Here is a 66,230-nt window from a genome sequence, read left to right on the forward strand (position 1 = left end):
GGAGGTTTTCCGCGCCTCTGACTACTCGGAATGGCTCCGTCGTTCCTGGGGCGGGGGCAGCTTCGCCGCCAGGGTTTTCACTCCTCACAGAGCAATGCGTTCTACCAGCTATGCCCCATCGTTTACAAATGCTACCGGGGGATAATGAGGCAGAATCTTGACGCATGCTAGCCGTGATTGTGGCATTTTAGCTTATGACGATGTTTTGAAGGCGGTCCGGGGGTTAACAGGTTTTTTTTTGAGTGTACTGGCAACGGTCACAATCATCGAAATAAATTCCTTAGCGATGAGTCATAGGAGAAGGGAATTACTGCTAAAATATGCGAAAACACCGAAGAACATGCTATAAAAAAAAAAAAAAGAATTTTTTCCCCGGTGTTATAGGAAGCCACTTGAAATTTCGAGGGGTTTTCTTGCATAAAAGGTCTTTATTTGCCTACAGTAGAAATTCCAGCGATCTAGCTTTAGGGGAACAATTAATTTTCCCGTAGTGCTCACATTTATATTACCAATTCGGTGTTCTCCACATAGCGGTGCATAGGCGCTGTAATAAGGCATTACTCGTGTGAATTTCGTAGCCGTACTTTATGGGGAAGTGGTTTAAAAAAATCGCTTTTAGGTGTCCTTGTCCTGGAAGCCCTTTTTTTTATCTACTATTTTGTTAAGAAATGTACATTTAAAAATTTGAAGTTTTATTGCGGGTGTGTAAATGGGGCAGGATATTTTAACATGACGCGTAAATATAGCCGACACAATTCCCAGTCCGAATAAATAAAAAGCGATACAACTGGGATGAATGGTACACGAAATATACGACTTATTAAGTAATTTTTATTTTTTTGGGGGGGTCACAGGGGGTTTTCGGGGGACTTAAAGTGCTTGTTCTGTATAACGCGGCATCGTTTACCTCGGATAAAAATTTCGGCTCTGTAGCTGTAGTGTAAGCATGCTTTTTCGACGGTGTCACCCGTTGAAATTAAATATTCTGCGTTCTCCTGGTAGCGGCGCGTAGGGGCACAAGAAAGACGTCAATCACCTGAATTTGGTGTCCGTACCACGTCGGGAAGTGGTAAAAAAAAATTCCGAAAAATTTAAAATCGTGTGTTGAGGGAATGCAAACTTCACGGCGGATGTGTTGTAAGTTACCAAACGTTGTAGGAGTCGCAAATTCAATGAAAATACATAATCGTTAATTACTCGAAGTTTGATTAACATGCGGATATCAAAGGATAGCCAAAAAATTAAGAAATAAATCTAGTGTCTTGCATCAAATTGAATTGGTCCTACGATTATTGCAAATTGGTCAAAAAAATTCCCAAAGTGAGCCCATAAGAAAAGCATTGGAAATTTTAAATTGTTAAAAAAATACTTTTAAACAAAAAATTGCAAAGGCAACCACACCAAAAAATCAACCAAAAAATCTAGTGTCTCATACGTTAGGGACTTATTCCTACAACGATTATAAGTTAGTTTTAAAAAAATCCAAAGATAGGCCCATAAGAAAAGCATTGGAAATTTAAAAAAATTATAAAAAATACTTTTAATCAAAATATGGCAAATTGTTTCACATCAAAAAATCGTGCAAAAAATCTAGTTTCCGTCAGTGACATTTCATGTTCCCGTGACATTTTCAAGTAGGCAAAAAATGGAATATATTTTAGTCCCATAAGGCTCCAATGTTAATTCGGATCGATATATCTCGAAAACCGATCGACTTTTTCGAGTTTTCGGACTTTTCCCCCCGATGAATATTTTTTCTTCACGACCCGTAAAAATTTCGCCTTCCCAGCACGTCCGGAAGTGGTCGGGAATTTGTATACGTGAATCAGTGAGGCAGTGAGCTATCTGTCACACATCGGGTTGTATATAATATAGACTCGCGGCGCACCGCGCGCTCGTTAAGGGGCTCCGCCCCTTAAAAACCCGGTTCCGGCTTCGCCGTCTACAATTGTGATCGTTCGAAGATTTTTTGTTTGAATAATCTCACCTAAGCTAGGGGCCGGCTTTGACGGCCAGGGGGTAAGGAAGCGCCCTACTCATTCCTTGGAACGGCTTCTCCCTTCCTCGTTGAGAGGCGGCTTCGCCGCCCAGGGGTTGAGTGTGCCCCCCCGGGGCTACTCCGCTCAATACTCGGAATGGCTTCGCCGTACCTCGTCTGGGGTCGGCATAGCCGCACAGAGGGCGAGGGAATTTCGGAACTTTTTCACCGTTATTCGTTTAAGGGGCGGCTTCGCCGCCCAGGGGTGGATAGAGCCCACAGCGGCTGTGCCGCTTGAACATCGGGGTGGCTTCGCCCCCCGGGGGTACGGAAGCTCCCCCTCGCCTACGCCAGTTACTCTTTGGAACGTCTTCTCCGCCTTGGGGATGAAGGGCCTCCCGCGGCTACTCCGCTTAGTCCTCATAAATGGTCTTTGTTCAATGTCCAATTCAGTGTTCTCCACATAGCGGTGCATAGGCGCTATAATAAGGTATAACTTATGTGAATTTCGTAGCCGTACCTTATGGGGTAGTGGTTTAAAAAAATCGCTTTTAGGTGTCCATGTCCTGGAACCCCTTTTATTACTCTACTATTTTGTTAAGAAATGTACATTAAAAAATTTGAAGTTTTACTGCGGGTGTGTAATTGGGACAGGATAATTGAAAATGACGGGTAAATATAGCCGACACAATTCCCATTCGGAATCAATAAAAACAATACAATTGGGATGAATGGTACACGAAATATAAGACTTATTAAGTAATTTTTATTTTTTTGGGGGGGTCACAGGGGGTTTTCGGGGGACCTAAAGTGCTTGTTCTGTATAACGCGGCATCGTTTACCTTGGATAAAAATTTCGGCTCTGTAGCTGTAGTGTAAGCATGCTTTTTCGACGGTGTCACCCGGTAAAATTAAATATTCTGCGTTCTCCTGGTTGCGGCAGGTAGGGGCACGAGAAAGACGTCACTGACATGAATTTGGTGTCCATATCACGGCGTAATAGTTGCGACAAGTACGCATAAAAGAAGAGTTAATGGGAAGTATTTCATTTTTTGCAGGGGGTTCCAACGGAATACGGAGGGTTTTATACTTGTGTTAAACCAGTGGTCACAAATCGTTCTAAAAATTTCGTGCTGATAAGTCGTAGGGGTCCGAAATAGAGGCGGAATTTTGACGATTCTTTTACCCGGAGAGGTGATTTAGTAGAAATTTTTTGGGAGGTTTCACGGGGTTAGCGGGGGTTTTAATAAGTAGTAGTGGCACCGGCTAAATTGTGACGGAAACTACTCGGAAAGGCGACTTTAAAATTTTATTTATTTTTCGGTGAGGTTCCAGGAGGTTATCGGGGGGTTTCTGGTATTTTTCCCGAATGGTTTACGGTGGCCCGCCTTCACCAAACATTCCGGATCTAGAGCTCAGAGGGGACGGGTAGTGCGGCGTAATGTTTGCGAGAAGTTCCCAAATAGGAGACTTAATGGCACATTTTACATTTGGGGGGATTTCAGGGGATACCGGGGGTTTATATGTGTGTACTCCAGGCGGTCGCCATCCGTTCACATAAATTGCGTGGGGATGAGTCGTTGGGGTAAGAACCAGCGGTGGAATAGTCACGAAAAGTACCCAAAAAGGTAGACTTATATGCAAAATTTTATTTATTGGGGGGTGTATGTGGGTTTATCGGGGGTTTATAGGTTTTTACTGCCCGGGGTCATCAATCGTCCACATCAATTCCGTAGCGACGAGTAGTAAGGCTTGGAAATGCGGCGGAATCGTGACGAAAAGTACCCGAAAAGGCTAATTATATGCAAATTTTAATTTTTTAGGGGTTTTCAGGGGGTTTAAAAATGACGATAATATATGGTCACATTCATTTACTATCATATCTAAGAGAAGTTGCCCCTATGACATCCATATTTCGAGAGTAAAACAATAAAAAGTAAATCTCTCCCCGGAAAAAATTAGTAGTGCCCGCATGTTTTATTTTTTCGCGGTAATATCGATAAAATCATTTATTAAATATTTATGTTTTCTGAAAGATAATACATAGTTGTATGTGACTACAAAGTTTGAAAGAAATCGGTGAGGTTTAAATTGACAAATTCCTGTGTTAATCTTTTGGAAGTGGTAATTTTCGGTGATTTTCGGAATATTTTAATATTTTTCAGATTAACCAAGGACGAGGAAAGATAATTGTTGCCTACATTTCGTAGACAATGTAATGAACATATATAATAATCATTGCCGATGTCCAACTCACAAATTTAGGCCGACGGCTGTGGAAAGTATGAAATATTTTCCGAGAAATTAATTTTTGGACGCCATTTTGAAAGCGTTGAACTTATGAACTAACTTAAAAAATAACATAAATAGGTGGCGACAGTTATTGGCTTTTACAATGTACAACAACGGTTCGTGTGATGGAAATGCATCGCCTGTATAGCGACCTATAGTAAACGGACTCCCGGGAAAAAATGGGAAGTGTCAGCCATTTTTAATTTTTTGCTGGTTTTTGGATGGTAATATTGTAAAACTGTTTACATTTTCTAAAACAAAATGCATAGCTCTATGTATATATTAAGTCTAAACGAAATCAGTCGTGTAAAACTGGATGAAATCTTGTGTTAATCTTTTGGAAATTGTACTTTTTGGTGATTTTTGGCATATTTTAATTTTTTTCTCGGCAACCAATAATTACAAAACAAATATTTGACAAAGTTAAATTAAGAATCATGTAAGCATATATAATAATTATTTTCGTTGTGCAACAGCCAAAATTAGGACGATGGCAGCAGAAAGTATGAAAATGTTTCCGAAAAATAATTTTTTGGACGCCATTTTTGCGAAGTTTTACTTAACATTCAGCTAAAAACAATACATAAAAACGTGGCAGCATTTATTGGCTTTCTAAATATACAACAACTTTTCGTGTAGCACGCACTATTTGCGCGCAGTAAAATAAAAACCGAAAGACGGTCCCCGGAAAAAGGGCGATTTCGGCCATTTTGTCGTCCTAGCGACGACACGTGGTGGAAACTTCCGGTTTTCGGATTTTTCCTCCGAATCATTTCGGGTTCCCCGCACGCGTGCCAAATTTCAGCTCTCCAACATGTTTAGAAGTGGTCTAGAGTTTGTATCCATGAGTGAGTGAGTGAGGCACACATCCGGCTGTATATAGATAAGACTCGCCGCGCTGCGCGCGCTCGTTAGGGGGCTACGCCCCCTAAAACCCCCCCGCATCCGGCTTCGCCGGCTGCCCCTACCGGACGGCTTCGCCGTCCCGCCCTCGACCTCTCGGAACGGCTTCGCCGTTCCTCGTCCGGGGTCGGCTTCGCCGCCCAGATATTGAGGTAGCTCTCTGACGGAGACCCGCTAGTACCTCGCAACGGCTTCGCCTTTAATCGTGAAAGGGCGGCTTCGGCGCCCAAGGGTTACCCGAGTCCCCCCGAGGCGTCGACTCCTGGGAACGGCATCGCCCTTCCTCGTGATGGGGCGGCTTCGCCGCCCAAGGTTAACTGTGTTCCCCCGAGCCATCGACTCCTCGGAACGGCTTCGCCGTTCCTCGCCTGTGGGCGGCTTCGCCGCCCAAGGGTTACCGGCGCCCTCCCCCCGTAAACTTCCTCGTGATGGGGCGGCTTCGCCGCCCAAGGTTTACTGTTTCCCCCCGAGCCATCGACTCCTCAGAACGGCTTCGCCGTTCTTCGTCTATGGGCGGCTTCGCCGCCCAATGGTTATCGGCGCCCTCCCCCCGTAAGCCTCCTCGTGATGGGGCGGCTTCGCCGCCCAAGGTTTGCATGTGCTCCCCCGGGAAGTCGACTCCTCGAAACGGCCTCGCCCTCCTCGTGATGGGGCTGCTTCGCCGCCCAAGGTTAACTGTGTTTCCCCACGAGCCATAGACGTGGCTCGTGGGAGCATCGACGTTTCAGCGTGGGAGGGCGGCTTCGCCGCCCAAGGGTCATCCGAGTCCCCCGGAGGGGTCGACTCCTGGGATCGGCATCGCCCTTCCTCGTGTTGGGGCGGCTTCGCCGCCCAAGGTTCACCTGGGTCCCCCCCAGCCGTCGACTCCTCGGAACGGCGAACCCGTTCCGAGGAGTTCGCTTCGGAAAGGGTTATCGGCGCCCTCCCCCCGTAAGCTCTCTGGTGATGGGGCGGCTTCGCCGCCCAAATTAACATATGTCCCCCCCGGGATGTCGACTCCTCGGAACGGCTTCGCCGTTGCTTGCCTCAGGGCGGCTTCGCCGCCCAAGGTTTACTGTGTCCCACCGAGCCGTCGACTCCTCGGAACGGCTTCGCCGTTCCTCGTCTGTGGGCGGCTTTGCCGCCCAAGGGTTATCGGCGCCCTCCCCCCGTAAGCTTCCTGGTGATGGGGCGGCTTCGCCGCCCAAGGTTTACATGTGTCCCCCCGTGACGTCGACTCCTCGGAACGGCTTCACCGTTCCTCGTCTGTGGGCGGCTTTGCCGCCCAAGGGTTATCGGCGCCCTCCCCCCTCGTAAGACACCCATTCGGCTGCACCACGTGTTGGAGCGGATTTACCGCCCGAGGGTTTTCGGAGGTTTTCCGCGCCTCTGACTACTCGGAATGGCTCCGTCGTTCCTGGGGCGGGGGCAGCTTCGCCGCCAGGGTTTTCACTCCTCACAGAGCAATGCGTTCTACCAGCTATGCCCCATCGTTTACAAATGCTACCGGGGGATAATGAGGCAGAATCTTGACGCATGCTAGCCGTGATTGTGGCATTTTAGCTTATGACGATGTTTTGAAGGCGGTCCGGGGGTTAACAGGTTTTTTTTTGAGTGTACTGGCAACGGTCACAATCATCGAAATAAATTCCTTAGCGATGAGTCATAGGAGAAGGGAATTACTGCTAAAATATGCGAAAACACCGAAGAACATGCTATAAAAAAAAAAAAAGAATTTTTTCCCCGGTGTTATAGGAAGCCACTTGAAATTTCGAGGGGTTTTCTTGCATAAAAGGTCTTTATTTGCCTACAGTAGAAATTCCAGCGATCTAGCTTTAGGGGAACAATTAATTTTCCCGTAGTGCTCACATTTATATTACCAATTCGGTGTTCTCCACATAGCGGTGCATAGGCGCTGTAATAAGGCATTACTCGTGTGAATTTCGTAGCCGTACTTTATGGGGAAGTGGTTTAAAAAAATCGCTTTTAGGTGTCCTTGTCCTGGAAGCCCTTTTTTTTATCTACTATTTTGTTAAGAAATGTACATTTAAAAATTTGAAGTTTTATTGCGGGTGTGTAAATGGGGCAGGATATTTTAACATGACGCGTAAATATAGCCGACACAATTCCCAGTCCGAATAAATAAAAAGCGATACAACTGGGATGAATGGTACACGAAATATACGACTTATTAAGTAATTTTTATTTTTTTGGGGGGGTCACAGGGGGTTTTCGGGGGACTTAAAGTGCTTGTTCTGTATAACGCGGCATCGTTTACCTCGGATAAAAATTTCGGCTCTGTAGCTGTAGTGTAAGCATGCTTTTTCGACGGTGTCACCCGTTGAAATTAAATATTCTGCGTTCTCCTGGTAGCGGCGCGTAGGGGCACAAGAAAGACGTCAATCACCTGAATTTGGTGTCCGTACCACGTCGGGAAGTGGTAAAAAAAAATTCCGAAAAATTTAAAATCGTGTGTTGAGGGAATGCAAACTTCACGGCGGATGTGTTGTAAGTTACCAAACGTTGTAGGAGTCGCAAATTCAATGAAAATACATAATCGTTAATTACTCGAAGTTTGATTAACATGCGGATATCAAAGGATAGCCAAAAAATTAAGAAAAAAATCTAGTGTCTTGCATCAAATTGAATTGGTCCTACGATTATTGCAAATTGGTCAAAAAAATTCCCAAAGTGAGCCCATAAGAAAAGCATTGGAAATTTTAAATTGTTAAAAAAATACTTTTAAACAAAAAATTGCAAAGGCAACCACACCAAAAAATCAACCAAAAAATCTAATGTCTCATACGTTAGGGACTTATTCCTACAACGATTATAAGTTAGTTTTAAAAAAATCCAAAGATAGGCCCATAAGAAAAGCATTGGAAATTTAAAAAAATTATAAAAAATACTTTTAATCAAAATATGGCAAATTGTTTCACATCAAAAAATCGTGCAAAAAATCTAGTTTCCGTCAGTGACATTTCATGTTCCCGTGACATTTTCAAGTAGGCAAAAAATGGAATATATTTTAGTCCCATAAGGCTCCAATGTTAATTCGGATCGATATATCTCGAAAACCGATCGACTTTTTCGAGTTTTCGGACTTTTCCCCCCGATGAATATTTTTTCTTCACGACCCGTAAAAATTTCGCCTTCCCAGCACGTCCGGAAGTGGTCGGGAATTTGTATACGTGAATCAGTGAGGCAGTGAGCTATCTGTCACACATCGGGTTGTATATAATATAGACTCGCCGCGCTGCGCGCGCTCGTTAGGGGGCTACGCCCCCTAAAACCCCCCCGCATCCGGCTTCGCCGGCTGCCCCTACCGGACGGCTTCGCCGTCCCGCCCTCGACCTCTCGGAACGGCTTCGCCGTTCCTCGTCCGGGGTCGGCTTCGCCGCCCAGATATTGAGGTAGCTCTCTGACGGAGACCCGCTAGTACCTCGCAACGGCTTCGCCTTTAATCGTGAAAGGGCGGCTTCGGCGCCCAAGGGTTACCCGAGTCCCCCCGAGGCGTCGACTCCTGGGAACGGCATCGCCCTTCCTCGTGATGGGGCGGCTTCGCCGCCCAAGGTTAACTGTGTTCCCCCGAGCCATCGACTCCTCGGAACGGCTTCGCCGTTCCTCGCCTGTGGGCGGCTTCGCCGCCCAAGGGTTACCGGCGCCCTCCCCCCGTAAACTTCCTCGTGATGGGGCGGCTTCGCCGCCCAAGGTTTACTGTTTCCCCCCGAGCCATCGACTCCTCAGAACGGCTTCGCCGTTCTTCGTCTATGGGCGGCTTCGCCGCCCAATGGTTATCGGCGCCCTCCCCCCGTAAGCCTCCTCGTGATGGGGCGGCTTCGCCGCCCAAGGTTTGCATGTGCTCCCCCGGGAAGTCGACTCCTCGAAACGGCCTCGCCCTCCTCGTGATGGGGCTGCTTCGCCGCCCAAGGTTAACTGTGTTTCCCCACGAGCCATAGACGTGGCTCGTGGGAGCATCGACGTTTCAGCGTGGGAGGGCGGCTTCGCCGCCCAAGGGTCATCCGAGTCCCCCGGAGGGGTCGACTCCTGGGATCGGCATCGCCCTTCCTCGTGTTGGGGCGGCTTCGCCGCCCAAGGTTCACCTGGGTCCCCCCCAGCCGTCGACTCCTCGGAACGGCGAACCCGTTCCGAGGAGTTCGCTTCGGAAAGGGTTATCGGCGCCCTCCCCCCGTAAGCTCTCTGGTGATGGGGCGGCTTCGCCGCCCAAATTAACATATGTCCCCCCGGGATGTCGACTCCTCGGAACGGCTTCGCCGTTGCTTGCCTCAGGGCGGCTTCGCCGCCCAAGGTTTACTGTGTCCCACCGAGCCGTCGACTCCTCGGAACGGCTTCGCCGTTCCTCGTCTGTGGGCGGCTTTGCCGCCCAAGGGTTATCGGCGCCCTCCCCCCGTAAGCTTCCTGGTGATGGGGCGGCTTCGCCGCCCAAGGTTTACATGTGTCCCCCCGTGACGTCGACTCCTCGGAACGGCTTCACCGTTCCTCGTCTGTGGGCGGCTTTGCCGCCCAAGGGTTATCGGCGCCCTCCCCCCTCGTAAGACACCCATTCGGCTGCACCACGTGTTGGAGCGGATTTACCGCCCGAGGGTTTTCGGAGGTTTTCCGCGCCTCTGACTACTCGGAATGGCTCCGTCGTTCCTGGGGCGGGGGCAGCTTCGCCGCCAGGGTTTTCACTCCTCACAGAGCAATGCGTTCTACCAGCTATGCCCCATCGTTTACAAATGCTACCGGGGGATAATGAGGCAGAATCTTGACGCATGCTAGCCGTGATTGTGGCATTTTAGCTTATGACGATGTTTTGAAGGCGGTCCGGGGGTTAACAGGTTTTTTTTTGAGTGTACTGGCAACGGTCACAATCATCGAAATAAATTCCTTAGCGATGAGTCATAGGAGAAGGGAATTACTGCTAAAATATGCGAAAACACCGAAGAACATGCTATAAAAAAAAAAAAAAGAATTTTTTCCCCGGTGTTATAGGAAGCCACTTGAAATTTCGAGGGGTTTTCTTGCATAAAAGGTCTTTATTTGCCTACAGTAGAAATTCCAGCGATCTAGCTTTAGGGGAACAATTAATTTTCCCGTAGTGCTCACATTTATATTACCAATTCGGTGTTCTCCACATAGCGGTGCATAGGCGCTGTAATAAGGCATTACTCGTGTGAATTTCGTAGCCGTACTTTATGGGGAAGTGGTTTAAAAAAATCGCTTTTAGGTGTCCTTGTCCTGGAAGCCCTTTTTTTTATCTACTATTTTGTTAAGAAATGTACATTTAAAAATTTGAAGTTTTATTGCGGGTGTGTAAATGGGGCAGGATATTTTAACATGACGCGTAAATATAGCCGACACAATTCCCAGTCCGAATAAATAAAAAGCGATACAACTGGGATGAATGGTACACGAAATATACGACTTATTAAGTAATTTTTATTTTTTTGGGGGGGTCACAGGGGGTTTTCGGGGGACTTAAAGTGCTTGTTCTGTATAACGCGGCATCGTTTACCTCGGATAAAAATTTCGGCTCTGTAGCTGTAGTGTAAGCATGCTTTTTCGACGGTGTCACCCGTTGAAATTAAATATTCTGCGTTCTCCTGGTAGCGGCGCGTAGGGGCACAAGAAAGACGTCAATCACCTGAATTTGGTGTCCGTACCACGTCGGGAAGTGGTAAAAAAAAATTCCGAAAAATTTAAAATCGTGTGTTGAGGGAATGCAAACTTCACGGCGGATGTGTTGTAAGTTACCAAACGTTGTAGGAGTCGCAAATTCAATGAAAATACATAATCGTTAATTACTCGAAGTTCGATTAACATGCGGATATCAAAGGATAGCCAAAAAATTAAGAAAAAAATCTAGTGTCTTGCATCAAATTGAATTGGTCCTACGATTATTGCAAATTGGTCAAAAAAATTCCCAAAGTGAGCCCATAAGAAAAGCATTGGAAATTTTAAATTGTTAAAAAAATACTTTTAAACAAAAAATTGCAAAGGCAACCACACCAAAAAATCAACCAAAAAATCTAGTGTCTCATACGTTAGGGACTTATTCCTACAACGATTATAAGTTAGTTTTAAAAAAATCCAAAGATAGGCCCATAAGAAAAGCATTGGAAATTTAAAAAAATTATAAAAAATACTTTTAATCAAAATATGGCAAATTGTTTCACATCAAAAAATCGTGCAAAAAATCTAGTTTCCGTCAGTGACATTTCATGTTCCCGTGACATTTTCAAGTAGGCAAAAAATGGAATATATTTTAGTCCCATAAGGCTCCAATGTTAATTCGGATCGATATATCTCGAAAACCGATCGACTTTTTCGAGTTTTCGGACTTTTCCCCCCGATGAATATTTTTTCTTCACGACCCGTAAAAATTTCGCCTTCCCAGCACGTCCGGAAGTGGTCGGGAATTTGTATACGTGAATCAGTGAGGCAGTGAGCTATCTGTCACACATCGGGTTGTATATAATATAGATACAATAGATTAAAAGTTACATCGTCAGTGTGGATACACAAAATACATTTTTTTCATTTAAAAACAAGAAAACAAATAAAATTCTTATGTAAACACTTCCGTTATAAATTTTTTATTACTTGTAGACATTGGTATGTGTTGAATTTGTGTTAGGAATTCTTTTTTTTCTAGTTTATTTTCTTTTATTAACGAAATGTAGGTTGCGATCAAATTTATTAAAATATTTCTGTTCACAGTAGGGAAAATGTTAAATTTTATATATAGTAGGTCTTTGTCCGTGATACTCCCGCCTCCAAATATATCCCAAGTTCTATACACTAATTTTATTTTCTTCCAGATTGTTCTGTCCTGTTTGCAGTTTAGTAATTTGTGTTCTGTTGTGTCTGTTAATGTACATTCATCACAGGTAGGTGAGGGTAATAGCTTTACTTTGTGTTTCATTTCGTTTGTTATATTAATCTTATTTATAACTTCAAATAAATTACTTTTGTACACTATTTTACTTTTTAGGTCGTGGAAATTCTTCCATGACCTCATGCCAGGGGGTGGGTATTCACTATTTTTACCTACTTCCATTATGTATTTGTCGTATCTTTGCTTTACAGTTGTGAGATTGTATTTTACACTTTCCCTAAATTCTTTGATTTGTGTTTTTGTGTTTTTTAGGAAAGCAAATTTATTGCCATGTTCCAGTGCTGATTCTAAAGTGTGTATTCTGGATTTCTTTTGGGAGTGATATATCTTGTAGCTATTCATTCTGATTAAGTGTGCTTTGGGGTAAACCTCTTCTAATTTTAGGCCTCCCTTGTTTTGTTCGAGGTATAGCCTTTTTTTTCACTTTTTATGATGTATCCTGTCCATATAAAGTTGTTTGTAGCTTTAATTACCTTCGCGTTTATCTTCCTAGGCATAGGCCAGACATGTGCCGTATACCATAGGATGGGATATATTTGTTGATTGATTATTTTTATTCTTATCATCAGGGGCGCGTTCATTTGGCCAAACACGAAACAGTTGTTGCACCAGCCGAAGCGCCTGTTCCCAGTTTCCCTTTATCATGTTGGGTACGCTCTTTTCCCAATTGAGACCTAGAATTTTTGTTTTCGTCACTTCCTCCCATGGCATTGTGTCCTTTATTTTTTCTGTTTTGTGTAAGTTTAGTATTTTGGTTTTTTGTTTGTTCAGGTATATTCCAGCTGTTTCAAACTGTTTAAATATTTCTTGTGTTTGTGTTACTTGTTCTGCATTTTTCGTGAAAATGGTGATGTCATCAGCGTAAGCGATTGCAGAATATCGCTCGCCTCTTCTGATAGTTCCAATTCCGCTGTTGTGAATTTCTTTAAGTATTGGGTCTAATGCAATTGTGAATAAGAGCATGGATAATGGGCAACCTTGTCTGACTGAATTGTAAATTGAAAAAGCCGTGGAGGTGTTTCTGTTGATTCTAATTTGTCCTTTGATGTTTTTGTAAATGTTTTCTATTGTTTGTGTCAGTTGTTCCGGTAGTTTCATTTTGTTCATGATTTTTATGATCCACTCTATTCTAATTAAATCAAAGGCTTTTTCTAAGTCTATTGCTATTAGTACTGGTAGTGTATCTGTTGGGCCTGGTGTTGAGACCATTAGATCTCTTAGTAATGTAATTGCGTCTATTGTATTCTTTTGTTGGGTTCCTGCGTATTGATGTGTGTATAATAGTGGATGTACTATGGATTCTAGTTTACTTTTTAAAATGTGTGTGTATATTTTATAATCGGTATTTAACAGAGATATTGGCCTGAATTGTTCTATTTTAGTTGGGGTTTTTACTTTTGGTATGGGTGTGATAGTGGCTATTGTCATTTGTTCGGTGATGCCGTGTTTATGTATGTGATTAACACTAGAACTACCGATGGAGTCATTTTGACTCCTCGCCATTTTTATTTCTCTGCCCTGTCTAAAATTTTCCGAATTCCGGCCTGAAATTCCGTGACTTTTATTCATTTTCGACACAAAATAAGGCTGTGCGATCAAAATAATTCTAGAAAATAAAATAGTGCACGTTTTTCAAAATTTACCTTTAACTACCAAAGGGAGTCATTTTGACTCCCTAATGTATTTTGCTTGTCTTTTCACCAAATAGTAATATTTATACGAGTTTTTATCTCTTCTTATGTCAATAATAATTAATATAAATCAATCAAAGGCTTAAATATGCAATTATTTTCCTTTTGGCTCATATTTGCGAGACTTTGAAAGCATTTCTTATTTTACGGGTCTGTGTTTGGATCTACAAACTATGTGAATGTCCTGATATTATTTTACCTTGCGATAAAGTGGTGAATATGCAATTCATAGCATTTTCAAATCCATGTGTTTAGAATCCGTTGTGTCTGTCCCTCCTCCGTTACCCCTTCCTTCTCGCCGCCTACCTTTGCCGCCGCCCGCTAATACTGTGCATTGCGCTGCAGCACTTATATTTCAGCCTTGACTGCGTGGAAGTTGATTTTCAAATATGAAACAGTACCTCTGATATACCGATTCCCCAGAAAAATTGATATACTGATGAGCCAGGAAAATAAATCAGTAGAATGAAATAAAGTTACTGTCCTAGCACGTTCGGCTCTGACAGCGCTGGCTGCCGGGTGCCGCACAGGAAAACCGTGCGCTGTCCTTTGCATTAGTGAATCCAGTGAACTCTCGAGTGGACTGCAAAACTCTTATGAAGCAAGGATTTCATTTTTCCTGACTGGGAGTATGGCTAGAAGAAGTAGGCGAAAGCGTGAAGAAGTCCTATCTATGTTCCATTCTACACCGGAAGGTGAATCGGAACGCGAAACAAAAGATCATTTCGGCTGTGACGAAGTCGAGGATTTTATTCCTCAAAACGTTTCTAGTGAGTCTGAAGATTCAGACAAAACGCGCGCGAAATATAAGCAGTAATTTACATTTACTTTCCCTTTCATGGGTAGTTACAAAAAAAGGTATTATATACGATTATTTATCGATTCGTTTATACTGACTCACATAAAGCGATGTACAATTGTGGAACCACGTGTAATTAGGTATATTTCACTCTGTACATTCCTTCTAATCCGAACAAATACGGCCATGAATATTGGCTACCCGTTGACAAGGAGAACAAATATCTTGCAAATGCCTTCCCTTATGTTGGAAAAGGTAATTCACTTCATGCAGATTGCCGTTTAGCAGTACTGAAACCAATGCAACCATTTCTGAAAAAGGGCGAAATGTTACTGTATATAATTACTTTACCTCAGTCAAACTCGCTGAAAAGCAAAAAAATCCAGGGTACTAGCATTGTGGGAAAGGTAAATAAAAGAGAATAGAAGAACCAAAAGAGATGAAATCACAAATATGCCACAAGAACGTCTACTCAGTGATAGCCTATCTACTCGTTGGAAAATACTCCCGACTTAGCCGGTGTTCATGGATAGTGTACAATGAGACTACCTAAAACATTTCGCGCAAGACGTTTTAGATAAAGCTCGTCACAGAGTTGGCTGATCCTCATGTTAGATGTAGATAAAAGCGTTGCGTGTCCAATGCCGCAGATTCTTCTGACGGGTTTCTGCAAAAAAATTATTTCCAGGCAAAACGAAAGTGCAAAAATAATCTATCAGTTGGGAATTGTAAGACCTGCCAAAAGTTTTTGTGTGGGCAATGAAAATGAACGACAATGCTTGAACTCTAAAGCACCTTAGACAAATGCGTGGCGTATCAAATGCACTTTTTTGCTTTAGTTAATTATCTTCCCAACTACCATGTAGCCTAAGTAATATTTTTGATCATTCAAACAATATGATAAAATGTGTTGAAAAGTCTACGTTTGCTGTTTTATCCAATTCCTCCATTATAATTCTAATAAAACAACAAAACATGTAAGAAAAAAGAATTTCAAAGCAACACTGTCGAATCTCGCATTTAAAAAAAATATTTTTTTTTGTTAAAACGACGTCTGAAATATTGCAATCATTAACAAAAATGATAAACTAATGCAATCTATCAATAAAAACAGACATAAACAGCAAAAATACACAATAATAAGGTAGGAGTCAAAATGACTCCATTCGGTAGTTCTAGGGGGGGTTACAAGTCCGGTATTCCTAGTGTTAAATAGTTTCAGCAGAGCTGGCTTGAGTAAGGACCAGAAGGTAAGGTAAAATTCGTATGTAAGGCCATCTGCGCCCGGTGCCTTCCCTTTTTTCAGTTTTGGTTTTACTGCTTCAAGTTCTTCGTTCGTTATTACGTGTTTGTATTTCGCTCTGTCCTCGTCTGTTAACTGTTGAGTGTCTTGGAGTGGGGGGGAGGAAGCCTCGTCCCACTCTCCAAACCGGTTGTAAATGGCTTTGTAATAGTTGGTCGCGGTTTCGAGGAAAGCCTCCGCTTCTCCTCGGCCCGCGCCTACCTCCTTGGGAGTTGTCGTGTGTTTTAACTCAATAGTTTTTTTGAGTGTAGCGAGGCTTATTGGGCCCCAGTTGTCTTTATAAATTTCTTTTAGCCATTTTTTTGTGGCGTATTTTTCTATTTCTAGTTTCTTTATTTGAGCTTTAAGTTTAGTGATTTCTGTTTGGTCTATTTCGTTTTTGTTTTTTTTTGTATCATTTCGTTTAGGATTTCTCTGTAGAATTGTAATGTTTTTGTTTTTGTCCAGTTGTCTTGATGTGTTATGCATTTAATTTCTTTCGTAATTCTGGGTTTAAAGATTGTTTCCCACCATTTGGAGATGTTGTCGTCAATTGACGGATGGTTTAATAGTTGTCTTATCTTTTTTTCAATGTTTTTAACTGCTTCTTCATTTTCCAGTATATTTGAGTCTATTTTCCAGCATGAGTTTTTTGTTTTTTCTGTAATTGTTTGGTCTGTGTGTATCCTGATGGAAATTGCATTGTGATCTGACGTAGTCATTGGGATGTTTTTGTATTGTTTTATTTTTGTTTTTAGCATTGCGGACGTAAATATGTAGTCTATTCGGGTGTTTGAGTTTTTACCAAATCTGGTGAATTTTGGGGTTTGCGTAGTATCTAATAAACCTGCAAGCAGGCCTGAAATTAGAAACCTGATAATTTATTTTATTTCTGTTTGAACTGCTGTCTTGGGCTCTATAAATAGAGTTAAAATCTCCGGCCAATATTGCTTTTTTATGAAAACAGTTTACATAGGGTATTATTTCTTCGTTAAATATTTTATCTCTATCCTTCCGTCCTTCCGCTCCGGAGGGGGCATAAACATTAATAATGAAGATGTCTTCTACCTGTATGCTCATAATCCTCCCTGAGTCATGTCGTCGGCAGTTGGTCGTATGCAAACCTTTTCTAACGCATATACTAATTCCCAGGTTATGTTCTGAGTGGTTTTCAAAAATATTAAATTTTGGATTGGACCATTTTGATTCTTTATGTACCTCTTGTAATAAGATAACGTCAGCTTTTACGTCATTCAATACACCCCACACCAAATTGATTTTGGCTGGGTTGATGATCCCTGCCGTGTTAAACGTTACTAATGTAATGTCCATGATAACTTATCAGGAAATCGATAATATACAAAAATATAAAAAAAACACATATATATAGGAAAAAAAATCTTTCTCTCTTCTGGGTTTGAACCCTCTATGATCAATAGTTCATATCCAAATCCAAGCACTTTTCCACTGTGCCAAACGGGCACTTGGAGACACAGGCTATTTTTACTTTTTCCTTTTACCTTTTGTTCTTGGATGGGGGGAGAACCGGTTTCGGCTGTCTCGCCGAGCTGGTTTCTCTCCGACGTTCCGTGGGCGTTTTCTCGTAACGGGAGTTCTAAAAATAACTCTCGTCGCCTGCTGGTCTGGCCTCTGCAGCACGGGCTGCCAACCTTTGAGTGTTGAAGCCGCAGTCTATCAGCGTCAGACTCCTCATGCCATGCTTTACTCCTGCTTTCTTCAACCTGTGAAATAAAGAGAGACATTTTTTTGGGATAATTGCCCTTCGTCTCTTCCCCCCCTCCCTTCACTTTGCAGTAAGCCTGCATTCTCTTTTTTTTCACTGCGAGTCTGAGTCTGAGTTTTTCCTCCAATCACGGAGGTGTTTGTCTTTTTTCTTTTTGATTTCACTCGTCTTAGATGTCGATTTCGAGATCGATAGTCCTCGTTGTGGTTTATGTCTTTCACTAATTCCTCTAATTAAAGATCTCGATCGTCCTTCTCTCTCACTGTCACTATCGCATTGTCTCTTTGTGATGTGGCTCACGGACGGTTCACTCGGTAAAACCATGCTGAACACATTTCCTTCCGTGTCAGCACATTTGAGGCTGATATCCTCATATGGATCTTTGTTCTTATTCTGATTAGCTATCATCGTGTCAATGTTTGTATCAGCAATTGAGCGATCGTCTATTATTATTATGTTGTCCTCCGGATTTGTTGGTACTGGCGTTGATGTGAATATTATTATCTCTTCTCCAACGCCTTCCTTCTGACTCGTGTTGCCTTGTTCGTCTTTGTCAGTTCCCTTCTTCTTCCTGGTTCGGTGTTTTCTTGTTTTCTTCTTTCCTTCTTTCTTCGAAGTGCTTTCTTCGGAATCTTTCTCCTCCTCCATGGAGATTTCAGAGTCGGAGCTTGTGGCAGTAGTTTTTGTTTCCCTGCTTTCTGTTGCGTTTCCTACGTTTCCTGATGAGTTTCCATGTTTATTGTTTTCTTCTCCTTCTGCTGGGCTCTTTTCTGCTGCTACTTTCCCTGCAGTTTCACCACTCGTACCGTTTATGTTGGCAGGCCTGTCTGTCCTTTCTCTTCCTTCTTGTCTGGTCTCCGCCTCCTCTATCATCATCGCCTCTTGTATTGCTCCCTCTTCCATCTCCGTCTGTTCTTTTCCGATTTCCATATCTTCGATTGGGGCCTCCATGCCTCTTACTCGCTGAGCATATGATTGTCTACCCCCTTGCAGGAGCAGAGGACAAGCTATTCTCAGATGATCTGTTGCACCGCACCTTGAGCAGGTGGCTTTCTGTCCGTTGTAATAGATCGCGGCTCTGTATCTCGCTACAGTTATGTAGGATGGTATCTCTTTTTCAAGCTCCATCTTCACACTCCTGGCACCGGTATAAGCTCCTGCAAGGGTCTTAGGCCCCACCCATTTGTTCATTTGATAGTCTAACACCTTGCCGTATGGTTCTAGGGCTTTAACTATCTCCTCTTTCGGCACCTCAATGTTGAGAAGGTGTACCTTTACCATGGTTATCTTCTTACTAGCCGATGTGATGAGGACCCTCCTGTTTTTCCATACTATCCATTCTCCATCCTTCAATATGTCGTCCATTAATTCTTCCGTTCTCAGTTTCAGAAACACCGTCTTTCTTCTGTTTGTTATAATTACCGCTACAGCGTCTTCTGCTTTCACCCCGAGCTCCGACATGATTAGCTCATGGATCTCAAGGGGTTGCGGCCCTTCTTCGTTATTCGGGAATTGTATACATACAGTATTCACCTTTTGATACTCCATTTCTAAATCACTGGGTTGAATTCAAACTTATTCTTCGTAAGAAATTACGGAAGACAGGTTGCGTGTAAAACACGCAAGTCTGTCTTAGCACCCTCCGCCTTACACTCCTTCCACTCAATTTCAAAGCGCACTTTCACTAGGAAGCCCGAGTAGCCTCGGCTCCCGGCGATCGCGAGCACGATCGCCGGGGAGCAGTCGTCCTTGAGACCGTCGGTTGACGCAAAACAATTGCCTATCGGACCTCTCCGTAAAACATTTCCGTCCGCTTTGTGTATTCAACGTGGTATTTTTTTCCACAGAGTTTTCCCTCTTTTATTTTTTATATAAAACGTTTGGAGGTCTGGGGATTCGAACGTCCGGCCACACACACTGCTCACCTCTTCTCCTCAGCCGGAATCCGATCCACCAGGCTACCGCAGCTCTTGCATTTACAACAGGAAAAAACTGACAAAATGCTTTTCAAGATCCATTTGGGCATTTTAAAGAGTTCTTTTCCAATTTAAACATTTATTACTTACAAAGAATAGAATTGTAGCATGTATTATTTCCACCTTGTAATTAAGTATCACATTTATCGCATTTCACTGAGATAATCTCCACGATTAAATTTTTATCCTGGGGACCTGGGGATTCGAACACCAGCCCAACTCACTCTCCCCTACTCACCAGTCGGTAGTCGATCCACCAGGCTACCCAGGGCGACACAAACACATCACGTAACCACCCATTTCATTATTCTCACTCTATTGTGGTCTCTTTGTCCGTGACAAAACACTTTTCTAACCACCAACCACAATTTCAAGAGACATCAGAATATACAGGAAAAACACTTACGATTATACTAAATTAAAATAAATAATTCATTTCATAAATACCCAACACTGAACTGTATGGACAGATATATATAGATCAAATATTATATTCAGAGAGGTACAAACGATAATACAATAAAATTCCTTTTCCCAGAACAAAACACAATTAACATTGGTAAATTTGAATCAGGAAATCCCTTGCATCTTTGTTCAGTGCTTTAAATTCATCCTCTTTTACATTCTTATTCACTACAACATTCCATTTCAAAATTTCATAACAATATCCTGCAATAATAAAAACCATTATCTCTGTCTTATACGATGGAAACAATAGGAAATCTATTTTTATCAGTCTGATACCATCTATATCATTTTCACCAAATAAGTTTAAAGTTCTGAACGTTTTTTTTATTTTGTCCCATTCATTTTTTATCTTAGGGCATGTTATAAATTTATGTCTTAGTTCCTCAAGGGTATTGCAGTTTTCACAATTCCCTGTTCTGTCCAAACCTATTTTTTGAAGTTTTTCTTTTGTAGCTGCCAACTCATTTATCACATTGAAAATTGCCGGTTTGTAATCTATTGGCATAGAAACTTTTTTAGATTACCCCAGTTTGGCAGTTGAGATAAGTTCTGTGATATTGAGCTTATAATCTTCCCTACTGTTTTTGTCCTTTCGTACGTGAGATGTACAGTCACTTTCAAAAGTTTTAGGACAAAGTTTGTGGCGCCACTTCTTCTTCTCAAGAAAATTTAGTTTCCCTTACTCCATTTGTTTTCCTTGCTCACGCACTGCAAATATTTCGCTTCCATGTGAAGATATATGAACAAAGAGGGAGAAGTTACTTGCTAAATTTATCGTTTTGTTTCGATCTTTGATGGATTTAATGATTAATTTCGTGTGCATACTCTGTGTCCTTGCTCCGGTTTTCACTGCTGGTCCGATATTATGTATTATAAAGACCTCAACGTCAGAAGTCATGGTGGCGTAGTGAAGTTAATGCGACGTCGTCATAGTAAAGGTTGTTGGATCGATTCCCCTGCTCGGAATTAAGATCTCAACATTTTTTTCCTTGGTAACTCCTTTTGTATTAAATAATGGATTTCAAATAATTTAAATTCGCTCTAACCGTTATATACTTTTTTAATGATAAATGGTAATATACCTACAAGTTAAGAATTGGGCAAGGGTTGACGTATCATTTTAATGGATTGCTAGAACACATTTTGAACGTTAGGGATTTGCAAAAGGGGTAACCGTAACCCGACGGTAAGGGGCGCATTCAAACCCAGCGTTGGTATTAACTTAATGATTTTAGATTGGCGATGAAGTTTCATACATAGCAGTTGATTATTGCATTTGATTAATTGGTTTAGAAAGCTGTTGATTATTATGATTTTCTGCAATGAGCACCATGCTTCATCACACGTCTCTTAAGACGGGTGATAAAGCAGTGTTCATCACCACAAACCTCAGTCTAGGGCTTCGAAATAGAGATTCGAAATTAAACTTTTAAACGCACTATTTATAAAAATTCCCTGGGCAGGACCCCCGGTATGGGCTTCCCTAATATTTTTTTATGAGACGGCACCCCTGCATATATATCATTATTAAAGATGGCGGAAATAAGGAACACGCCAATATTTGAATCCTCTTTCAAGTACTGTGTTAAGGCGAACGACAAATAACTTCACTTGCGCGTTCAGAGCACGTTAAAAAAGATAGGGAGTAGAGAAAGCTGGCATCGGCTTTCTCTTGTTCTTAACGAAAGGCGCCAAGGGTCTGAACGTCACATGCGACGGACAGATATTTTGTACTTGCAGTGTTACCCACACACCACACAGGATGGGAACGACATTCAACAGAAAAATGTCCACCACCACCAGATTTTTTAAAAAAGCCCTCGGAGAGTATTACCTATGCACTGTCAAAACGAAAATCTGTCTCCGTGAAATTACCCACTCATGCTATACACTTACCGAAGCAGGCATATAGCGCTAGAGGGTAGTAGAGCTCAATAACCCACTGCAACTCTTAAATAGTTTCAAGTTTTCCTAACTTAACTGAGAATCGTTCAACAGATAAACCTTTAAATATTGAAAAATGAAAACTAAAGCACTGAAGTAAATTCTATTACCATGACAAATTATAAAATGAATCCCAGGTAAGTTAAATTTGTGGTTATCAATCATCTCTCCCCGAATGATCAAATAAAAATGACTTAAAGTGAAAATAATAATTAAATAAATAATCAAAAATAATTACTAGCGAACCCAAAACTTATGGAAAACTTTAAAATTGTTAATTTTATTTCCGTGTTTTGTTCAGTACATACGCATAAAAAATAATTGTAAATTTTCGTAAAAATCTTTTATCGACCAATAAAAGTAAAAAAATCAAAATATGATACAAAAATGGCAAAGCTTGCAAATTATTCTTCGGTAGGCGTAAGTGTTGGTTTATCTAATTAATAGCGAGTATTACCGCCATTATTTTCTATGACCGCCTCCAATCTGGAGCTCATAGAACGAACTAAATTCTTGCTCACCTGAGGACGGCGTCCAATCGATTGCCATATTTGGCGCACATGACCATCTAGCGCATCCAGATTGCGCTCATTCCCAATGTCCCATTCTCTCACCACTACACTCCAAAGGTTTTCTATGGGATTCAAGTCTGGGGAATTAGATGGCCATGGCAAAACATGAATCCGTGGATGCTCCTCAAAAAAATTAGAAACTATATTTGCCTTATGGATTGGGCAATTGTACTGGACGAAAGTCACTTCCTCGCCAGGCGGAACGACCGTTTCAATATACGGCAGAAGATGGTTCGTCAGGATACCCACGTACTCCTCTGCATTCAGTCTTGGAGACGTGGAAATTATAGGCCCGGGCCCTGCAGCAGTCATTGCACCCCAATAACCGTCATTGCACCCCAATAACTTTTGCTGAGCCGTCCTGAGTTATTCCTTGTAAGGATGTGCCGCTGATCGTATCTATGAACGTAATATGTTCATGTTGTATTAATCAATTCCATCATGATTGACAAAACAAAAGAAATAAATATTAGCAATTTCAGAAATGAAAGAAATGCTTTCATACCGTGTATTCCTTGTTCTATTCTTCCTTCCTGATTGCTGCGAAAAGTTTTTTCGTCCGCGAAAATCGTCAAGTCCCAAAAAACCTGGTCGTTTACTAAATTATTTCTGCTAAAAAACAACCTCGAATGCTTCTGCTGCTCAGTTAAGAAAGGCTTTAGGGCAGGTTTGTGGTGTTGTATGCCATGCGCAATCACCCGCCTTCTAATTGTTGCGTAGCTGCAACCAAATTGCACCTCCCTGGAACTCGCAGCTACTCCACCAACACTGAGAGGTTTACCCTCAATCAAATGGCGAATCCTGTTGCCCTCCAAATCGTTGGTGGCCCGAGGTCTGCCGCTTCTTCGCCCGTCCTTCAGGGATTCGTCGCCTTCCATAAAACGCCGTACCCAGTAATACACGGTATTCCGGGACAAATTGAGCTGGCCAGCTACTTGGGCAACTGTTTTACCGCCCACCACCATGCCAATTATCTGTCCGCGTAAGGCTGGACTCAACCGCGTGATCCTCTGCTCTTCCATAGCCCAGAAGTTCAAGACTGGTTCTGAATTATCGATGAAGTTGTTTCTGAACCACGTGCTTTTCTTTAGTTCGCTGCTCCATAGTACACGGTTCTCAGGTCTTGTTCCCATGATTACCACTTCAAAACCATGGATATCTTCCATTCCCACTCATTAGTAATTCGCGGCATGGATAAGTGGTTAGAGCGTTAGTTTGCTGATCTGGAGTCTTAGGTTCGTATCCCCACCGAAGCTAATATTTTTTCTTTTGAAAATTTTAATTTCAGCGTATTTACTGTCATAATATTATTCAGTAGATACTCATAATTTATAAAGGGCTTAATTTGTTTTTTTTGCAAGCTGACCCGGCGAACTTCGCACCGCCTAGCAATCAATGAAAATTTATTTGAAATAAATCAACATTCAGCCCTGATGATGAGTGCCGAGACGGTACTTGAAACGTTGGCCGTTATAAAAACATTAACCCGGTGGGAATCCCGAGAAGAGTTTACCCACATTATTCGCCGAGAAAGTGTAAAATCATATTTCACAATGAACATTTTGGTTATAGCATTTATAAATAATGAGCGGCGGAACCGATTTGAATCATTTTTGACTTATTATAATATCGTAAGGAAAAAATTCAATAAAACTACAACAATTAGTATTGCAATTGCTTGTCAGAAAGGCATTTTCTCTATCTACATAGGGTTGACCAGGGCATGTTACGCAGAATTTCTTTCTGTGAATTTTCTAATTTTTATTTTTAACTTATCAAAAATTTGAGTCCGCGCCCGCGAAGAAAATATTCCAACGCCCACGCAGCGTCGCGGATACAAGAGCTGCAGGCCGATCCCCTCCCCGCTCGCTTCTACCCCTCCCACGCCTCCAATACAGCAAAATTCATCCCGCGTATGCTGCTAGGAGGTCATTTATCTTTGATAATATAAATCGGAAGATGGTAGAAGGTAATAAAGAAAGCTTAGTGAGACGACTTGTCCCTTATTAGGCGCCTCGTCGGGGTTAAACAAATCGATGTTACCAACTTTTAGAGAAGTGATGAAATATTTTCATATCCGAGAACGCAGGAAAGGAGCCTATTAGGCATTTTGCGGCTAAACGGTGGCAGATACGTCATAATGCACGAAATATTTGCCCTTGTAGGGCAGTAACTCGGCAAAATGTATAGAAAATGACCATAAAATACTATATTTTTCGAATTTCGACCTTCCCCCCCCTAAATTGCATTTGAGCGAGGGTTAGGGATCCTCCTAGAGGTCTCAAAATTTTCAGGCCTTATTTTTGATCGGTCCCACAACTTTTTTTCATTGGGCCAGATGAATTTGAAAAAAATCGATTTTTCCGATCCGCCCTACTGAACGTCGCTCAGTTGCCACCAGCCAATCCCTCCCCATTTCCCCCTCACCTCCACCTACCCCTTCAACCTCCCTCCACCCTAAACTCCACAGGAGAAATCAGCAGTCCTCTCTCACTCATTGAGAATGGTGGGTCACCCCATAGAAACGTCTGAAAAACATTTTGTGAGTGTCCCTTTTTTAGTGTTTCTATGTTATTTATTTATTTAATCTAAGTATATTTATATTCATAAAAAAGTCGTAAATCGTGTTAGTTACACTATTTATAACTCGAGAACGGCTACATATATTTGAAGGATTTTCTAGATGAATAGATTTTTTTGGATTCGTATCAACCTCGAATAGCAGAATTAACATTTAAAAATAATATCAGTTCATGGAAGAAATTAATATGGATGCTAGTGGACATTTTTAGGAATTGGCAACACTTCAACAGCTCAAGTTCAAGTCCGTCATTCTACTTACTACATGATCTGTTTTGTTTTTACCAATTTAATGACTGAGCCTCATAAAAATTTTTCACTATCGGTAAAGGCCGTGTTCTTGTCGACGAATCGAGCGGATTTATTTCATATCCTCGGCATTTTTGCAATTTCGTTTGATCGAAAGACAAACTCCTCAACAAAGTGCTCTTGAACATGACTGATGAACACAATAATCACAAGTTTTAGAGCGAGCGAGCAATTTTGGCGGGTCAGGACGAAGATGTGGATTACTTCTTCAAAACTTCGAAATTTGCAAATAATTGGTAATCTGCATTTACTCAAATCTATTGACTGTGTCAACAACTATCCATCTGCATTTTTAAACTTCTTAGATGTGACTACTGGCTTACCACCGCACAATATACAGCTGAAGGTTGACTCGGTGGTCATGAACCTTTGAAACCTAAAATATGCGATGGAACATGTAAGGTGATAAAAAACCGATAATCATTGTGATTCACGCGGTTATATTCAAAGGAAAATTCAAAGATGAGGATATTCTCATTCCAAGGATTCCCATGATCCCATTTGATATGCCCTATGAGTTCAAATAAATTCATATTTCGGCCTCGTGTTTCATTCGCGATGATGATTAGCTAATTACTATGTCAACCGTTGAGTGTTTGTAGTCTGAACTAAGGAAATCCATGTTTTTCTCATGAACAATTATATGTGTCATGTTCAGTGTTGGTAAACTATCCGCTTCATTTGTTCGTGCGTCTAATAACAAAGCAAAAACTGTTGTATATCAGAAGGTGCTATTGCAGAATAAACACAAATGTGTAGTGTACACTCGGGTTCGTTTACATACGGGGCACGTTTACGGAGTGCACTTTTACCAAACCGAGTTATAAATGGCTCGCCACAATTTGGACCATTAGAAACCTTTGGAGTGTAGTGGTGAGAGAATGGGACATTGGGAATGAGCGCAATCTGGATGCGCTAGATGGTCATGTGCGCCAAATATGGCAATCGATTGGACGCCGTCCTAAGGTGTGCGAGAATTTAGTTCGTTCAATGAGCTCCAGACTGGAGGCGGTCATAGAAAATAATGGCGGTCGGATTTTGGTCAAAATACTTTTAAACCGTTCGGAATATCCTAATTATTATTAAAGTAGAGATTCTGTTTGATTAAATTTCAAGTTTCGAAAATATTTTATGATTTTTGTTCGCAATACACCCAGGACACACATTGAAAAAGATCCATCTTAAGTAATGTAAATATTTCTCGTTGGATTTTAATCAGAATACTTTGAAAACGTTTGCAATATCCTAATAATTATTCTAGTAGGGTTTCAGTGCGATTAATTTTCAATTTTCGAAAATATTTTATGATTTTTGTTTGCCATACACCCAGGACACCCATTCAAAAAAAACCATCTTGAGTTTAAAAAGTATTTATCGTCGGATTTTGGTCAAAATACTTTTAAAACGTTTGCAATATTACAATAATTATTTAAGTTGAGTTAAGTTGTGATTAAGGTTCAAGTTTCGAAAATATTTCATGATTTGTGGTGGCCATGCACCCAGGACACATTCAAAAGGAACCATCTTGAGATAAAGAAGTATTCTCTCCTCGGTTTTCGATAAGAAAACTTTTAAAACATTTGCAGTATCCTAGTTATTATGTAAGAGGAGTTTCAATGTGATTAAATTTCAAGTTTCGAAAATATTTCATGATTTGTGTTTGCCATACACCCAGGACACACATTCAAAAAGAACCATCTTGCTAAAAAAAGGTATCTCTCGTTGGATTTTGATCAGAATGCTTTCAAAACGTACGAAATATCCTAATAATTATTTAAGTAGAGTTTCATTGTGAATGATTTTCAAGTTTCAAGAAAATATTTCATGATTTGTGGTTGTCATGCACCCAAGAAAGAATTCAAAATCAGCCAACCGGTGTTAAATATTATTTCTCATCGGATTTAGGTCAGATTACTTTTAAAACGTTTGAAATGACTCAGTAGAGTGTTATTGTGACAGAATTTCAACTTCCGGAGATATCGTAGGATTTTTGGTTGCATTCCACCCAGGAAACACCTTTCAAAATCAGAAAGATTTTGTTCGTATGCGTGATTAAATGCTCTTTAAGAATTGAAAATAGTTATGTAGATTTTCTGTGCGACTGATTTACAACTTTTAAAAATATTGTAGTAAATGTTGATGGCGTACACCTAGAAGAACTTTCAACGGGAACATTCTACCTTAGGAACTGTCTTATCAGGCGATTTCGACCAGAAAGTTTTGTAAAGAACGCGTCGAGAGTATATTCGAATAACCCTAACCACTTCTTTCTCGAGAAATGATTGTTTTGCGTATTAAATTCTTATTATCATCACCTGCAGTTATGGAAAGTCACCACAGGGGTTCCGCGTTTGAAAAGACCACGTTAATTATCAGACGTTTTGAACGGGGGGGCGGTAGACTAGTGGTTAGCGTGTTGGATTCCCACGCGGGGGTCCCGGGTTCGATTCCCGGCCGCGGCCGTCGGAAAAAATGCGAAAAATTAGGGCGTTAAGATTGGGTTCGTTAGAGTCAGGTCGATTAGAACGTATGTCGGTAAGGTAGTCTCAGGTGCCTCCAGTGTTCAGTGCCGGGTGCGAACCCTGGTCCCTGATTTGACACCTTTTCCCCTCGGGGACCCGGGTTCTCATCCCGGCCACTATTTCATAAGTAATGCAATTTTGTTGCATTTTTTTACGCAGGCTCTCGGTGGCAAAGAACGTACGTATCGATGAGCGACGATGTTGCCACCACACGGCATTCGAGGGAGTTACAAAGATCGCGGAAGTGACAAGTGAGAGTGATTTTACGGGAATTTTCCTTTTCCTTTCCCTACGGCGCTTGATATTCGTAGGTCTCATTCATAGCGTGATCGTACTGGTACCGCAGTCCCACCCAGTTGTAGCATCCTCTTTTTTCGTGATCCTTAATTCAGTCCTTGCAGGTCCGACTCTGGACTTTGATATTTACAATAAATACTTAATCAACCATCTTGAGTTAAAAAAGTATTTCTCGTCGGATTTTGGTCAAAATACTTTTAAACCGTTCGGAATATCCTAATAATTATTAAAATAGAGTTTATGTGTGATTAAATTTCAAGTTTCGAAAATATTTCATGATTTTTGTTCGCAATACACCCAGGACACACATTGAAAAAGATCCATCTTAAGTAATGTAAATATTTCTCGTCGGATTTTAATCAGAATACTTTGAAAACGTTTGCAATATCCTAATTATTATTCAAGTAGGGTTTCAGTGCGATTAATTTCCAATTTTCGAAAATATTTTATGATTTTTGTTTTCCATACACCCAGGACACCAATTCAAAAAGAACCATCTTGAGTTTAAAAAGTATTTATCGTCGGGTTTTGGTCAGAATTTTTTTAAAACGTTTGAAATATTACAATAATTATTAAGGTTGAGTTTAAGTGTGATTCAGGTTCAAGTTTCGAAAATATTTCATGATTTGTGGTTGTCATACACCCAGGACACACATTCAAAAGGAACCATCTTGAGATAAAGAAGTATTCTCTCCTCGGTTTTCGATCAGAATACTTTTAAAACATTTGCAGTATCCTAGTTATTATGTAAGAGGAGTTTCAATGTGATTAAATTTCAAGTTTCGAAAATATTTCATGATTTGTGTTTGCCCAGGACACACATTCAAAAAGAACCATCTTGCTAAAAAAAGGTATCTCTCGTTGGATTTTGATCAGAATGCTTTCAAAACGTACGAAATATCCTAATAATTATTTAAGTAGAGTTTCATTGTGAATGAGTTTCAAGTTTCAAGAAAATATTTCATGATTGGTGGTTGTCATGCACACAAGAAAGAATTCAAAATCAGCCAACCGGTGTTAAATATTATTTCTCATCGGATTTTGGTCAGATTACTTTTAAAACGTTTGAAATGACTCAGTAGAGTGTTATTGTGACAGAATTTCAACTTCGGGAGATATCGTAGGATTTTTGGTTGCGTTCCACCCAGGAAAGACCTTTCAAAATCAGAAAGATTTTGTTCGTATGCGTGATTAAATGTTCTTTAAGAATTGAAAATAGTTATGTAGATTTTCTGTGCGACTGATTTACAACTTTTAAAAATATTGTAGTAAATGTTGATGGCGTACACCTAGAAAAAATTTCAACGGGAACATTCTACCTTAGGATCTGTCTTATCAGGTGATTTCGACCTGAAAGTTTTGTAAAGAACGCGTCGAGAGTATATTCGAATAACCCTAACCACTTCTTTCTCGATAAATGATTGTTTTGCGTATTAAGTTCTTATTATCATCACCTACAGTTATGGAAAGTCACCACAGGGGTTCCGCGTTTGAAAAGACCACGTTAATTATCAGACGTTTTGAACGGGGGGCGGTAGACTAGTGGTTAGCGTGTTGGATTCCCACGCGGGGGTCCCGGGTTCGATTCCCGGCCGCGGCCGTCGGAAAAAATGCGAAAAATTAGGGCGTTAAGATTGGGTTCGTTAGAGTCAGGCGATCAGAACGTATGTCGGTTAGGTAGTCTCAGGTGCCTCCAGTGTTCAGTGGCCGGGTGCGAACCCGGGTCCCTGAGTTGACACCTTTTCCGGGGACCCGGGTTCTCATCCCAGCCACTGAACACTGGAGGCACCTGGAGGAGGCTGGAGGCATTTTGTTGCATTTTTTTACGCAGGCTCTCGGTGGCAAAGAACGTACAGTCACTTTCAAAAGTTTTAGGACAAAGTTTGTGGCGCCACTTCTGCTTCTCAAGAAAATTTAGTTTCCCTTACTCCATTTGTTTTCCTTGCTCACGCACTGCAAATATTTTGCTTCCATGTGAAGATATATGAACAAAGAGGGAGAAGTTACTTGCTAAATTTATCGTTTTCTTTCGATCTTTGATGGATTTAAAGATTAATTTCGTGTGCATACTGTGTGTTCTTGCTACGGTTTTCACTGCTGGTCCGATATTATGCATCATAAAGACCTCAACGTCAGACGTCGTGGTGGCGTAGTGGAGTTAATGCGACGTCGTCATAGTAAAGGTTGTTGGATCGATTCCCCTGCTCGGAATTAAGATCTCAACATTTTTTTCCTTGGTAACTCCTTTTGTATTAAATAATGGATTTCAAATAATTTAAACTCGCTCTAACCGTTTTATACTTTTTTAAATGGTAAATGGTAATATACCTACAAGATAAGAATTGGGCAAGGGTTGACGTATCATTTTAATGGATTGCTAGAACACATTTTGAACGTTAGGGATTTGCAAAAGGGGTAACCGTAACCCGACGGTAAGGGGCGCATTCAAACCCAGCGTTGGTATTAACTTAATGATTTTAGATTGGCGATGAAGTTTCATACATAGCAGTTGATTATTGCATTTGATTAATTGGTTTAGAAAGCTGTTGATTATTATGATTTTCTGCAATGAGCACCATGCTTCATCACACGTCTCTTGAGACGGGCCAACGGCCATCCCTCGAGAGCGGACGTGTTTTGGCTGCACTCCCGGGAAGCCCGAACACCTGAACTCTCCCGGCCGATAAGGCCGCTCCGACCGCCGATCTCGGTTCGCCGGCGATCGGCACTTGTTTTTTTCCGAACGTGTTTTGACGAACTCTTCAACATGTGATTTTGGCGTTGTGTTTTTGTGTCGAGGTGCTGACGGACGTTTCGTGTGACTGTTTTTTCCTTTTTTGTGCTATTTCCACAAGAAGTGTGTTTCTTTTTTCACGTGCTCGGTGAGTGGCAGAGGGTGCCACTATTCCTGCCTGCGCGCAGTCTGCGCCGGGCAGGGCTACTGACCGCACATGTGTTTTCTACAAGTGTTTCTGCCCCCCCCAAAGTTCCATACGCACCATGGAGGTGCAAAGAGTCAACACCCTTGTCATCGCTACCGATGACAAGAGTCGCTTTCCAACGCCGCTAGAGGTCCACCTCTTCGTGAGGAGTACATTGGGCCTCGCGGCTGAAGAAGTCGTCGGCGTACAAATCGCCTTTAATCGAAGGATTATTTACTTGAAGTTGAAGGATGACGCAACCCTCAAAAGAATTCTGGAGAAGAGAACCAGGACGCTGCCCTTCCCTACGAACGCGGCGCGCGTCATGGACGCCACAATTGACTCGGCGGAGGAGGCACCGGTCCTAGTGAAGGTAATGTGCCTCCCGCTTGAAATGCCTATCTCGGCGGTTATCGAGGAATTAAAGAGATTTGGTGACGTAAAGGCCTGCTGGGAGGGAGTATGGCGGGGAAAGGATGTCCTTTCGGGCACAAAAACAGGCACATTTTTCGCTAAGGTCGCTGTAAAGACGAACATCCCGTCTTACTTAGGCATCCGTGGGCACCGGGCCCTCGTATTATACGAAGGACAAAAGAAGACGTGCGCCCGGTGCCACGAAGAAGGTCATCTCCGGCGCAATTGCCCGCGAAATGACATCGGCCGCCGTTTTGCGGACGTCGCGGGAGCCGCAACTGCCGCCCCTGCCGAGGACGAGGAACTAGTTGCCGACATTGCCGGCCAGCTGGCCCTCATGGAGGATGACCCGGCTGTTTCCGGTGCCCTGCCCTCCAAACGACCCCCTTCCCCCTCTGCTATTGTCCCCGAGAGTGCCGCTGATTTTGCTAAGAAACAAAAGACGCACGACGGCACTGGCGACGGGACCTATTCGGCACCAGCCGGAAAGTTCCCCCCCCCTCCCCCAACGCGTGAAGGCCCCGGCCAGGGAAGAAAGGCAGCACATTGTGGCTTCCGTGACCGTGGTCCCCCCCCCCGAAGAATCCGCCTCGGACGACGAGGCAGTGGAAATTTCCGCTGCCACGGCCGTAGACGACACTGACTACGCCATCAAGGACAGCCCTTCTCAAATGGCAAGTGAACCAATTGAAATAAGCCTGGTTTCTTCCCCAACCTCGTCCGTGGCTTCCCTTTCCCCCCACCCCTCCCTCTCAGACCTCTCCCACATCAGCGAGAGTGCCCCCATCCCTTCCCCCACCCCCACCACCCAGGATGGGACGACGGTGGCCGACGAGACCGCCCCTTCCACTTCCAAGGCGGCCGACCCTCCCAGCGGGGGGGTAAGTGGCAGCGAGGCGGAGACGACGCCTGAACACAGCGGGAGTGACGAGCCGACAAGCGACGCAGCGGAGACTTCCTCACGCCGCAGCCGCTCGCGATCGGGGTCCGCAAAAAGAAGATCGCGGCGAAAGAAAATGACGATCGCGCTCCGCAGCATGCCTGTTGACAGTTCGTAAGTGTACTTGCCCACTGGCTTCCACAATGATCTTTTTAACTCTAAATATTGCGGGGGTCCTTAACCCCCTTAAGATAAGCGTCATTATAAATTTTTTAAAATTTCATAATGTTGACGTTGCATGTTTACAGGAAACCATGGAGGGGGTGATCTGGCCTGACCCCCTCTACCGGTCCTTCACCAATTGTGATGGGCCGGGCCGTGGCACAACTATTTTAGTTAAGACCGGCATTCCGGTTAGTAGTGTAAGATTCCACCCCTCTGGGAGAATTACTTCCCTGCGTGTTTTAGATGTCCATGTGGTAAACGTCTACGCTCCCGCACATGTTGAGCGGAGGGTGGACAGGGATATATTTTTAAATGAAACACTGTTGCCATATTTGCATGTTTTTACAGGGAAAGCCATCCTCGCGGGGGATTTTAATTGTATTTATCGCGGGGAGGATCGCGAGTCTTCCCGGGGGAGGGTGGAGCCTCCGAGCCGGGCTTTTAAAGTTCTTATTGATTCCGTGTGTTTAACGGATACTTTTTTAGATTTTAATTCCGCCACCGTGCCTTTTACACGCACGGGCCCAACCTCGAGATCGAGAATAGACTTTCTGTTTTTATCTAAAGCCCTGAAATCCCTTCCCAGAACCCCTAATTTATTGCCGGTGTCCATTTCGGACCACTGTGCCCTTTCCCTTGACCTCTCCCTTCCCCTCCCCCCCCTAACCCCGTCACCCCCACCTCCCGTTCTTGGTGCTTCGACACTCGTCTCCTGGAGGTGAGCGAGTGTCGCGAGGAAATCCGGGCGAAGGTCGCTCAGCTGGCTGACGCCTTCGACCCGGATAGTGATGTTGTGAAATGGTGGGAGGATGTTTTTAAGCCCAAAGTTATTTTAATGCTGCGCAACATCACGAGGCAGTGGCTAAGGGCCAAACAAAGGACGATTACTTTTTATCGTCAGGCACTCAAGGAGTTGATCCTTACTGACCAGAGGCCCAGTAATTTCTATGCTATGCTGCGTGAACTAAAGAAAATCATTCTAAATCACGAGCTTGAGCGTTACTCCCCTCGCTTGTGGCAAAGGGAGTTGGAGCGAGATGGGTGGGGCCCTCTCACTCTTTCTGAGTTGAAACGAGTCATTAAAATCAAAAACAGAGCCGCCACTGCCTCTATTAAGCGACTTCTGCCTGAGGCAGAGAACCATTTTAAACGCACCTACGACCGCTACCCTGCCTGGAGTGAGGAGCTTTGCCCCCCACTCCCTGTCCTGCTCACCCTCACAGAAAGAGACTCTCTCGAGCTCGAGAGCGCGATCCAAGGGGAGGAGGTGGAGCTGGTTCTTCGCTCCCTCCCCAAGGGTAAGTCACCCGGCTCGGACGGCTTGCCGTATGAGTTTTATTCTGCATGCTGGGATATTTTATCACCCGTGTTGACGCGGATTTTTAATGTTTTTTATCTGTCCGGCGGCGAGTTGGCTCCAAGTCAGCGGACCGCCGTGATTACTTTGTTGCCAAAGACTGATCGGCCTAAGTCGTGTAACGATCTGCGGCCGATCGCCCTCCTTAACTGTGATGTTAAAATTTTTACTCGCATTTTAAAATCTAGAATCTCGGCCGTTGCCGATTTGATTTTACACAAATTCCAGTATGCGGTATCTAGTTTAAGAAGCATCCTGGATGCAACGGCTTTGTTACGAGATCTTTTAAGAGTCAAGATCCTAGGTATATGGTGGGAGAAATCAGTTCCCGCCATGCTCGACCGTAATTGGGGAGAGGTCCTTAAGACCATAAGATTTAATGTGGGTAAATATACTTGTGTTTCCCTGCCCCTGACGGCGAGGGTTGGAATCATAAATACTTTGATTTATCCCAAGATTTGGTATGTGGCACACACTTTCCCATTGACACGAATACACCACGCACAACTGATTAAACACACAAACAATATGATATGGCATAAAATGCCGCGTAAAGTTAGACGGCAACAGTTGTATCTTACTCGGAGTAAGGGGGGGCTTGACCTAATTAATGCCGACTTAAAATCGCGGGTTATCTTTTGTAAGATAACTTTCAGGGTTCTGGGTGGGGACTCGCCGGAGAGGAGTGCGTTGTTGAAGGCCGCTTGGGCCGCCGGCAGCGCCGCCTCGCACGAGTTTAAAAGATCGCTCGCATCAGCGCGGGCGATCGCCGATCTTGTTCGCCCGGGCGAGGCATTCCAAGTCAAGCGTTTGTACGCGAGGGTTTTAGGGGAAGGGGAGGGAGGCCCTGCGCCCCCCTCCGCCAACTCGTGGAGGAACTGGGCGGCATGTGGGGTGGAAGAGAGGGTGGCAAGCGCGATGTTCGGCGTGATTGCGGGCCTTCTGCCCACAAGGGTTAATCTATTTAATATGAAGGTTGCCACCTCGCCTCTCTGCCCTGCATGTAACCACATGGACGACCTGCCACACCATGTCCTCGGCTGTGGAGATAGTCCGAGGGCATGGAAGGCAATTAAATCGATTTTATTTTTTTTAGATTCCTTTGGAAGTTGTGCCCGGCTGGATGATTTTAATCTAATGACGCTTAATTTTAAACTCTTTCCTTCCTTCAAAAACTATGTTCTTTCGGCCATAATAAGTAAATTCATCTTTCTTCTTCTTAATAAAAAGCCAGTGGGTAAAGGCCTTTTGGGCTTCGTCACTACGGCGTCGTTTGCGGGCGCTCTACCGCACTTCCGGAATTTCCTTAAGGAAATATTTCTGGAAGTTGTTGAGTTCGACCCCGGCTAGGCTGCCAACAAAAAAAAAAAAAAAGTGTGTGAGTTTCTACCCCATTCCAGAAAAAAAAATAAACAAGTGAAATGACATTGACTTTTTCATCCTAGAAGATATGGGCCTGATATGTTTTTGACTTTTTGTCCTCACATTAAGCACCCCAGTGCCGTTTGGGGTTCATAGCAAGTTTGCCCATTTATTTTTTATGTCTTTTCAAATAACTTTCTCAATTTATTTGTATTTTCTTTGGCCAGAGATGCCTTTTTATTTTATTTTTTATTGCTTTTCTTTCATTTTCTAAAGTGTTTTGAAATTTGTTGTACTCTGTGAATTATGACTAATAAAACCTTGTGAATCATACCACGTTGAATACGCGAGGCGAGAGGACGTGTAGAGAGAGAGCTCCCGATCGTGTTTTGTTTTTCGTGGATTTCGGAGAACCGGTTCGGAAAGCCCCGGCGATCGCACCCTGCGATCGCCGGGAGCCTTGCTGAGTGCGGGCTCGGACAGTTTTGCGACCTTGTGACGCGACTAAAAAACGTGTGACACACGTAAGTGTGTTTTAACAAGTTTAAACTCTAGTGCAACAGGGGTTAGCCATGGAATACCCAAAGGTCAACACCCTATGTTTGGAGTTTGAGAAGAATTTTGAAGCACCACAGCCCCTAGAGATCCATGATTTCATCATGTCAGAGCTCGGGGTTCGATCCGAAGAGGCAGTAGCGGTAGTAATAACAAACAAAAGAAGAACGGTTTTTTTTTGAAATTGAAGACGGAGGGAAAAATGGAAGAAATACTCGCCGCAGGCGAGTCAAGGAAGATGGGCAACAGGGAGGTTAAGATCACATCGGCGAGTAGAAGAGTGACAATTGTTAAAGTTCACCTGCTGAATATCGAGGTACCGAGGGAGGAGGTGTTGAAGGCACTTGCGCCTTACGGAAAGATAATCGACTACCAATTAAACACTTGGGCTGGTCCCAAAGCGTTAGCGGGCACTTACACGGGTGCCCGCAGCGTCAAAATGGAGTTGACAAAAGACATCCCGTCGTATCTACAGGTGGCTAGATACAGAGCAGCAATATATTATTACGGGCAAAAGCCGACGTGCTCTAGGTGTGGGGAGACATCACATTTGAGGATAAACTGCCCACTTATACTAAGTGTGGGCACCAACTCTACATACGCCGAGAGGGTGAGGGGGGAAGATCCAATGGAAGTGAGTGACATAGGTAAAGAACAGACTCAAATGGAAGAAGAAGTGGAGAGAGCGGTGCGGGAGCAAAGCGAGAACACGCAGGAAGAAGAAGAAACCAAGGGGGGAAACATCCCGGCGGTGGAAGAGCAACAAGGGACTGAGAACAAAGTAGACAAGAGTGACATCGAAGAAGTTTCGGGGGGGAGTGGAAAAACAGAGGGTGCAGGAGCTACTCCGGAAGCAGTGAATATGGAGTCGGACAATAACACAACACGAAGAAGACGAAAAAGAAACAGCGGAAGGCGAGGCAAAAGAAAAAATTCAACGTCGCCGACAGGGTCGGGAGGAGGCACAGAAGAGGGAGAAAGGAACATAGACGACTCTTCGTCAAACACATCAAATGCTGAAATGGAGGTCGAGGAAATAATTATAGAAGACGAAGAAGACAAGGAAGAAGAGACCGAAACGAAAGAGGGATGGACCGTTCCCAAGACCTCATTCCCCGTGCCGAAAGGTTTTACTTTCACCATGGGGAGGGAGACTGACGAAGAAACAACAGAAGAAGAAGAAGAACCAGGAGCAACAAGAAGGGGGCAGATGAGTTTACATAGACTGACAAAACTACAAAGTGAAACAGAAACACTTAAAAAAGCATTTCTTAAACAGAACACTGATTCCGAAAAGAGAGAGCCAAATAAAACGAAAAAACACTAGGCACAACAGAAATGAAAGACAGAAAATCACACATAAATTCGGGGGGGTTGGGGGAAAAAGGAAAAGTACGCTGTACTGATATCAATTTCTCAAAATTTATTACAGGACAAAAGATGCAGCCTTGCCAGGGGAGCGGAAACGGGAGCACGAAGTCCGGTGAATCGACGAGAGCTGAGATTCTACACACCAAGGTTGGCAGCCCGTGCTGCAGAGGCCGGAGCAACACGACACCGAGGGCTATTTTTAGCCTCAGAGTCGGAGAAATCCCGTTACGTGACCCACTTCGGTGCGAGGAATGTCGAGCAGCGGGAACAAAGCAGGCTGACACATCACAATGGCGAAGCAAAGGCAAGAAACGAGAATGTGTTTTGATAAGATACAACTATGCACTAATGTTTAAAATAGAAAATGCAAATCGGGTTTTATCTGTATGTTCGATGTTAATGACCATAAGGTATTCCTATTACGGGTTCAATTTAAAAACAAATGAACACGAAAAAGTAAGAGGGAGTTTTAAGACCAAAAATATAGTGTTTGCCTCATGTGCCCAGTTAGCCCAGGGGATGTGTCGCGGGCTACTGCCAAGACCTGTGGGAAAACGCAGGTTCGAACCCAGGCAAGGACTTTCAAAGATGTGTTGTTTACGCTCAATTTTCTTTCTAAACTTTGTATCTTCCTTTTGTCCTTTATTGGTATTAATGACCATAAGGTGTTCTTATTACGAGCTCAATTTAAAAACAAATGAACACGAAAAAGTAAGAGGAAGTTTTAAGACCAAAAATACAGTGTTTGCCTCATGCGCCCAGTTAGCCCAGGGGATGTGTCGCGGGCTACTGCCAAGACCTGTGGGAAAACGCAGGTTCGAACCCAAGCAAGGACTTTCAAAGATGTGTTTTTTACGCTCAATTTCCTTTCTAAATTTTGTATCTTCCTTTTGTCTTTTATTGGTATTAATGGCCATAAGGTGTTCCTATTACGAGCTCAATTTAAAAACAAATGAACACGAAAAAGTAAGAGGAAGTTTTAAGACCAAAAATACAGTGTTTGCCTCATGCGCCCAGTTAGCCCAGGAGATGTGTCGCGGGATACTGCCAAGACCTGTGGGAAAACGCAGGTTCGAACCCAGGCAAGGACTTTCAAAGATGTATTTTTTACGCTCAATTTTCCTACTAAATTTTGTATCTTCTTTTTGTCTGTTATTGGTTTTCTCCTTTTCACGATATGATGGTAAACTTATATCACGTCAAAACATTCATGAAAATCGTAACATTTAACACAGCGGGTATTATAAATCCTGCAAAAATAAACATAGTGATAAACACATTTAAAACACTACAAGCAGATGTAATATTATTACAAGAAATCCATAGAGACGCTGTCTGGGCTGATCCCTGTTATAAAACTTACGAAAATTTTGGAGATGGCCCTTTGGGAATTTGCATCTTAATGAAACACGCACTACCAGGAACGAATATAAGATACCATGAATCCGGAAGGATCCTGAGCATCATGCACAAAGACACAACGATAATAAACGCCTACGCACCATCAGGATGTGAAAAACGTAAAGAAAGGGAGATCTTCTTCATGGAAACTTTAACTCCTTATATGCAATGCTTTCACAAAAAAGCGATTTTGGGAGGAGACCTAAACGCAATCTACAGGAAAAATGATAGCAGTGCAAACACAGAACAGACCAAATACCAAATTTCTCAACCTCTTAAAACCCTAGTAAACAGTACACAGGCAATTGACACCGCATTACATATAAACGGAGACAACCCCGGATACACAAGAGCAGGTCATACATCTCAAAACAGGATAGACTATATATTTACCTGAAAGCAGCTAAAACAGAACATTTTAAACCTACAAACACACCCGATGTCCACATCCGACCACTCAGCGCTAATTCTCACCTTAAATAACCAAACCTCAGCCACCGTGAAGAAGAGACCAAGAACATGGAGGATGGATGATAGGATACTCAAATCACCAGAAGCCCGGAAGGAAATAAGCATCCAAATTTTGAGGCTCCTCAACCACCCAGCAGTAGATGGTGATACGGCCATCTGGTGGGAAAAAACTTTCAAACCCAGCATCACCAAACTCTTGCAGAAGACAACAAAGGAGATGTACGAAGCAGAAACAAACACAATAAACTTCTACCGGGAATTACTAACAGACAAAATCAACAATAACGGAAGCAAGGAATATGACACAATAAAAAACCTAAAACAAAAAATACTGGAACTAGAGATAAAAAAATATGCAGCTAGGGGATGGCAAAAAGAAATTGAAAAGGACGACTGGGGACCTATAACCCTCGCCACGCTAAAGAAAAGCATAGAGATAAAACAACTCACCCAACCCACCCTCGAAGACGGGAGAGAGATGAGCCCAGCAGATTTCATCGACGCAGCGGAAGAACATTTTAAACAACAATATAATAAATACAATCTATGGAATAATAGTTACATACCGCCTGACACGATACACGAACAACTAACCCCGGAAATCAAAGACCAATACAACCACAAAATAACCGAACATGATATAGAAGACGTAAGGGATAAACTGAAGAAAGGAAGATCCCCTGGCCCGGACGGCATCCCTTATGAGTTTTACCTCACATTCTGGAAAGAACTCAAACCAGCCCTCACCAAGATATTAAACCACCTACAGGAGAACGGCCCAACAGAAAGCATGAAGATGGCAATAATAACTTTAATACCTAAGATAAGAAACCCGAAAAAGGTACAAGATTATAGACCTATATCACTCTTGAACACAGATTATAAAATATACGCACACATATTAAAAAACAAAATAGAACCTCTAACCACGCAGCTCCTACACCATAATCAATATGCTGGAATCAAAAATCGAAAAGTAACAGAAGCAACCACAACCCTCAGGGATATACTGATCTCAGCCCCAGGAGTCACGGATACTAGACCAGGTATCCTTGCAATAGATCTAGAAAAAGCCTTCGATAACATACGTGTTGAATGGATTCTACATAACATGGAGAAAATGAACCTGCCCACCACACTAATAAAATCTGTGAAGAACATATACTCAAACATCTCCGCGCGGATCCGATACCGTGATACCTTTTCCAAAAAATTCACAGTTACAAACTCAGTGCGGCAAGGATGCCCACTGTCAATGCTACTATATGCAATAGCACTGGACCCTATCATCAGAGAATTCAACAAAAAGAAAATTGGAACACACAGAAGAGGAGAACTCTGATCCACAATTGTCTATGCAGATGACATCACAATACTCACAAAATCCGAGGAAGAATTACAAACAACAAACGAAATCTTAAAGAAATACCAAACAATAGGCATCAAGATTAATAGAACAAAATCAAAACTCCTTCCTATAAAACAAATTGAGAACACTCACAATTGGACCATTGCAAACTCTATAAAAATTTTAGGCATGATCTGGGAAAAAGACATAAACGCAACCATTAACAAAAACTGGAATGTAGCAACCAATATAATAAAGTGGCAGTGTGGAAGCCTATATTTTGAACAGCTCCCGATTGCAGCGAGAGTGAAAATAGTAAACCAGCAGATTTACCCTATTCTCTGGTTCTACGCTAGCACTTGGCCACTCCCAAATAAGCACAATGCAACAATAATAAAAACCACAAATAACTTCATCTGGAAAGGCTACATAATAAAAGCACCAAGACCTAGACTTTACATGCCATACGAAAAAGGAGGCCTAAAACTAGAGGATGCCAGCACAAAAGCTAAAATCATTTATCTAAATAACTTATGCAAAATATACAACACAGGAAATAGAACAAGAATCAACATACTGGATAGCGCAATAGATCATGGTAGTAGGAACCCACATTTGAAAAATGTCAAGGCAGAGATCAAGAAACAACGTGACAAAACAGGATACGCATACAAGACAGTTAAGGAAGAATACGCAAAAGAGATAGAAGACAGAAGTAAAACCCTGGGGACCCCACTACCAGGGGCCAGAGCCTGGGGAAACTTTGGAAAAGCAAAGCTGACAACGGAACAAAGAAGCCATCTCTTCGGCATTATGAGCAAGACTAATGTGACAAACGAAATGAGGTACAAGTGCGGCATCACAAAATCTCCAACCTGTGAAAAATGTCAAGACACAGAAGACGTTGAACACAAAATTCTAGGCTGTACAAGGAAAAACATCTTCTGGCACAGGTTAAAGGCCATACATAAGAAATGGGACACCTTTGGAGGAGGGAACATATCCAACAAGGACTTGATGAACTTAAATTTCCACATCTTCCCGTCTTCGAAGAGAGATGCCCTTGTCGGTTTAATTGCCACCTTCATAAAAGTAAGTCTAGAGGAGAAAATCAGAAAGAGTAATTACATAAGCCGAATTACAGATTACATCAACAACATACCATACACAGACATTAGACATGAATTGAAACAGGAGTTTATACCATTATTTTAAAACATCCTTTAAACACTGCATCCTTTTCTCGAAGGGAAATTTCAATTTTAATAAATATTTTAAATGTGTGACTGTGTTGAGCTAAATGCTGAATATGTTATTTTATTTTTCACGATTTTTGTATAGTGTTTTGTAATCTCGTAATATGTGAATTTGTGAAAATTTTTGTTGCTCGGGTTACTATCCCGAATATAAGAGCAGTGCTAGCCTAGTGGATCGACGTCCGGCTGGTGAGGGGAGAGTTTGCTGTGTTCGGCCGGACGTTCGAGTCCCCAGGCCTGTGGGAAAGGAAAAAAAAAAAAGAGAAAGAATTTTGTTTTTGGATGATCGCAAACCTAGTGGTATCATATGTCCTTTATGTCTTGTTTATAAAAAGAAGTCTAATTTCAAATGTTAAAAAAAAAAAAAATTTTTGTCTGTAATGTTTTGTGGAAAAGAACAATAAAAAAAATTTTGAATCAATACACCGGTTCTCGTCCGATCACCGAAGTTAAGCTACGTCGGGCCCGGATAGTACTTGGATGGGTGACCGCCTGGGAACACCGGGTTCTATTGGTATCACTTTTTAATTTTTTCTCCTTATCATAATGAGAACGAATTACACTTTTCCGTCGAAATTTATGCATAGAAGGGTTTGCATAACATTTTGTTTTACGCACAATGGAAATACTCCCATTTCCTACGAAAGAAACCATTTCAAGTCGCACCGTTCACTATTACCTGTTTTGGCGTTGGGAGAGAAAAATGAAATCACAAAAAATATGTACACTGCGAAAAATATTTTTTTCCACGAAAGATGAAGACGATTTTGCACACATTGCATTATAAGCAAATATTTCTGTATCAGATGTGCTGCATTCTTAATCCATTTCATCAGAAACCAGCCTTTACACCGTCAAGCCCGGATAATGTAGATGAAGAAATTGGAACGCCAAAGATTACCTTCCTCGAAATTACTCCCTTACGAGAAAACTCCTTTTCCTATCCGCATAACATAATCTCCTACTGCCGACAAATTTCTTTCAATAAATGAGTGCATAATTTGTGCTATATCGATCATAAAACAGTCGAACAACAACAGGAGACATTTACCAAGCCATTAAAGCTGAAATAAATCGCCATTACACCTACAAGCACATGGTTTCTATAGACATTTTTCAGACACTTATGTTCAAAGATGGAAATGGGAGAGAGATGAATTACATCAAGGAAAATGTATCAATATGGGGAAAAACATTTTGTTCCACGAACAATGGAAACGATTTTTTACACGTTGCTTAACCAACAAATAGCATAAAACCATCAAGCCCGGAAAATGTAGATGAAGAAATTGGAACGCCAATATATGTTTCTAAACATTATTCCCTTAGAGGAATACTCACTTTTAATATACGCATTACATAATTGCCAACTACTTTCTTTCGATAAATGAATCGTCTGTTACATAGATCACGAAACAGTCGAACAACCGGAGACATTTACCAAGCGATTGAAGCTGAAGTAAATCGCCGCTACACCAACAAGCACACCGTTAATGCAGACATTTTTCATAAACAAATTTTCAAAGATAGACTGCATGAAATGCCGGAATAGAGAATTGCTTAAGCAACACGCAACTGAAAATGATAACTATTGAACAGAAATGAATGCAAATACAATCGCGAAGAAACCAGATCTCCCGTCGACTCTCAAGTCATGATAACTTTTTAAGGATTCCGTCATGTACTCGCCAACGGCATCTTGAACAGAGCGGACGTGTTTTGAGTGCTCGGATAGTCCGAACCCAAGATAAGACTCCCGGCCGGGAGGCCAACCTCGGCCACCCGCGCGAGGCGACTATCGCCCGTTCTGGCGATCGTCTTTTTTTTCTGTGTTTGACGATCCGGAAATTTTTTCCGAAGCAACCATGTGATTTTGTGATTTTCTTCTACTGACCTACGGGCTATAGTTAGCCATAGTGAAACAGTTTTTTTTTTGTTTTCTTTAGTTATTCTACGAGTGGTGTTTTAGTTACATTTTTGTGTTTGGCGAGTAGCGGAGTGTGCCCGCCCCTGCCTGCGCGCAGTCTACGCCGGGCAGGTTTCTCATCAGTGATCTCTTTTTCTTTCTCCCCATTTTGTTTGGTGATCTTCCCCCCCAATGTGCTCATATAAGTGTGATGATGGAAATCAATCGCACTAACACGATCGTCATAACGACGGAGGAAACGGCGAGATTCGCTACGCCGCTGGAGGCGCACCTTTTTTTCAAGAAGACGTTGGGCCTCGCGGTGGAGGATGTCGACGGGATACAAATCGGCTACAACCGAAGGAATATCTATCGGAAGCTAAAAAATGAAAATATTATGAAGAAGATTTTAGAGACGAAGACGAAAACGCTGCCATTTCCCACCCAGGAGGGGAAAATTATGACGGCTAATATAGACTCCACGGACGACGCCCCAGTCTTGGTCAAAATCATGTGCCTGCCGCTCGAGATGCCCATCGCGGTGGTCACCGACGAGCTCAGGCGTTTTGGCGAAATCAAGTCATGCTGGGAAGGGGTGTGGAGGTGCAAGGACCTCCTCGGTGGCACCAGAACCGGCACCTTTTTGTGAAAATGGTGATTAAAGCAAACATCCCCTCCTACCTCAATTTCAGAGGCCACAGGGCCCTGATACTTTACGAGGGGCAAAAGAAAACATGTGACCGGTGCCACGAGGAGGGCCACATTCGTAAGAACTGCCCGCGAAACGACTTTGGAAGACGTTTTGCGGATGTGGCGGCCCGTTCCCCCTCTGCACCCGCTGACGATGAAGAGATAACGGCTGATATCGCCCAGCAACTGTCTACGATGGAGGAAGAACCGTCGAAGCCTGTCCCCCAGAACCCGAAGAGACCCCCTTCCCCGGCTGACATCGTCCCTGAACTCAACCCCGAGAGCACCAAAAAGCAAAAAAAAGCTGACGATGCCCCAAAGGTCCCATACTCTACGCCCATAGAACTTCCCCCTCTCCCCCAACGAGTGCCGGCCCCTGACCATGCGGAGCGTCATGTCTTCGCGTCTGTTCGGGTCATCGAGTCTCCTGACCAGCCGTCCGATGACGAGGGCGACCTAAAGCCCCCCAAGGAAGTGCCGACTGACACCAGTGGTGCGGAACCAACCTCAGAGCACGTGGAGGATTACGCAGTGGAACATGAGGGTGAAACAATCGAAGATCCTTTTACCCCGGACGAGGCAATTACCATCAGCCTCGTCACTTCCACTTCCCCCTCCACCTCCCCTATCTCCCTTTCCCCTCACAGCTCCCTCTCCGACCTCTCGCATGTCAGCGAGAGCGACCCCATCCCATCCCTAACCCTCAACACGGCGGAGCCAGGCGACCGGCAGGCGACGACCTCCCCCTCACGCTTGCCGTCCCGGGGGGCTGTCCATCCCAGCGGGAGCCTAAGTGGCAGTGATGGCGAGCCGGAGCGGGGTGTGAGAGAAGGTGGAAGCAGCCAAGAGCAGCCGACGGGTGGCCACGGGCGACGCAGCCGATCCCATAGCGGGTCGTCGAGACGAAAAAGAACGAACAAACAAAAGAAGAACGACGTGCACTCCCAACCAAGTTCACCCCTCACGTAAGTTCGTCTTCCCACTGGCCTGTAATGAAAATTCTCTCTTTAAACATTGCGGGGATTTATAATCTCCTTAAGATAAATTTAATTCTGAATTAAATTAAAACACAAAACATAGACATTGCATGTTTACAAGAGTCATTAGAGGGGATCGTTTGGCCTGACCCCCTCTACCGGTCCTTCGCCAATTGCGACGGGCCGGGCCGAGGTACAACTGTTTTAATTAAATCCGGGCTTCCGGTAAGCAATATTAGATTCCACCCCTCAGGGAGAATAACCTCCCTAACGGTATTTGATATCCATGTGGTAAACGTCTACGCTCCTGCGCATGTTGAGCGGAGGGTGGACAGGGATTTGTTTTTAAATGAAACACTGTTGCCGTATTTACATGTTTTACTGGGAAAGCCATTCTCGCGGGGGATTTTAATTGTACTTATCGCGGCGAAGATCGTCAATCTTCCCGCGCTCGTGTCGAACCTCCGAGCCGGGCTTTTAAAATTTCAATAGATTCTGTGTGTTTAACAAATAGTTTTTTAAATTCTAATTCCGACACCAAACCATTCACGCGCACGGGCCCAACAACGCGCTCGAGAATTGATTTCATCTTTCTATCCAGAGCCCTTAAATCCTTTCCTGGAACCCCTTATTTATTGCCAATGTCCCTCTCCGACCACTGTGCCCTAATCTTAGACCTCTCCCTACCCCTACCCTCCCCCACCCCGGTCACTCCTAATACAACTCCTTTCTGGCGTTTAGATACTCGCCTCTTAGAAATGCCTGAGTACACGGAGTTAATTAGGGCGAAGATAGTTCAGCTGGCTGACTCCTTCGACCCAAACAAGGATGTAATCATATGGTGGGAGAATTTTTTCAAGCCCAAGGCTACCCTCCTGTTGAAAAAAATGTCCAGGCAGTGGAGAAAACGAAAAGAGGCCACAATCAAATTCTATAGGTCGGCTTTGGAAGAAATCATTACCTTGCCTCGCCGGCCTGATAATTATTACGCCATGGTGCGAGAACTAAAAGGCATCATTCTATCGCACGTAATCGCTCGCTACTCTCCTCGCACCTGGCAGCGGGAGATAGACAAGGAGGAATGGGGCCCGCTGTCCCTCTCCGAACTCAAGCGAGTGATAAAAAAAATAGACACTCCACTGCAAACATAGATCGCCTCTTAAGCGAGGCGGAGGGACATTTTAAAGGCATTTACGACCGCTACTCTGCTTGGAGTGATGCACACTGCCCCCCACTCCCCGTCCTACCCACGCTCCCGCATGATGAATCTCTCGAGCTCGAAAGCGCGATCCGAGGGGAGGAGGTTGAGTTAGTCCTCCGCTCCCTCCCCAAGGGTAAGTCACCCGGCTCGGATGGGCTCCCCTACGAGTTTTATACTGCATGCTGGGATATTTTAACTCCCGTATTGACGCGGATTTTTAATTTTTTATGCTTCCGGCGGCGAGCTGGCTCCAAGTCAGCGGAACGCTGTGATTACTTTACTGCCAAAGAAAGATCGGCCGAAGTCGTACAACTATTTACGGCCGATCGTTTTACTAAACTGTGATATTAAAATTTTTATTCGAATTTTAAAAAACAGATTCTCGGCCGTTGCCGATTCGATTTTAGATAAATCCCAGTATTCAGTCCCTAAAGAACGTAGCATCCTGGATGCTTCGGCTTTGCTGAGAGATCATTTTATCACGCCAAACGAAAATTTCTTTTATTGTGTCTTAGCTATGGATATTAGCAAAGCCTTTGATTTTATAAGGATCGAGTTTATTTTAACTGCTTTAAAACGAATGGCTTTTCCTGACGTTTTTATTAATGTAATTAAATTATTATACACAGAAGCCACGGCGTGTCTTCGGGTTTGGGGAGGGTTTTCAGGGCCCTTTTCAATTCAGAATTCAGTCCGTCAGGGGTGGCCCTTTCCATGGCTCTCTTTGCAGAGGCCATGGACCCTCTAATTAGAGGATTACAGCTGGCGGGGTTGGCATTGAGCGTTTTGGCTCAAAGTTTACCGAAATTGTGTTCGCCGATGACATTACTCTTTCCATCGACGACCACTAGCAGATGGCAACTCCTCGTGAAGTAATCGAGGAGTACACGGCGGGGGAGTGGAAATTAACCACGTAAAAAGTAAGGCAATCGTCTTACAAGGGACACCCCCGTCTAATCCCTGCTGGAAGGTGACGCAGGATCCAGTCAAAATTCTCGGTATATGATGGGAGAAGCCAATCCTCGCCATGCTCGAGCATAATTGGGATGAGGTCCTTAAGACAATAAAGTTTAATATTGGTAAATATACTTGTCTCCCCCTGCCCCTGATGGCTAGGGTTAAATTAATTAATACTTTGATTTATCCGAAGATCTGGTTCGTGGCACACATATGGCCACATACACGAAAACACCATGCACAAGTCGTTACACTCACAAATAACATGGTGTGGCATAAAATGCTACGCAAGGAGAAACGGCAACAGCTGTATTTTGGTCAAGATAAGGGGGGCTTGACTTGATAAATGCCGAAGTAAAATCTCGAGTGATCTATTGCAAGATCGCTTTTAGGATTCTGGGTCGGGACTCGCCGGAGAGGAGTGCGTTGTTCAAGGCGCCATGGGCCGCCGGCAGCGCCGCCTCTCACGAGTTAAGAAGATCGCTCGTATCAGCGCGGGCGGTCGCCGATTTTATTTGCCCGGGCGAGGCATTCACAGTCAAGCGCTTGTACGAACGGGTTTTAAGGGGAGGTGAGGGGGGTTCTGCGCCACCCTCCGCCAACTCGTGGAGGAACTGGGCGGCATGCAGGGTGGAGGAGTGTGTCGCTAGTAATATGTTTGGCGTGATTGCGGACCTTCAGCTCACGAGGGTAAGTTTACATATGATGGGACTGCCTGACACTCCCCTCTGTCCTGTGTGTTACCACATGGACGATATGCCCCACCATGTCCTTTGCTGTGGGGATGGTCCGAGGGCATGGAAGGCTACCAGAGATATTTTTTTATTTAGACTCCGTTTTTTGTTGTGGCCGGCTTGATGATTTCAAACTTCTGACTCTAAATTTTAAATTATTTCCTTCTTTTAAAACAAATACTCTTTCTGCCATCATCTCTAAATTTTTTTCTTAACTCTGCATAAAAAGCCAGTGGGAGAAGGACTATTACGTTTTATGATGTGTGCACCACTATCTGGTGCACCGCCGAACTCTCGTTCATATCTGAAAAATGTTTTTATTGACATTGTTGATCATGATCCTGGGTAGTGTTATACCCAAACTGGAATAAAACAAAAACATTCCTAGTGCTAAACTTGAACTCATTAAATAGTGATCTCCTTACCACTAAATTCCTATGAACTGTATTTTTAGACTGCAATCCCATATGAAAGATTCTTTTTCTATGCTCATTTTTTGCTTATTATTGTGCTCATTCCTTTCCTTTCTTTTTGCTCCTTCAGGGCTTATAAAACAAAAACAAGCAATTGTTAACGCCTTCAGATTTTGAATTGTTTTTTATATGCAATTCTCCTTTCTTTTTTATTTAAGCAATATTCGTTTCTCATGAATTTATGTACTTTTTAAAAACTTGAAATAATAAATACCTTGAATAAAAAAAACGGCTAAGTGGTTACCGCATGCGGCCATTGAGATGTAGATAATAAGTTCGATTCTCACATGCAACATTATTTGTTCTGTATTTTTGATTTTTAAAATTCTGGTTTATTTTCTCTTTCTTCATTTTATGGTTTTCACTTGACTAACTTATTTTCTGTACCAAATAAAAACAATATTTATATTTATTTAGATAAGTGTACTGTATTATAATAAAAAAATTGATGTAATGACATATACCTATTTTTTTCTTTTTTGTTTTCGCAAACTACACATTACAAATCCAACGTATGTGACAACTTTGTTTAAATTAATGATGAAAACCAAACCCATTGAAAATACCTTTGTATATTGTTTTATAAAGAAAAGATACCAATAAAAAAATATTTGAAACAATAAACCGGTTCGATCTCGTCCGATCACCGAAGTTAAGCAACGTCGGGCCCGGATAGTACTTGGATGGGAGACCGCCTGGGAACACCGGGTGCTGTTGGTATAACATATTCATTTTTTTCCAAACCCTAAGGAGAACGAATCACACTTTTCCGTCGAAATTTGTACCTAGAAAGGTGTGCATCTTAACGCCTCGCGGGCACGAGAACTGGAACCTTCTTTGCAAAAATAGTGATAAAAACCAACATTCCTTCACATCTGAATATTAACGGTCACCGTACTCTTATTTTTTATGAAGGACAAAAGAAGACCATGTGCCCGCTGCCATGAAGAGGGTCACATCCGGACTGCCCAAAGACTGCCCAAGAAACGAAATCGGCAGACGTTTCGCGGATGTGGCGACTTCGGCTGTCTCTGCACATGCCGACGATGAAGAGACGGTGGCGGACATAGCCCAGCAGCTATCATTAACGGAGGCCGATCGCAACAAACATCGCTCCAGCCGTGAAGAGGCTCCCCTCCCCCTCCGAAATGTATCACTTATTTGAATGTTACTAGGCGCTTATTTTGTTGCTAGTTACTCGGATTCCTCAATTGATTTGAGCCTACCTCGTATTAAAGCCTGAAATCATCTATTTAAATCGTGAAATTTACAATTTATTTTTTCCCTACATTACAGGAAACAGGTATTGAGAGAATTAGCTGTGTTCAAGCAACTACAGCTGGGAATAGTGAATCAATTCAAGCAATACTTGATGCGGTTTGCAACACAAAAACGTCGAGCAATACCATAAAATTTTCCACAGCGGACGATGGAATATATGGAGCAATTGATTGGATCTCTTGGCAATGAGTCGGTGAAGAGTGATACGGTAGGCCTGTTTTTAAGTCCTAGTTTATTATGTTTCATTTAATATTCATGCTTCAGATGTCTTTTTGACTTGTTAGTTTACTATAAACTTCATGAAAATAATTTTGTGGCATCAAGTTAGGGCTGAACCTGGCCAAAAAATCATGAAATTAATATTGTAGGCTTGTTCGCATGAAAGTAGTTATGCCTAACTCATTTGTTGCGTATTACAAAAAATAAAGGCACGTTAGCTCCTTTCTGAATAAAGATTTAATACTTGACCAATAAAGTAAGGCGGACGAGACGTCGCGGAGTACATGGAGAGAAGAGTTCTTTACAGCTCTGAGGTAGGCGAGAGAGAGAGAGAGAGAGCCGAGCGGACAGGTGCTCACCGCAACGTGAGGTGCGCTAACAAACTGCGCCGTAGTCTTCCCCTAGCGGCGAGAGCAGGGACTAAAAATCCCGCAAGGGCGCACAATTGAAAACCAAAAAAAAAAAAATCTGCAACATACCGCCCGCCTCGTCCATGACGAAACAATACATTTGATACATTTGAAAAAAGAGAAACATTTAAACGAAAGAAAAGGAACCTTATCAAACAACAACAACAACAACAAAAAAAATGCCGCCCGCCGTGAAAAAACATTTTTTACAGAGGTATCAGAAAAAAAACAAATTACATTTCTTCAAAAGTCATCTTCTGGTCTCCAATCACTCTTCGGAGATGATGTTTCACAGATTTGACTCCGGCTTCCCACAGGCCGCCGAAGTGAGGTGCATACGGAGGATTGAAAATCCAATCAGTCCCACAGGTGCTGAGATCTCCCGAAGCTTTTTCGTAGAAGGAGGAAGCTGCTTTAAATAGGCTTCTCAGTTCCCTGTCAGCACCTCTAAAGTTGGTGGCGTTGTCGCTGAAAAGTTTCAAACAACGGCCTCTCCTCGAAATAAATCTGCGAAAGGCAAGAGTGAAAGCATTAGAGGACAGATCAGAGACACATTCCAAATGAACTGCTTTTGTGGACATACAAACAAATAGGCAAATATAGCCCTTACAACATTTATGTCCTCGACCCTTCGTAGTTCTCAGAAGTACAGGGCCAGCAAAATCCACACTCGAAAAGGAAAAGGCCTTTTGGGGCTTCAGTCTCTCCACAGGTAGGTCCCCCATCAGCTGATGCGCAGATTTAGTGCGGAATTTGGCACAGACACCACACTGTCTTATTACTTGTTTTACCAGAACCCGGTTTCGGATTATCCAGTACTTTTGAGCAAGGTGGCAACGGGTGAGTTGTTGTCCCCCATGAAGCGTCGCTGCATGAGCATGCCGAGCAAGTAACAGTGCAAGATGGCATTGCTTGGCGATGATTATGGGATGTCTCTCGTCATATGACAAGACAGCGTTCTTTAATCTGCCACCCACTCTGATGATTCCTTTCTCGTCGAGGAAGGGTTGCAAAGGCAAGAGAGGTGAGGACTTGGGCAGAGGCTTGGAGCTTTTGAAGCAGTCAAATTCTAGTCCAAAATATCGAGACTGCGAGCATTTAATCAGGCAATCTAAGGCAGCGGCACGCTCCTCGGCAGTTATGTGGCCAAGGCGTGCACGATCTTTGTTCCTGCAATTATACAAAAATCTTAAACAAAAGGAAATTATCCTTAGCAAACGTAAAATACAAGAATATTTAAGGAAAATGTCACCAAAGTCTGACGCTTGAGCGACATGACATGTCAGTTTCTCTGCACCCTTTAGCTCCACATTTTCGGAGCCATCCGAAACTGTAGGTTCTCTGCTCCAGGCTGTCTCCTCTTTTGCAAGCCAATGTGGTCCATTCCACCACAAAGGATGCCGAATGAGTTCATCAGGGTCAATTCCTCGGGTGGCTGCATCGGCTGGGTTGTGGGCGGTACAAACGTACCTCCAGCTGACCATGGGCAGGGCTGACTGGATTTCAGAAACTCTGTGTGCCACGAATGGTTTCCACTTGGACGCGTGGCCTCGGATCCAGGAGAGGGTGACCTTGGAGTCAGTCCATGCGAAGACAGCAGGAACCTTTTCCAGGCGGAGTCCACCGATGAGCTTTACTAAAAGACAAGTTAGTAGCACAGCAGCACACAATTCTAGTCTGGGGACACTAATTGTTTTAACTGGGGCCACTTTAGTCTTCGCTACTAACAAATTTACTGATACTCCATGCGTTCGGTCTGACACACGTATGTAAACTGCAGCCGCATAGGCACGTAGTAGTAGTGTTTATTTTATAGGGTGCGTCGGCGGCTAAGGCCATTTTGCACCACTCACTGACTGGTATTGATCAAGGGGATTAGGCCCGTTCTGAAATTAACGTGTCAATAATTTACAAGAGGTATCATTTATATTTTATTGAAAAGTCGAGTTGAGTGTAGGAATGCTATCAGTCGGGAAATGTTTTCGGGAGTGTCTCCTAGTACCTCAGCTAGGTTGACTCCGAGGTTGTGATTCACCCGTGCAGTACGATATCTTGCACAGTCCGTCAGGATATGTCGCACTGTTAGTGGACAATCGCAATTTAAGCATTGGGGCTGTATTCTGTCTTCGGTGAAGAGGTATGAATGGGTTAATAAGCAGTGACCAATTCTTAAGCGTGTTAAAACCACTTCCTCCCTGCGGACATTTCTTATAGAGGTCTGCCACGCAGTTATTACGGGCTTTATTTCCCGACGTTTGTTATTTTGGATTTCGAGCCATTGCGTCTTCCAATTTTGTCTAATCATACCCCTCATGGCATTCCCTAAATCTTCCGCTGGCATTAACTGAAAATCTTTATCCGGAGACCTGAGCGCATCTTTGGCTGCAGAGTCTGCTTTCTCATTCCCTGGTATGCCCACATGTCCAGGGACCCAAGCGAAGCTTATAGTGGTCCCTTTTTTACTCAGGGATAACAGAGTGCTTTGTATGTCCTGAACAATGGGGTGACAAGGAGAATAAAGAGATATGGATTGGAGAACACTGTAAGAATCTGTACAGATCATAAATGACGCAACACTGTTTTTAATGGATCGGAGAGCAATCCTAATGGCAGTGAGCTCAGCCGTAAAAATGGAACAGTACGGATGCAATTTTGCCTTAAGGACTCCATGATATGGGGATACCACAGCGCACCCACAGGCGGTATCCGATTTCGAACCGTCAGTGTATACGAACGTAGATTCGGAGTTTTCGGCGCGGAATTCCTTGAAAAGTTGTTGGTATTCTCCCGGCATAGTAGTAGATTTAGAGCAGCGAGTAAGATCAAGTCTCAAAGCTGGCCGGGGAATTAACCACGGCGGCACGTTGCTGTACCCAGTGGGGTACGTGGCGGGCAAGGTAAAATTGCGTTCTGCGATTAGGTTTCTGAAGCGAACACTAAGAGGTTTAGTCGATCTTGTCTTTCGGTTAAAAAGGTCTAAAAGCAGTGGGTGAGAAATAATGTTAAAACAGGGGTGGTTCGGCGCGGATAAAATTTTTGTGGCATAATTGCACATCAACGTCTCTCTGCGATTGACAAGGGGAGGCTCTCCTGTATCGGCGTAAATGCTCAAGACAGGGGAGGTCCTGAAGGCACCGGTTGCTAAACGCAGTCCCGTATTATGAACCGTCGAGAGCGGTTTCATGTAGGTCTCACGGGCGGATGAGTACACAATCGATCCGTAGTCTAGCCTTGAACGTACTAATGCTCGATACAGCATAAGCATTGAGGTACGATCCGCGCCCCATGTCGAATGTGACAGAAACCGTAAAATGTTCAGAACTTTGAAGCATTTGTCTCTTAGAGCTCGGAAATGTTCGCGCCAATTCAGGCGCCGGTCCAATGTCATACCCAGAAATCGGGCGTTCTCAACGTAAAGAAGCTCATTACCATTGAGATATAGGGACGGTGGGGCTTGTACACCCCGTCCTCGGTAAAAGTGAATGCATTTCGTTTTCTCAGTAGAGAAACGGAATCCATTCCTCTGAGACCAAACGGAGAGCTTATTCAGAGTCAGCTGGATCAGCTTAGAGGCATTCGTTAATTTTGATGACCTGCAGAAAATAGCGAGGTCATCAACAAACAAGGAGCCCATAACTGGGGAGCGGATACACTCGGTCACATCGTTTATCGCAATGGCAAATAGGGTCACGCTCAGTACGGACCCCTGGGGTACTCCATTTTCTTGTGGATATAAGGTAGATAGATATTCACATATTCTAACTTTAAAAACTCGGGCATACAGAAAATTTTTAATGAAAATAGGTAGATTTCCTTTAAACCCCCATTCATCAAGTGTCTTCAGAATTTTGTACCGCCAAACACGGTCATACGCTTTCTCTAAGTCGAAGAACACGCCAATTACGTTTTGCCGCAAGAGAAATGCTTCCTGAATGAGACTGTCAGTCCTGACGAGATGGTCGGAGGTTGACCTACCCCGTCGAAAGCCGCACTGGATATCCGAAAGAAGGTTCCGCCGCTCCAACCACCAAACGAGACGACGGTTGACCATTCTTTCCATCACCTTGCATACGCAGCTGGTGAGAGATATCGGTCTATAGTTGTTTGGGTCCGATCCATCTTTTCCTTGTTTAAGGATGGGTACGACTATGGACTCCCTCCAAGGGTCTGGAAAACTACCCTCTGACCAAATTTGGTTAAGGGATCGCAGCATATGGGGGAGTGCTTCTTTGGGAAGATTTCTTAGAAAAGCGTTATGCACCTTATCTATTCCTGGTGAGCCGTCACGGGATTCGAGGATGGCGGAGGTCAACTCCCACAGAGAAAAGGGGTCGTTGTAAACCTCGCCAGAGTCTCTCGGGTTAAAGGTAAGAGGTATCGTCTCATTCTGCTCTTTCAGTGTTCTAAATGGTTCGTCGTAGCTGCCGTTACGACTCGTCTCCGCAAGTCGACGTCCAAAGCACTCGCTTATTTCGGGAGGTGTCGTCAGAACTCGGTCAGTCTCCTTCAAGGATGAAATTGCAGGGTTGTGGTTAGAGCCAGAGATGCTTTTAATCTTCCTCCAGATGTTGGATATGGGAGTCCTGTGGTTTATAGAACACACAAACTCCTCCCATGAAGCTTTCTTGGCCTCCTTAACCACTTGCCAAGCTTTCGCTCTGAGGCGCCGGAAGGCGGTGAGATTTGTCGCCGTAGGATATTTGCTAAAGATTCGGAGTGCCCTCTTTCGCACCTGTATAGCTTTTGCGCACTCCTCGTTCCACCAAGGAACTGTGGGCCTGTGAGATTTGCATTTAGAACGGGGTACGGTGGAATTTGCGGCTTCTAGAATGTTATCTGTGAGTACTTTTATGTTCCCCACACCATTCACATTGTCGTCGTGGTTAAAATAAAAATTTCTTTTAAAAAGAGACCAATTGGCCTTGCGGACAACCCAATTGCTTGGTTGAGTCGGACGGTGGATAAAACCGCCACCTTTAGTTATTAAAATAGGGTAGTGGTCGCTACCGCATAAATCTTTATGTACGGACCACTAAAGCCTAGGCATTAGGCCACCTGTCGTAGGCCATACTTAAGTCGATACACGAGAAGGTACCGTTGAAGCTGTTGAATCGAGTTTTTTCACCGGTGTTTAGTAAAAACAAGTTAAGGTCATTGATAAAATTTGTGACTATGTGTCCCCTTTGATTGCACTGAGTTCTTGTGCTACCCCATAGGGTGTCGTGTGCGTTGAAGTCACCCATTAAAACATAGGGCCGAGGTAACTGACGAACGAGGGATTCTAAATTAACTCGACTCACAGGTGCACCTTCCGGCAGATATACGTTGCAGAGAGTAATTGCCTCGGGTGCGTGTACTGTCACTGCAATTGCCTGCAGCGGAGTGTCCAATTGCACTCGTGAGGTGTATAGGGCCTCCCGAATAGCAATTGCCACTCCACCCTGGGCTCGCTGACCACTGGTGTCGTCATGTCTAAAAAATTTAAAACCTTTTAAAACGGTCTTGTCTGTCAGCTTAAAATGCGTCTCTTGCAGGCAGATGCAGACGGGGTTATAGTCTCTAATTAAAACAACCAGCTCTTCCTTGTGCCTATAAAAACCATTCATATTCCATTGTAGAATAAAATACATGGTTTAAATTGTTAAAATAAATAAATAAATATGTTAAAATCTGGAAATGTACGTATGTACACAGTGAGCGGAGGATCAACGTTTTAACCGCTGTTTCCTCTGCTTTATCCTGGCCTGGAACACTTCTGTGTCCGAGACACAGAGGTCTTCTTCCATGGCATCATATTGTGCATCTTTAGAGGATGTGGGTGGGGGTGTTTTATCCCGCTTATTCCCAGCATCCTCAGAAGTAGATTTTGGGTTTTTCTTAGGGGAAACCGCCTTAGAATGACTTTTCCTGTCTGTGACTTTATTAATTTGCTTTTCTGTTTTTTTTGGTTCTCGTATGGGCATCTTCGTGCTCTCAATGCGAAAATCATTATAAGTCTGAGTAGAGATGGTACATGTAGTTTTTTTAGTGGTGGTTGCGACTATTTGCGAATACGATTTTGAAAATGTTGGGGCCATCTGTGACCGGTATTTCATTCGTGCCTCGGAATAGGGGATTCTTTCCAGGGTCTTTATTTCCACTATCTTCCTTTCATCTTTCATGACGGGACAATCTCAGGAGTACGATGGATGCGTGCCCTCGCAGTTGACGCAGAAAGGCTCCGATGAACATTTCTCACCGTCATGCTTGTCCTTGCCACAGCTCGGGCAGGTGTTGTTGCCCTCACATCGCGGTGCGATGTGGCCGAATTTTTGGCATTGAAAACAACGCATCGGGTTGGGAAAGAAAGGTCTCACAGGTACCGATTCATATCCTAGGTAGACTTTGCTCGGGATTTTATCCAAACCGAACGTGAGGATTACCGAGGTAGTATTAATCACTTCACCGTTACGCTTCGTTGTAAGTCGTCGACAATCAATGACACCCTGGGAAGCCATCTCCTTCTTAATTTCGTCTGGTTCGACATATAGTAGGTCGTAGTGGCTTATCACACCCCTAGATGTATTTAGAGTACGGTGGATCTCGACATTGATTGGTATATCGTGCAACTTTTCTACTTTTAACAATTTTTCGGCTTGTACGTTATTGGCTGTTTCGATTAATAGGGAACCATCTCTAAGTTTCTTTACTGAGTTTGGCTCTCCTGGAATGATGGCTTGAAGTGCTTTTTTAATGAAGAAGGGAGAAACCTTTTTCAAATTTTCGCCGTCCTTGGAGCATTTCAATGACAGAAACCGTTTTGCTCTTTCGAATAACTGTTCTCCTCCGCCCGTGTCCGGGCGGGATCTCTTTGGTGGAGGAAGAATTTCAGACTCCATACTACGTTATATTTCATCCCCTGGGCTCCCCACCCACCACGGAGCCACACATTCGGGACGCCACACCGAGATTCGGTGTGGTCGCCAGGGCTACCCAAGGGACATAGGAACCTTCGAAAGGGGGTCTCTTTCGGGTTAGAACCTCCAGCGCGGGGGCCCTCCGAACCCACACGCCTTCAGCCGCCCTACGGAGACCCCCATATCTTCAGCACTAACCCGTCCTGGCGTACGCTCGGAAGGAGCCGCCAAGCTCCCCAGCCGCCAGGAGCCGATTGACCGAGCTGGGCTCTTCTCGGCCGCCCGTTTTGCGGGGAATCCAGGGCCGAAGTGGGGTGTTGAACTCCGGCCCATACCGGGTATCCGACGCCCAGCTGGGTGCCGGAGAGCTCACCCACCAGGATCCCCTTCTCCCCCACGTACGGGTCTCCACGCACGGCAAACACGTGGGTGATTCTGGACGCCAGATCTTACGGCTACTCAGAGCAGCAGTCACATGCTGTCTGGACACTATCCGAGCGAGCGACGGGGTTTTTTTAAGAGCTTGTCTCCTCGGTGGGCTCGGGTCCGTGGGGGCGCGACTCCCCAAAGGAAGAGATAACTCTCCTCCCCCCGTGCGGGGGCATAGGCACGTTCTGAGGCATCACTAAACCCATGAAAAGTAACATTTGACAAATTTTCATTTGAAAATTGATTCCAACGAGGAACACTTAATAATTCTAGCTTGATTGAAGATTGAGTTGCTAAGCGCTTCTCAGACATATGAAATAATCTTAATACGGATGATCGTGAAGAAGCTAAATTAGAAACATCCGCTTTTAGAGGCAAACGCACAACATAACGTCCATCTGAATTTCTTGTATGCGTTTCCTTGAAATGATTTTCACAGCGAGTGTCCTCTTCTGACATTGGAGATTCTGAGGGAACCTCCTCCACTTCCCAAAATCTTTGCATTTCAGCTGTTAGGTTATTGTAAGCTTCAATATGCATTAAGGTCACGGAATTTTTAACCAGACAGTCCTCAGAAGAGCATTCCACTGGACCTAACAATACCCATCCAAACGGTGTTAGCCTAGCGTTAGGAGAGCCGGCGGGCCCTTGGCGGAAACCATCTAAAAATAGGGGTCCGCAAACATCTGCTCCCAGTATGAGGTCAATTTTTGATGGGATTGCAAAGTCAGGGTCAGCAAGCGTTATGTCAGTTAAGTGAGGCCAATGTTCACGTTGAACATAATTAGACGGAATCAAAGAGGTTAACTTTCTAAGAACTAAAGCTTGTACTTTGAGTTCAAATCGAGGATCAAAACTTGAAAGAATACGTAAGTTCACTGCACTGGTTGAAACACCAGTTTCACACCCATGAACACCCGTAACCGGAACATTTACAATTGTCTTTCTGAGCTGTAAAGTTTGAACGACCCACTCTGAAACAAAAGAGGAATCAGAAGCAGTGTCCATCAAAGCTCGAACTGTAAGCAATTTTCCAGACGGGGCTTCAATGTTAACGCAAACTGTGGCTAAAAGAACAACCCTTTTTGTAACCACCGAGCAACTAGATGCTCCTGCCTGTTCCATGGGTACGGAAGCTGGAGGAACTAAGGCCGGTGACTCGGAAACAAAATAACTGTTCGTAGGAAATTGAGTTGTTCCTTCTGTCCTAGGGGGAAAGCACTGATGAAGTAAGGTATGATGTTTCTGATTACACACCAAACATCGGCCAACAGATTTGCAAAGTCTTGTCCCATGCTGTTTAGATAGGCAATTAAAGCAAAGTGAATGTTTATGAACCTGTTCTTTGCGTTCATTTGGCATCATACTTTTAAACACAGAGCAGTAGCTCAAAGGATGCCCATTGGAGCATAAGAGGCATCGCAAGGTGCTCTTGTGTGATCGCTTAGTGGATGACGTATGAACTAACGATCGCGTTTTAGATCTTTGGTTACTAGAAAAATCACGTCTGGCTTCGCTTTGAGATGCAGAAGTACTTGCAGAATCTAACTCCTTCGACGCGTCCAGGGCATGAATTCTAGTCTCCAAAAAAATAGAAAATCCCTCGAATTTAGGAACAGTATTCATGTCTGTTTGTGACAACTCCCACATCAGACGAGTAGACGAATCTAATTTTCTTGTCAGAAGAAACACAAACCATTCGTCCCACTGTTCAACCGGTTTGCCAAGATTTTGAAAAGCTATTACAGTCTGACGAAACTGATCTAACACCCTTTTTAGTTCAGCGGAGGTGGGCTATTGCACAGGAGAGAGTTCAAATAAATTCTTCATATGAATATTAGAAAGAATTCTTTTACTCCCATAGCGCTGCTCAAGATCATTCCATGCGCCCTGATAATTAGCACTGGTAACAGGTGTATTTTCAATCACTTCTGCGGCACTACCACGCAAATGAGTTTTCAAATAAAGTAATTTGTGCACATCAGACAGATCTGGCACTTCATGTACTAGTTTTTTAAATTGATCGCGAAAACTCTCCCACTCCAACACATTACCCGAAAAAGTAGGCAATTTAATTTTCGGAAGTTGCGAATGAATACTGACACGCGATATATCACCCGATGCGTCATGCTTGACGTCGGTTGGAGCACATAAGGAATTCAAACACGAGGCTATATTAGAACACGCGTCAATGTAATGCTCTTCTATTTTAGAGAAAATATCTTCAGAAACGTAGGTAGTCTTGGCTACCTCGGGTTTCTCTAGCAGTGCGTAGTGCTTTGACAAGAAATCATCCCAGTACGAAGAAATTAATATTTTTCGCTGTTCTAGGACAGTGCACGAGAGATTATCAACCCCTCGTTTTAAAGTATTAGCCCAAAATCTTGAAATTAATTCTCCTCTCTTTAATTGAGATTGAATAAGTTTTTCAAGTTCCTCAGACATAGCGTTAAGCTAAATTGACACGGTCATTCAGATTAAAGGAACTTAATATGAAGACTGAGGTGAATGGGAAGCACATAAGGTCCCATTGGAAGGCACAATTCAGTCCCGTAGTTCAGAAAATGTTCTCAATCAAGTTTTCAAGGTCGGCATGAAAGTGGCCGTCGACGTTAGTATCATAACTCCCTACGCCAAAAAGTGACTCAGAACAAGTGTTGAGAATGAAGCACTTCAAGTCAATGAATAATATTTGATGCAAAAGTTCACACGTGACTCAATAGAAGCAATATCCACGTTGAGGTTTAAATGAAAGTTCACTTAAGTTCACATAAAAGAAAGTTCTTACCGAAAATTTCACTTGAAATTAGGGCAGGCACACTGCTGAAGAGGAAGAAAGACGTTTTCTTTTCTTCGTAGATTCAGGAAGCAGAAGACAGGAACCAGCAATGGTGGATCAGGAACAACGTGGTCTCTTGAAGTCGACGTTATTAATAGAAATTATTAATCGGCAAGTTTTACTTCTCTCCTACCGCGATCTCAATCCGGCCCGAAGGACCAAAAATGTTGCGTATTACAAAAAATAAAGGCACGTTAGCTCCTTTCTGAATAAAGATTTAATACTTGACCAATAAAGTAAGGCGGACGAGACGTCGCGGAGTACATGGAGAGAAGAGTTCTTTACAGCTCTGAGGTAGGCGAGAGAGAGAGAGAGAGAGAGCCGAGCGGACAGGTGCTCACCGCAACGTGAGGTGCGCTAACAAACTGCGCCGTAGTCTTCCCCTAGCGGCGAGAGCAGGGACTAAAAAGCCCGCAAGGGCGCACAATTGAAAAAAAAAAAAAAAAAATCTGCAACATCATTTATGGATTACTCTTTACCATGTAGTTTATTTATTTTACAGGTAACTTATTAGAGTCGTGTAGGGGGAGTTCATCTTGAAGTTGTAACAAAAAGAATATTGACACGGTTTATGACTGACAATGTTGCATCTCAACTCAGCTGGGATGGGGCAGAGAAGAAAAGAACATTGGCAGGCCTGTTGTTGGTGGATGTGATCCTAACTTAGTTTGATAGAGTATCCAGCAACCCTTAAAACCAAGCATTCTTAAGGAAGTTTTAAGTCCTGAGGAACTCAGGGAATATTTGCATTTCTCTGAAAACCCTTGGAAATAGTTTGGCAACCAATTAATTCTGGGGAAGAAAACAATCTTGTCACCTCGCTTGTCCCAGTGCAGCGCTATGCTCAGCTCATCGTATGTAGTATCGTATGTATCTTCACCATCGCAATCGATGATGTAGTGGAATGTATTAAAGAACCGGTACCGGGATCATTATTTGTGGACGATCTGGCGATATTCTGCCGATCGTCTAAAGTCGCCATTGCAGGAAGGCAATTACAAATGACCATTAACAGGCTGTACTCGTGGTCTCAGCGAAATGGATTCCGGTTCTCGGCCGAGAAAACTAAGTTCCTGCACTTTCACCGTTTCCGAGGTATTCATATACCTTGTGGCGTTACGTCGTTAAATATTGCAGATTGTGCACGTAAGCCCCAGGCATAGGGAACTTCAATCGTCGGTCACTAGCTGGTTCAGGGAAAGACTCCACAAACAAGAAATCAGCACTCAAGAAACAATTGTCAAAAAATTAACGAAATATTTTAAATCAATATCTATTAGAAGTAGAAATATTCAAATCAGAATAACTTCAGAAAACAACTGTGATAACTAATGATCTCATAGGAAACATTATCAAACTAAGTACAATCTGTATAATTTTGCTAAAATCATCCACATCAGTCACACCATCCGTCCACCACAAGTACCCGAGCAAAAGAGAGGGCTTGCCTACTCCGAGACCTGTCAGGGTGTAGGGGATAGACAGAGTGGGGTTGGGTGTTGGAGGGAGAGAGAGATGTTATAGGACAACGGTAGTACTTCTCACTCTAAACTGCATACTTGTGCATCAGCAGCCTTTTCCCTTTGATTGCCAAAGAGTAAGTATTCCTCCGCCGTACTACCTATACAAGTCTTGATCTCCACGTATTGCTGGTTCGGTTGGCAGATTTAGCAGAGTTTCGGAGACAAGAGTTCCGAGACTTAGTCTTTGAGTCGAAGGGCCTTTGCGCGAAAAACCTTAGGACCGCTAAGAACTTTTTGCGCAAAGTTCTGCAGATAAGTTCGGAGGAATTTCTGGGGGGGTCCAGAAATTTTGGGGGGTACACTAAAAATGCCACACAGGTATGTATTCCAAGACCTGGATGGGGAAAATCATCAAGCTTGGATGCAATCATGTAACCTCTAGGTTGGAAGTTGAACACTTTACCCACTTCCGCTGTGGCTAGCAAATGGAGAAGCATTACGCACCAAGGTGTGCCGAATAAACTGGTCGTGTCAGCCATTTTATTGTAGTTGGTCACTAAAATCTTGTGCCAACATGCTTTTGGCTCTCACGTTCCCTGGTCCAGAGGAAGAGGGGGCTGGATTGTGGCCTCATCTGGGCCAGGTAAAAGAAATAAATCAAATGTGAAAGAGAAAGTTTTATTGTAATTATTTATAAGCATTTGCAATATTATTGCTGTTTTATTATTATTTGACCTTTTTTGATTGGTACTCAGCATCACATTCTAGTTTGCTCTGAAAGAGGAGAATGAAGATGACCTATGATTGAAGGGAACTCTCCTGTGCTCTACACGTCAGATCCAGCCGGAATTTCAAGTAATGCGTCAGACCCATTGGCCACTGATGACCTGGTGAGTGTAGGTACTTCTGCTTTGTTTTGCGCAGTTTTTCCACCACACAAATTCAGTCCTCCATGGATTAATCCTATATCATTTAATCATGAATCACACGATTTTTCGTTAATTGCGAGTGATCACTTTAGCAATCACTCTGTTTGTCAAATCGAGTGATGACTCTGTGGTGAGCATCGTGTGCAATTGTTTTTTGGGATCACTCCAGTGATGAGGTTTGCCATCAGTTTTTCCATCACTCGTTTGGTGCTTTTTCCGTTGCTGTAACCGTCACTGACACCTCTTATCAGCCAATCGGAATGCATGCCCATATGGAGCCATGGCAGTGCAATGTTTGAAAATCATGGGAACGACGTAGAGCTGTGCATGAGATGATGCGAAAAGTGACAGCAGGAGGGACTTCGTGATTCAGAAAAAAGGTCACGCGAGCGAACACTTTTCTGGAAAAGGGATCACTTCCCACACAGCACACTCAAAATTTATGCCGTGTAAAAGTTGCATAAATGGATAGGCATTATATGCAAACAATATTCCGTCGATTATGCACATAACATGCGAATAATATGCACATTATATTTTGTAAAGGATCAATATGACGTAAAATATAAGAGGGGGTGGGGGTATACAAGTGGTACCACTCATATACCCCCTTTCCCGTCTAGGAAAAGTATAAAGATCTGTCTAAAAAATCTGAACACAAATCAGATTTGTCAAAATATTATTGTAACAGCGTTTGGGGGCTCATGATTTGACTTCGTTGTCCACCTTACTTTTTAAGTAAGAGCTGAGACCTTTCCATTAAATACATTGAAAAACGTTGGAAAATACATTGTAAATACATTTGGAAAAATTGGGAAATACACTGCAAAAGTTATTCACTAAACGCTTGGACACGTTTTAACGTGTCTTCATGTGTCTTGGCAGTCGTATTTGATAATGTTCATTTATTAAATAAATCAGTGGTATATTCAGTACGTCACACTCTTTCCTGCCTGTCGGGTTATAAACTTCCAAGTTCTTTCTTTATTTTTCTAGCATGTGTTCAATTTAACATGTTATTTTGCGAGCGATAAAGTGTTTTCTTGCTATCATTCAGCGATCCTGCAGTTATCTTGCCAATTCATTTAGTAACACCTGTGGAGATTTAGTGTTTAAAGACCAAAGGAAAGCGTTGATTGTAATTGTGCGAAAGTCTTATGAACTTTATTTAAGATGTAAAATTCGTGACCAAGACAAATCGTGGGTCCCTAAATTCTGTTGCAGTTGTTGTCATAAAAGTCTTTCTGAATGGCTACACTGGGGAAATCGTTCCCTAAATTTCTAAGTGCCAATGGTTTGAGTTGAACCCACTTGCCATTTAACGGATTGCTATTATTGCAAAACCGACACTATGGGTTTAAATAAAAACAATCTTGAAATGACTTATCAGAATTTACCGTCAGCAATGCGCAAATTTGACAAAATTGACAAATTTCTGATGTTTAAAATAATCTTATTCTTTGTTTTCAAGGCATTAATGGTGTGCCTTCGTTTATTTTTTGTTTATCTTCACAGGATAATGGCGTAAAAGGGGTTTTTGGTGGGAGAGTTTGATGACAACACTTTCGAAGTATTTCCCCGCGATTGGCTAAGGAAGTGTGGGAAGAAGGTGTTTTGGCCCAGAAATATGAGTACGAGGAAGATTGAGAATGCCATAATATCCTCAGCTCCACCTGAAGACCACTGGAAAGCTTGCCCCGTCAAAAGGGTTATTGCCCAATCAGGTAATTATTCTTTACTTCTATTGCTTGCAATTATTCCTCATTTGTCAGTCTGGCCCTGGGATGTAATGAATTTTCAATGTAGTTAGTCTTTGCTTGAGGAATGTTTCACAAAACCATAGATGTATAACTTGGATTTGAATTGGTGGCATCCAAGTGCAGTAAAAAAATCGATGGGGTCATGTTTGTTGGAATAAATGTTTTGGGGTAAGCACTCTTCAGCAAACAGAAGGAACTAGTAATGATACCAATGTTGGGAGTGGGAAACTATTGAAAGAATTTAGCCGTTTACTTCTTGGTTTACTGTCCTAATATTTATGAATGTTTGTGACTACTTAGACCTTAAAGGTATTTGCCCAAATATTACAAATTGTCATTTTTGTGTGTATATGTATGTATATTATATAACATGTTATTTATCTACTCAAAGATACTTTTAGCAATGCTAAAAGGAAAGCGGCAAGGGCGGAATATACTTCGTCTATATCTGACACGGAGCCAGAGGGGGAGAGGAGGAGCGTTAAGCGGCCAAACCGCTTTCTCTCCAAAAGTGAAGGAGAAGTTCCGAAGAGGAGTGTTTCAAGTGTAGGAGAAAGTGAAGAGGAGCCACTTAGAGAGGCTCCGACGATGAGCCAGGTCCCTGTGCCCAAATTTCCCCTGGAATTCGGGCTACAGGATCTGGAAACTGATGGTGCCGGTGGAGAGAAAAATGGCGTGTATTTTATTATTTCTTTACTTTTAGGTATTGTATATGTTTGGATCCATTTACTATTAATTCCTTTTGATTTTTTAAGGTTACATTGAAGGAAGTGATGAAAGTTCTGCACTCTCTTAACTACCAAATGAAGTCAATGAGGGCCAACCTTTTGAAGCAGGGGCAGTGCAAGAGAGCTCTTGTAGGCATGGGGAGACTGAGCAGCTGCCAAAGAGCACTTTCTCAACAATTTTGCCAATTAACGATGAAGAGGCAATGACTACATTGTGCTCAGAGTTAAGGAATGAATCCACTAGGGAGAATCTGCTAAGAGGCGCAAAATTTCCATTTATTGACAAATATTTCCTAAATTATTTTTTGGCTATTGATTGTCAACATTTTCCCAGGTGAATGAGTTATCATATGCGGCAGGCTCTACAGAGGCGCACACAGTGCGCAACATTATGAGAAAGTTATTCACTAATTGCGGTCACTTTACACGTGGCGCCAATTAGTACATTCCGTGGAATTGAAATATTCCTGATGTATAGAATGCCCGATGGAAAGGGATTGTGCTTTTTTTGCCGTCGCGAAATCATGAAACTCTTCTACC

At 43.2% G+C, this 66,230-nt stretch overlaps 2 protein-coding genes and 1 pseudogene across 2 annotated transcripts; 2 read left to right on the top strand and 1 right to left on the bottom strand.

Moving 5' to 3' along the window:
* The first annotated feature begins 32,234 nt into the window (after positions 1–32,234).
* On the top strand, positions 32,235–33,878 carry LOC124170319 (flocculation protein FLO11-like). The gene is made up of 2 exons (XM_046549028.1): positions 32,235–32,626; positions 32,761–33,878. Exons 1-2 carry the CDS (start codon positions 32,244–32,246, stop codon positions 32,777–32,779), a joined length of 402 nt encoding a protein of 133 aa, XP_046404984.1. The 5' UTR covers positions 32,235–32,243; the 3' UTR covers positions 32,780–33,878.
* Positions 33,879–42,194: 8,316 nt separating this feature from the next.
* Positions 42,195–42,315, top strand: LOC124170466 (annotated as a pseudogene).
* An 8,564-nt stretch (positions 42,316–50,879) lies between these two features.
* LOC124170373 lies at positions 50,880–59,096 on the bottom strand. The gene is made up of 4 exons (XM_046549094.1): positions 58,352–59,096; positions 51,910–52,282; positions 51,466–51,816; positions 50,880–51,153 (listed from the first exon to the last, which is right to left on the bottom strand). Exons 1-4 carry the CDS (start codon positions 59,094–59,096, stop codon positions 50,880–50,882), a joined length of 1,743 nt encoding a protein of 580 aa, XP_046405050.1.
* Positions 59,097–66,230: the final 7,134 nt, after the last annotated feature.

The sequence above is a fragment of the Ischnura elegans genome, chromosome 13 (genome assembly GCF_921293095.1).
Source record: "Ischnura elegans chromosome 13, ioIscEleg1.1, whole genome shotgun sequence".
In the NCBI taxonomy this organism is placed as follows: Eukaryota; Metazoa; Arthropoda; class Insecta; order Odonata; family Coenagrionidae; genus Ischnura; species Ischnura elegans.

What these genes read in the sequence shown, in the direction of transcription:
- LOC124170319 (XM_046549028.1), top strand. Translation starts at nt 32,244, where the DNA reads ATGGCAAGTGAACCAATTGAAATAAGCCTGGTTTCTTCCCCAACCTCG.
- LOC124170373 (XM_046549094.1), bottom strand. Translation starts at nt 59,096, where the DNA reads ATGGAACAGGCAGGAGCATCTAGTTGCTCGGTGGTTACAAAAAGGGTT. An exon ending in ACATGTCATGTCGCTCAAGC is followed by an intron (nt 51,817 to 51,909) that starts GTCAGACTTTGG and finishes GTATAATTGCAG; the next exon opens with GAACAAAGATCGTGCACGCC. An exon ending in CGTTGCCACCTTGCTCAAAA is followed by an intron (nt 51,154 to 51,465) that starts GTACTGGATAAT and finishes TGCCTTTCGCAG; the next exon opens with ATTTATTTCGAGGAGAGGCC.